Raw genomic sequence first — 68,814 nt, forward strand, 5'->3', positions numbered from 1 at the left:
ATGACCAGCGTTCTATACATTATCCCTTAAATAAAAACAGTTACAAAGTATTTGCTCTTGATTAATAGGTTCATATAAGCAGGTTTATAAGCAGTTTTATACCTGGATTCTCATACTTAAAATACTACATATTCTTCGAAATATATCTCCAAACCAGAACTAAAAAATGAGAATGTGAGGTCAAGCCAAATTTATTTTATACCATTTATAAAGTTAGTGATTAACAACATATTTACATTTGCTTTAATTATGGATTTATATTACATATTTACTTTGATGTACACTAATGTTTAACGGATATGTTAATTATTTTATAAACACTCACTGATGTAATTAATGCTTACTAATGCAAGTACACTTGATTCAAATGAATGGGCGTTATCAGGCTTCCACAGAGCTTGATAACAACCCATTCATTTGAATCAGGTGTGTTGGAGCAGGGAAACACCAACAACATACAGGACAGCAGATCCTGAGAACTAGGATCGAACACCCCTGATCTACTACATTTAGTTTCTATTAAAGTTTTTAAGTAATCCATTCTACCTATAACCGTCAGTACCGACTCGGGCACTTTGCTCTGCAACATTGGTTGCAACATTAGCACAAAGAAAATGGGTCTTCCTACTTCCAACATTAGGTGACTCTCCTTCCATTCTCCACAGTGGTGGAATGACCTCCCTGTTCACTTTGACAAACCTCTGTTTTTATCCTCGGCCTAAGGGCACTGAAAGCAGCGTTTTGCAGATCATTTCTTCGTGGGATACCCAAGACTTTGTTCCACCCATGCACTTTGTTTTGTGATCCTGTTGCTACACTGTCTGAAAACTAACCTAAGGAGTAGTTGATGTTGCACTTAAGATATGTTGTTACCTGCCCCCTTCTGTTGCACTGTACTTGCCACTGCTCTTACTAGGAGGAACAAAGTTGATTCAACTCAGTCCTCTGTGTAATATCCATGCCATCAAAGGATGTTTTGTTATTTTTGGGTGGCGTAGCTGGCTAAAGCCGTGTTTATAAGGGTGGTCGTTCAAACCCTGGTGTGGGCAAAATCAGGAGGATGCAATACTGACAAGCGCATAACTACACCTGTGACATAGGCACTACTGTAATAGAGACGTCATTGTAAGACAGTAGTTGAGGAATTGACATGTTATTATTGTACAATAGTGTTATTATTTTCTTCACTATACATTAAAGGAGACATGACATGAAAACTTCGTTTTATGAGGTTATTTAACATTAATATGAGTTCCTCTAGCCTGCCTTTGGTCCCCCAGTGGCTAGAATTTTCGATAAGTGTAAACCAAGCCCTGCGTCAGAGCCTGTTTAAGGAGAGCCTTGCCACTCCCTATTAAGCCCCATTGTACCGAATTTAGCTGCAGTTCCACCAGAGTTCCACTAGGGGTGATCGCGAGCGAGTGCATGTTGAATGGGAGTCTATAGAGCTAAACGGCTAAATGTGTCTCTTTCGCCTGATTGTCGTTGAAAAATCTCTGATTTGATTGTAGTTTGTGCATATTCAACATTGATTATAGGTCGAAAGTTGAATGAACGAGTACTTATGTCCTTTTGATTTCTTACATGGTGAGTCGTTGTTGCCCATAACACGCTAGCATTCTGCTAATGAATGCCGATTGGTTAGTGAAGGACTTATACGACCAGAGCTCCCGCTTGATGGCATCCGAAGAGGAATAAGAATGTCGGAGCATTAGCAACATTAGCAACAACATTTGCAAGCCAAAACTCTTTCTAGCGTGTGTATTGACAGGGAGAGCCTAACCTGTCAGCTGTGTTGTCGATGCCCTGAGAGAAAAAAGTAAGTGACCAGAGCTTGCCGTCAAGCAGTAGCTCTGGTCGTACTATGTGTATGACGTCAATGACATTTTTAAAAGCTTTTTAGAACATAAAGGCGACTTTAAAACAATCTAACAGCCAGCAGTGTTTTTTTTTTTTGCCTCTCCTTTCGAATTCAGAATTCAAATGTCTAGACAAAAAATAATATCCTGAGAAAAGTGGATTTTGAGGGGTACCGCTCCATAGACCTCCATTCATTCTGCACTCGCTCGTTAGCGCCCTCACATGGAACTTCAACCAGTTCAGAACCCGGAAGTTTCCCGAGAGTGGCAGTTCTCTCTATATTAGACATTCTCTGCCTGCATGTTCTTCTCCGCCTTTGACAAAATGAAGGCTCAATTGCTCTGTTTGAAAATCTCCCCCTAGTGACGTAGATAGGGGGAAGGTTACCTCCCCTCTCTCTGCTTTGCCCACCCAGATCATATGGCCCGCCCATGAGAAACTGAGCTACTACCGTGCAAGGGCGAGTGCAATATTGGTTTTTCCTGGAGAGACATCATGGCAAGCAAACAAACGATGCATAAAAGTTGCTCAGAGCTTGGATGTACAAATGCAAGCACACATTTTTTTTTGTTCCTTCATCCGAGCCTCTGCACAACCACTATCTCAATTTTATTTTCGCTGGAAATGCGCCGACACAACTTCCCAAAGTTTTGCATGTCTGCGCCAAACATTTCAGCAACAACTGTTTCCACAACTCGGGACAATACAAAGCTGGCTTTGCTGGCCGTCTGCAATTGAATACTGGATCAGTACCAACTCTCTTGGGTCCAGCTACAAACCTCGGACAAGTAAGTGAACTAACGCTACATAATTGTGTTGCTTTACTGTATATGTTTACCTAGCTTGTTACCCTAACATCAGCTCTGCAGCTAGCAGCTAACAGCCCAGTTAACGATTAATTCGCGATTTAAAGTCCGGAAAATATGTGTGTGAATACACACTGTAATGCGAGTGTTGTACCCTTCATTGTTATTTGGATAGCCGTTCTGCTGTTGTTGTATTGTGCTCCTCATTAGCATTTAAAGGTGGCATGACATGAAAACTTCATTTTATGAGGTTATTTAACATTAATATGAGTATAGCATAACCCTAAACGGGAAATGCTATACAACTCAAAATCACTCAGGAAATGCATGTCACGCTAACCCTATAGCTGCCATGCTGTTACGATGCGCCACCACTCGATTCTTCATTTAAAGGTGACATGACATGAAAACTTCATTTTATGAGGTTTTTTTAACATTAATATGAGTTCCCCTAGCCTGCCTTTGGTCCCCCAGTGGCAAGAATTTTCGATAGGTCTAAACAAAGCCCTGGGTGTTCTTCTCCGCCTTTGACAAAATGAAGGCTCAAACGCTCTGTTTGAAAATCTCCAAGTGACGTAGATACCAGAAAGGTTACCTCCCCTCTCTCTGCTTTGCCCGCCCAGATAATCTGGCCCGCCCATGAGAAACTGAGCTACAGTACCACCGTGCAATGGCAAGTGCGATATCGGTTTTTCCTGGAGAGACATTATGGCGAGCAAACAAACGAAGCACAACAGTTGCTCCGTGCTTGGATGTACAAATGCAAGCACAAGTCTTTATTTAATTCCTTCATCCGAGCCTCTGCACGACCAATATCTCAATTTTATTTTCGTTGGAAAAGCGCCAACACAAGTTTTGCATGTCTGCGCCAAACATTTCAGCCACTACTGTTTCCTCAATTTGAGCCAACACAAAGCTGGCCTTGCTGAAATTAAATTCTGGATCATTATTAAATCTCCTTGGTCAAGCTACAAACCTCGGACAAGTAAGTTAACTAAAGCTATATCATTTTGTTGCTTTACTGTATATGGTTACCTAGCTTGCTACCCTTAGAATGTGGCTGTAACATTAGCTCTGCAGCCAACAGCTGAGTTACTGTTGCTAACGTAAAGATAAATGCAAATGGCATCAAGTGTATGTGTGAATACAAAAGCTGTAACGCCAGTGTTGTACACTTCTTTGTTATTTGGATATTCGAAGCATCTTACAGCAACGGGGCTACGAGCCAGCTGAGTTACTGTCCTTAATGTATTTGGAAAATGTTATTTGGATAACCGTTCTGCTGTTGGTGTTATGGCGTGCGCGATATCCGCCTTTCCCCACATTGAAATGACTGAGTGTGCACCTCTGCAAACTAGGTTGATCAGATGAGAATGGCTAAATTCGAGGCATCTTACAGCAACGGGGGCTACAAGCCATTGATACATCCGTTGTAAACATTAGCGCATGTTGCCGCCCCTCTCCTCCTCATTAGCATTTAAAGCTACAGACACAGGAACAGCGAGTTCTGAGGAAAGCTGATTGTGGGACTACTTGTAGTGGCTATAATTCTGCACCATGGCTGAATTTTGGGAAAAAGACTTCAGATACAGTATTAGGGGACAACTAAGGCCTATATAAAGGCATCCAAAAACAGTATTTCATGTTTCCTTTAATCAGCAAGCTACATAGTTGAGATATTATTGTTGCTTTATACTTAGGCAATTTAGACGTTAGATGTTTCACTGTAGTTCCACGATTGTACTATTACTGTAGTATTGTAGTCCAGTAGTACCTACTACACTGTGGTATTTTGTTATTCACCGTGCCTGTTAGCTGAGATCTAGTTACTCTGCGATGAGGCAAGTAAATACAGACTAGTCCTTGACTCTGAACACCGACATATCTAGAACTGTGCACTTCTGATCTTCTATCATTTACTTTTGTATATGTACTATTTGTATGTCACTTTGGATTTTGGTGATTTTGGTGATTTTTTTCACAGTTCAAGCAATACAATTACAAAATAAACAAACATAATAGAGATAAATTTATATCGCTGTGCAGGAAGAGGCAAAAAGCCAACTGGGCTTATTTGAAGCCTCCACCTATATAATATTAAAATTAGGTCTGTCAAGCGATTAAAATATTTAATTGCGATTACTCGCATTATTTCATATAATTAATTGTGATTAATCACATTTAAATGCAAAATTATTAAATCTATTGAATCTGTTAAAATGTTACCCCAATAAATGATTTTTGGGTGGATATAACATTAAAAGGGTGTACTTCCGATTAGTGTTGTTTTTGGCGGCCTGTTTTAATGTTAGTCTAGTCTTTGTGTAAAGCTGTCATTTTAGTTTTTATTAGTTTTAGTCACGTTCATACTCTTTTTAGTCTAGTCAAGTTTCAGTTGACTAAAAGTATGAGCATTTTAGTCTTATTTTATTCACACTTATCCATGACTATTTTCGTCTATTTTTAATCAACGAAAACTGATGACATTTATGTCTAGTTTTAGTCTATGAAAACTGATGACATTTGGTCTAGTTTAAGTCAATGAAAATTGTATTTTAGTCTAAATTTAATCAAAACAAAGGTAGTCTAAGCAGTATAATAATCTTGAGAGGCATGCCCAAACCATTTGTTTAATGTAGGCCTAGAATAAGGTATTCAAAGTCATGTTGTTGATGCCAAATGACCACTAGGGGGCCCCCAAGAGCACTTTAAGTTACAGCTTAATTTAAAATTATATTATGTTAATGGTAATTATACAAATTTGCAATAAACTCAATATTATGTTTACCGGCTGGCAAGGAAGATAATTGCCTACTACTACTGTTTTAATAAATTATCTTGGGGGCCTGCCTTTGTACTCATACAGCAACAACGTTGTCGATTGTTAAAGAACAGAAAAGATCAGTCGGCAATCGCAATCTGACACAGCAAAAAGCCAAGTCACAAAAAAAGACATATTCCTCTGGTGTAGAGAAAAGAAAACAGAGGAAGAGAAAAAACAGCAAGATCAAGGTATGTTTTGCATGATTAATTCGTTTTTAACCATAAACATTTACTGTCTACAGACACATGCGACAAACAAGCCTTCAACGTTAGCTAGAGCTAGCTAGCTATCCTTTTAGTGTAACACTTAGACTAGCTAGCTAACAAAATATAGCTAACAATAAAAGCTAGATCCCCCCGTTAAAATGGGCATTTCCTTTGCTAGTATGCATTCACCTAGGTGGATTTACCTAGGCGAATGTATACTAGCTAAATACATTTCAAAATACATTTCGATTGCCATTGAACTTTCCTATAAGGTAGGTTTGCTAACTAGGCTACGTTGTGAGCTTACGTAAACTGGCTAGTTGACAGTTAAGCTCGCTAACAAAGCTAGCCTAGAGTAGCTTGCATAGATCCTACCCTTTTGGTGTCATTGTTATAATATTTCAATATCATTGTGCCTCAATTAGCTAGTTCTAGATTAAGAGTTGTGCTTTCAAGTGTACAGATGGCTTGCTGCTGTGTAAAATCATTTTTGTTGTTAAATGAATATTCTGATCCGTCTACTATGTACTCATATGAATCTTCCCTAGGAGCACTGTTGAAATATTTTGGAGCTGGGCCACTACCAACGCCTCCTGCCCCGAAGTGCCAGTGCTACAGTTGATGATACAGCAGGTCCGTTTTCAACAATCCCAGATCAGTATATATTGTAGGTATTTAATTTAATATCAGTTTTGTAAGAAATAAGAAAATACTTATTGTACTTATTTGGAGTTTGTTTTGCACTTTTGCACATTGCTAGTTTAAACCATAAGCTATTAAAGTGGTTAACTTGTGTACAGTACAATAGATGCATTGTCTGGTTTATTTAGCTACTTTTCAGTATACCACATTCGGTACACCACTTAGTACTGTAAGACTTTGAATACTTAGTTCAAATCATCACATGACCAATCTGGGTTTGCTTCTTTTAAAATTAAAAACTGTATAAGGGCGAAATAAATCAATGTTATCATGTAAGCAACATAACTAATAACATTGCTAATTAGAGCATTAGATTAATAGTGTGAGGTAGGGTTGGTAATGAATAATCGATGATCGATTAATTGTCATTAAGAATTCATTAGAATAAAAATCCAAGCCTAATGAATAATCGTGATCGTATTGCCGCCCATAATGAAAACAACATCTTCCAGTATATTGCGCGAGCGCGACTTCCTACAGCAGACAAGCAAAGATGAAGCGGGCTAGGAGAAGTGCAGTGTGGGACCATTTCTCAAGGAAAGATAAAGTCTACTGCAGTTACTGTGACGCTGTATTTACTTACCATAGTTCAACGTCTCCGCTAATATATTATTTAACAAATATAAATTCCAGCGGAGGTCTACAGCAGCAAACCATTCAGGCTACACTAGCTAGGAGGACGTGTGATGACAAGCGAGCTAACGAAAGTAGGCTAGCCTGTAAGGTAGCTATAGCCTACATCTTGCTAATAAGTTGCCACGACTGTCAGTTTAAAACAATGATTTAATATGGCATTAAGACATGTTTTGTTATTATTCTTGTGTATTTGTGTCCAGTCTGATGACCAGTCAACTACGCTCATAGTTTTACATTAAGTAGCGTAGTTAAAGGTTAAAACTAAATTGTCAAATAATTAGGCTTCCGCCAGCGTCGAGAAGCCTGACATTTAAAAGGATGGATTTAACCGTGTATATTTCTTTTGAAAATTATTTTCCAATGTTATTTGTCAAAGTCTATGCAGTTGCCAGGCAGTGATGCGTTGCAATCGCTATCTGTTAAAATCTGTCTGATGGCATAATGCGCTGTGAGGGGGGGGGGGGGGGGGGTCATACCTTAGCAAATAATCGATTAATTGTTCAATAACGTAATTAATAATCAAACATCAAGTCCCATCCCTAGTGTGAGGATAACCAAGCATTAAAAATCATCAATAATATATGCGTCACAGGGGGGCCCCTAAATCAATTCTGCTTAAGGCCCCATAAAGGCTTGGGCCGGCCCTGTTCCCAGGGTCAAAAAGAAACCTGTGTTAACTTTGACAGCCCTAATTAAAATATTTTACAAAATGACAAACATAAAATGAAATAGGCCTATACATAAAATAAACAACAAAATAAAATTATATAATTGCGGGGATTGTGTTTGAGTGCATGTGTGTGCATGTGAAAGTAAGCTCGGCTTGTGTTTGTTCAGGGTTCTTGGATTATACCCCTGTGGTATTTCCTAAAGGAATGGGAATGCTAACTGAAACAACTATAACTGTAGATAGAACAGCAAAATAAAGAAATTAACAAAATAACAAAAACATGATTTTTTTTTTCTTATGTGGGAAAAATCCTTCCATAATTTGGGTCCCCTAAATCTAATAGAAAATTGACCTCTGCTTGTCAGTAATTTAGGAGGATGAAGATGTGAAGATTGACGAATGTAGTATGAGTGAATCTGTGAATTGACTTTGAAGTAAGTCTTGAAATGGTCAGGAATATTTCCATCAACTCAAAGTATCTTCTACATAAAAATGCAAGTTAAAGAGATATTAACATCATAAATAGATGTTCGATTTGAGATATCATTGGATATCATGGATTGTCAGTAAATGCATTCATTCAGTGGTTCTCAAGCCTGTCCTCAGGGACCCCATGTCCTGCATGTTTTAGATGTTTCCCTGCTCCAACACACCTGATTCAAATGCATGTTCGTTACCAGGCTTGTACAGAGCTAGATAACAACCCTTTTATTTGAATCAGGTGTGTTGGAGCAGGGAAACATCTAAAACATGCAGGACAGGGTGTCCCTGAGGACAGGGTTGAGAACCACTGCAATTCATTGTCAAATTGAAAAATATTCACTGATCAATACTGAAAATAAAGTTTATATTGTTTATATATAATATAATGATAATATATAATATAGCTGCAAGCAGCAATGCGGTTCCTCCTCAAAATGGCAAAATATTATAAAAATGTACATTGTAGAAGGTCAAGAGATGGACAACGGACTCTATACGGTGGCCTTGAAGTGCAAAACACACCCACTAATACGAATACATCCCCCAAATAAAAACACTCCCCCCAAATACGAGTCAACTCCCCCCAAATAGGATGACTTGTTCGCCTCCCCTCAAATACAAAGACACACTCCTCCAAATGGGAAACACCATTACATTAACTCCAGGGTAACTCAGGGTAGGTACACTTTCGTCGCTGATTGGATGCACAGTAACTAACAGGAAATAAGAAATTAATCGACAGAGGGATGAAATGCGATAATGACAGAGTTATGTGCACCAGGACAATTGTTTGGCTATCAAAGCATGTGAAAGTACTTATGCAAAAGTCTAAATTGCGTGTTGAACATAAAAATCGATAGCCAAACAACTATCCTGGTCAAAGTAACTCGTTTTGACTCATATTTAGGGAGAGTGTTTTCATTTGGGGGGTGTACTCGTATTAGTGGGTGTGTTTTGCACAGGGCCAACTTATCTCTATCCTATCTGCTACAATCAACTGTTGAGATTATATGAATAGAAAGGGCAGTATATTAGCTTTGGTCAGCTTTGGGACAAAGTTTAAGCAGCTGTAATTCAGTCATTGACACATAGACAATGTGGACATTGAATTCTGCCATATTGTCTTGTATTCATTTTTGCTAAATATTGCTTTGAAAGACATGTATCCTACACATCCACAACAAATGTAAGTTTTCTACACACATGATGCAAGAAATCTGATGCGCTGTTTTTTTTCACTCCCGTAGGACAACTACTGTTAGACGCGTTAGGCGACGTCTGGGCGGACCACCCATTGTGTGTTGGAGAGGGCGCCTTAACCGTGTGCCAGCTTATAGGGTGGATAGGCGGCAGGAGTGTCTTCTTTTCTGTTCTTTCATTTGGTTCCGTCCAGCTTTGATAAAACCCTTTGATTCACTGTACACCTTTGCCCGTGTGTCCTTGCTCGCACCCACGACTCTATGCCCTTTTCACTGTCCGCTGGTAGTCGCTGAGCAGTGAGCTGTCGGTCCCCACCCTCCGGGGTGGCGTACGTAACATCAGTATCATGACCAGTGCCGCTGCTAGCCATTTTGGTGCCCGAAGCATAATTCCCTTATGATGCCCCCACCCCACTGTTTTTGCCAGTTTAACTTTCTATTACCAAACACATAGCTCCATACCAATAACACAATAGCAGCATCACAATGTAACACCTATTCAGAGGTGGTGGTTCTCTGCTGTGTATCTGTCCTTAAACTGCTGGTTGAGGGTGGTTAATCAGGGTTTGGTACTGTTGTGGCCTGCTGGCCGGCTGGGGTTGATGTGTGCCTGAACTGCTTGGAGATGGTTAATCGTCGCCTGTATCTTCCTCTTGGCCATGTGCTCCTCCTTGTGCTACTCCTTTTTGGTATAAGGAATCTTATACTAAAATGTTTTTCTAAACATTTAAAACTGAAAGCATGCAGCGAAGGAGCTCTCCACCTTTATTATTTATTCATAAACGAGTATTTGTGTGCATAAGTAAGTTCTCCAAAGTTGTGTTTTCTGTTGCCTGTGGAATATTTTTGTGGAACGTCCTTTTGGGACTAGTTTTGTTTTGAGTACCACTTTTTGCTATTCTTTCCCTACCTATGGATTATTGCTCGAACTGATTAAAACATATTCAGCATCTCCAGTTCTAAGTGCGTCTTACTGTTGGGTTCACCATCCTCCAGTGGCTCAAAGAGTGTGAGTCAGACCCTTACACGGGAGATGCGAGTTCGAGTCCTGGCTCTGACACGGAGTGTATGCATAGGCTAACCATTACATTAGCAGCAGGTATTTAAGAATTTAAGAATGATTAAACATTAATTGAACTTACCTGCAAGTGATGCATGGCCATGGCACAGTGCGTTATGCGCGTTGTGGGAGCGGCGGCACTGATCATGACAGTCCCAAAGGCTGTGGTTGTATTTAAACCTATGACCTTGCCGGCCACCCAAGCACTCGCCAATATTCATACAAGAATTCTCTGAACTGTTATCACTATGTGTCACTAGATATGACAAAGTAGTTTTAAACGGAGACTTAAATATCCAAGTAAATAAAAAAGCCGACCCAAGAACTATTGAGCTCTTAAATCTCCTAGACAGTCTCAATCTAACTCAACACATAACAGACCCAACACACCGGCACGGAAACACAGTAGATCTAGTGATAACAACTGGATTAAATATCAATAATATCCCAATAACTGATCTACCCCTCTCAGACCATCATTGTATACTTTTTAATGTGGAAATTATCCCAACAAAAACCACAAAAGAATTCTTGGTCCAAAGAAGATACTTAGACGATACAGCTATGATGAAATGTTCTGAACAATTTGCTCTATGTGAACCAACTAATTATGATTGCTCTCTGAATGAAATGGTAAAGAACCTCAATGATGCACTATTATCTGTGTTAGACTCTGTTGCACCACTGAAAACCAAAAAGAAGTCCACAAGCAGAACCTCCCTATGGCTGAGAAATAAAAATGTTAGTGAAACGAAAAGAAAATGCCGTGCAGCAGAGAGAAAATGGAGGAAAACAAAGATCACCATCCACTACAATATCCAAAAAGACACACTAACCACCTACAACAAAACCATCCATCTAGCGAGGAGAGAATATTTTTCCAACATTATTACAGAAAATGGCAGAAACTCCAGAGTTCTTTTCTCCACCATTGACCAGCTGCTAAACACTGTCCCTACCCCCCCGCCATCCTCAGCAGTTAAATGTGAAGAGCTTGCTTTGTTCTTCAAGAACAAAATAACTTTGATCAGAGCTAGTACTAGTAATAGCGGGGTCGAAACTGACATCAGTAGATTCTGCAACATAACCATGAGCACATGTACCTGTATCACACTTAGTGAAATTTCAAAAATTGTAAGTGAATCTAACTCCACAACCTCAGATATTGATCCTATACCCACAACATTCTTTAAGCGAGTGTTTAATAGTGTCTCAGGTCCGGTGCTAGAGATTCTAAACACATCCCTTAGAACTGGCGTCTTCCCAGATGCCTTCAAAACAGCTGTTGTAAAGCCCCTATTAAAGAAACCCAAATTGGATAACAGTCTACTTGCAAATTACAGACCAATATCAAACCTTCCATTTATTAGTAAAGTACTGAAAAAGATAGTTTCAGTCCAACTAAATTATTTTCTTGAAGAAAATAACATTCTGGAAGTCTCGCAGTCAGGTTTCAGGAAATATCACAGTACTGAAACTGCTCTCACCAAAATAATTAGCGACTTCAGACTAAACTCTGATGCAAATAAAGTCTCTATCCTTATCCTTTTAGATCTCAGTGCAGCATTTGATACCATTGATCACAACATCCTAATCAATAGACTGGAAAAGCTTATTGGGTTCACGGATAGTGTATTGAACTGGATGAAATCATATATCACAGGAAGGAAGTTTTATGTTAGTTTAGGAGACCATAGGTCTAAGAAACATGAGAACTGCTACGGGGTTGCTCAAGGAAGCTGCCTAGGTCCATTACTTTTCTCTTTTTAGATGTTACCACTCGGTGACATAATCAGAGAACATAACATGAATTTCCATAGCTATGCGGACGACACACAACTATATATATCCACTGAACCCAACGATGCAGCGGCCATCAATTCCATTACCAGCTGCCTGTTGGCAATAAACAAACGGATGAATGATAACTTTCTTAAATTAAATGAAGACAAAACTGAAGTCCTACTATGTGGCCCCAAATCCAAAAGAGAGATGCTTACTAAGAATTTAGGAAGTTTAACCCCCTGGCTTAAAACAGAGGTGACAAGTCTCGGTGTAATCCTGGACTCAGATTTGAATTTCAACTCCCACATTAATAAAGTGACCAAAACTGCTTTCTTTCACCTGGAAAATATAGCAAAGGTACGACCATTCATAGACCAAAATGATGCAGAGAAGTTAATTCATGCTTTTATATCCAGCCGGCTGGACTACTGTAACGCACTTTTTGCTGGTCTTCCCCCAAAAAACACTGAAAGACTACAGCTCATTCAAAATTCTGCAGCTAGATTATTAACCAAAAGTAAAAGGAGAGAACACATTAGTCCTGTCCTAGCTACTTTACACTGGCTCCCTGTTACCTTCAGAATAGACTTTAAGGTCCTATTCCTCACATACAAAGCTCTACACGGACAAGGACCTAGCTACATTGCTAACTCTCTTATAAACTACACACCAGCTAGAACACTGCGATCATCAAATGCAGGCCTATTAGAGGTCGCCGGAAGCAGCCATAAGAAGATTGGTGATGCTGCCTTTGCCAATTATGCCCCAAAACTATGGAATAAATTACCCATAAATATTAGAGAAGCAAATACGCTAGACATTTTTAAAAGACAGCTTAAAACCTACCTTTTTACCAAAGCATTTAACTAATTTTTTTTTCTCAGAAGGGCATTACAACTGGTAGTAGTTATATTATTGTTTTTACAGATTTGCTTTGTATTCCCGCAAAGATTGCGGCTTGTGTTTGACTTGCACTATTGCTTATGTGTTACATTTTATCCATTTTGTTGAGTTATTGTATTTTGTTATTCTGTAGTTTTTATTATTATTATAATTTTACTTTATTTTAGTTTTTTATTTTATTTTAATTTTAATTGAGAAACGACAAAGACTGCAAGAGTGCATGTGTTTGGAAACCGCAAGTGCAGCTCGGATCTAAGACGGATTCGAGAGACTGCAGATAGAGTGCGGCTTGTCTGGTTTGTTATATGTTTGGAAACTGCACGAGGCAGCTCGGATCCAAGACGGATTCGAGAGACCGCAGATAGAATGCGGCTAGTCTGGTTTGTTATATGTTTTAGATCTATTACTTTTATCACTGGTATTATTGTTTTTGTTGATTTTATGTAAAGCACCTTGAGCTGCAATTCCTGTATGAAATGTGCTATATAAATAAAGTCTTACTTACTTGCACTTTGCAGTACACTGTCTTAGCCCATTGATCTAAAGCTTGGGAACAGTCACCTGTTTGAGGGGGGAAAAAAAGGGGAGAAGGCAGGGAGAAAGAAAAAGAGGAAAAAGGGAGAGAAAAGGGGGGAAAGAGAGAATGGGGAAAACTTGAGTCCTTATTCATAAATTAAACGTTTTTAACCCATTATATTTTAAGAAAATACAGAAAACACCAGAAATGCAGAGTTTTACAGCATGGGGCAGAGGTAGAATGGAACCACTGTTCTGCGGTTCGCGTCCCACCTACGGCACCTTTGACTATTTTTAATAACCAACCACTTGAGTTTCCAAGTGTTTATGTTATCAAAATGTAACAATTTAAGCTTGATGGAGATACATTGCAAATTAGGTGTAATTTTAATGGCATTTGTATCCCTCAAACTGTGTGGCTTTTGAGCTTTGTATGCTCTTATCTGAAGCTCTGCCTATTCGCACATTACTCCCACACCCTGTTTTGTTTCTGCACTTACCGTATCAACATTTGCATGATCCGTATAATTAAATGTTTTAAAACAACATGTGCAAGCAAGCGTTTCACACAAAGCACTTTTTGCTGCTCGTACTTCTTGTAGCCTTGTCGTATTTGGTTAGAAAGAGTAGTGATTAGGAAATAAAGAAGGACTAACCAACAAATAGTTGTTAATAAATAGAAACATTTATTAACAAGTGCAAAAATGGACAATGAACAACAACAACAACTAATTAAAACTATATACAGGCAAATTATATGCTAAATTACACTATTTACACAATGAAAACGATATACACAGGGAACATATAAGCATTTACTATATCTTAACAATGAAAACTATATACAAAGGCCTAAATAATTAACATGTATTTTTCTCCTTCAGCCACCGCTCTCTGGAAAGAGTTCTGGCCACACTTCCAGCATTTGTTGGCCTCCACTCTTCTCTGTAGGCACGGGGATCTGGACCAGGAGCAGGACGAAGCTGGGTGGTGCAGGAAGAGGGTGGGACAAAATGCAGGGCTTGGGGGACCATCAATGGAGAGGGGGCAGAGGTTGGCCTCATACCAGGGGCTTTGGAAACAAAAAGCGCAGTGGGGATGGCAGCAGGGCGATGGGTGATATGGGTAGGGTGAGGGGCAATGGGGGTAGGGTGCAGCATGATAGGGATGGGAGTGGGGACTCCAAGGGCAGCTGAAGGCACGGTTATGGCAGTAACCTGCCAGCATTGGTCGGACCGCTGGAGGTGGTGTTGGGGCTGCACAAATTGCCCGCCTCTTGGTCTTTGCCTGCCCTGCTGTGCTTTGTGGCAGGTGTTAGGTGTGGGCTGCTCACTGGTGTTGAGGTGGAGCAACAGCGGGCAGACGATGGCAGGCAGGAGAGGCTCGGCAGCCAGACAAAGGACCTGGCAAGTTTATGCCCTGTAGCAGCACAGCCAGATCCTACCTCTTCATCCTGCGGTTGAACCACTGTGAGAGGGTCGACTGGTTCACCTCTACCAGCTGCAGGGTAGTGCCCTGCATTATGGCCCCATTCCCCAGAATACACTGCAGGACATTGCAGTAGTCCTGTAATATCAGTTGGAATACCAGAGTCCACCTGGACATGCAGCTCTTTCCCTGCTTCCTGGGACTCTTGTGGACCCCCCCCACACACACACACACACACACACAATCCTAGGCAAAATGTCCTAATATTTGTCACTACCCAATATGTCATTGTAAACATAACTATGTAATTTGAAATGAAAAAGCACTCAGATCACTGAGACACGTTATCGCTTGTTTTTACATTTCTTTGTCTCACAATGGTTTCATCCACTTCCTCCCAGCCCCCCCCACCCCGACCCCCTTGTTGAAAGACCCGAAAAAGGATTCGTTCTTATTAATGAACGGGATTCAAAGAACCGAGTCCGTAAACTTCCACTAGTAGGTGCTAGCTATTGTTCAGAGTCTATTTATGACCACAAATGTTGAATCATTACAAGCAGTGATTACCTATCAATAATCCTGTGGTAGGCCTAGTCATTATGGGTCCTAAATATACATTACAACGTAGGTAATGTGTTACAGCACTACTTTTGATGTCCCCCCTCAGAAATTGCTCTTGAGAAAATGTCATGTAATTGTCCCCCCAAAAAGTATTTGATATTTTTGCCCTTTCTTTCCCGTTTATTTGGTAAACTCGTTTTCTGATTTATTTTATATTTTGCCTCACGGCTTGGACGCATCAAAAGTAAAAAAGCTACTTCTGTCGTGAAGCTGCGCGAAGGCCCGTGTCTGGGATGCTTCTGAAACGCAGAGCGTCTGGTGTGAACTGCACCATTGACTAGAATGTCTAGATTGACTAGATTGGCCAGCTACGACAGTCGCGTCGCAGGCATACCGTGCCGCAGACGCGTCCGGTGTAAATAGTGGATGAATGTCATGATGTACAAGACATTTTTAATGTTCCCTAAGGTCTTTCTGAGGTACTGATAATGAACGTCACAGCCTATTTGGGACGTTATAGGTATATTCCTAACGTTCCCCATTCACACATTATAAATGTACCTGTAATGTCCCAAAAATGCAACATTCAGTACCTCTGAATGACCTTAAGGGAACATTATGAATGTGCCTCTGTAACGGTGAGCGTAGGAGGGACCAAAGAGCAAAGAGACGACGCAGGATAGCAGGAACACAGACGGCAGCAAAACATACGTGATATCAGAACAGCAACAAACAAGAACTGTAAACAAAACAGGGACTTAAGAACTGATTAAAACAGAAACCAACCAAAACAGACATTCAACAAGACACAGGTCTTGTGTCAGATTAACCAAGGAGCACATACAATATATGGAACATAATGTCCTATACATTTTGTCAACAAGGTGGTAGTCAGGGAAAACGTGCAGCTGTTACTACTTTGAAAACTGTAAAAGAGTGTGATAAGGTAAAATCCATGGGCCAGGTTTTGTAGAAGTATTGTAAGGAGGAGAACGGATAGACAATTCTGCAGCGATGGAAATCCCAAACAGAGGGCTTGTTAGGGGGCACTGAAAAAAGTCATCGGAGCACAAGATCAGGGCTGAGACAGGAAAGCTTGTTAGCTGCAGCATGCTAGCCAAGATGGTGTCTCATTATAGAAAAGCACCACAGCCTACTTGGGCCTTGCTGCTCTGTCCAGAAGGCTGCATGTGCATAGAGATGGTGATGTGGTCATCCGTTTTAAGGGAATAATTACAGAGTGGTTTAATCTGGTAATAAGATAGGTACTGTATATGTAACAAATCATTGAATGTTTGAAGCTACGTTAAAATCAACCGTGACCCACAAAATGATTATTTCAGTAAGTTAAATAATTCAGTTGAGTATATCTTTTAAAAGTATACATTCTACAACATTTACTTGTATACCATAGTTTATTTCATTGACAGAGTATCCTTCTCTTAGAGCACCACCCACTGGCCATCAGATTATTTTCAGGTCAGGTGAATTTCAATATTTAGAGATTATCGGATCAAAATATACTACTGCTGAAATGCAGTAAATAACAACCCTATTATGTTCCTTGATTGTGTATTCTTATTACTTGTATTAGAAATAAAACATACAATACATCAAAAAATGAACTCAGAACCAAGAACTTGAGACTAATGTACAGGAATTATTTTGCCATTTTATTTTTTTCACATTATTGCTTTACAGTAAAATGCATCAGTTGGATATGTCCAGTATAGCAAGACAATACATTCATATAAGTTATACAGATGTCCTCAGTAATGTTTCATAGTAAATAACTTCACATTAAATATTTTAGAATTGTTTTATTTCATTATTATTGTTGACAAATGACTTCCACATCACATTGAGCTCACAGTGCATCAGGTCGCATTCATTCAAGAGAATTACATACGGTCCCTCTCCATGTTCTGTTGCCATATTTAAAATGTTTATGTGTGTGCACTTAGTAGTACACGTTTCCATACACTATATTATGCAGAGCTACAACATTTATGGCATCTGAATTCTACCTTTTTAAAAAGAGATTTGATAAACATATGCGGCAGCAAACCGGTGAGATAGTTGATGGTGGTGGTGGTGTGTGTTGGATGAGGGGTATAAACAGAGGATCGGTGTTACTTGCTTTAAAGTCATTACTCTAGACCTGGAAACAAGAATGTGACCACACAGGTGAACACAGTACACCCACCTGCTCAAACCAATAACATGAACTGAAATATACTAAATCAACAAAACCACAAACATTCCACATTCTGAATCAACATAGGTACAGTACATTGCCCAAGGGCCAAAGTGAGCATTCATTGCACATCATAGAAGTTCAAAAATATATAGTATGTATGTACAGAAGATTCACCGAAAAGATTGAGAATGCAGCAATTGTAATAATAAATTAACGATACTCAGAATGGCACTGGTAGAGAATACCCTTTCACACATCTAAGGAGGGAAAAAAACAGTGAGGGGGGGACAAAGTTGAAGGTCAAGCAGTACACATATGGAGCGTGGTGGAGGGTGGAATCATAAAGAGAGCACTCAGGTTGTACAACGGGTTTGTGTGTGTGTGTGTCTGAGGGGGTCAGGTTACTGTTCTGGTAGCTGTTCTGGACCTGTGCAATCACCTCCTTCCAGAGGGCGGCAATCAAACCCCCACAGAGTAGCAGCTTAGGAGGTCCGTGCAACTGAGAAAGCATGCTCCTGGTCCGAGTCCATCAAAATAGAATGAGAAGGTCTCCAAAGTTTCCTCTCCAGGTGGAGTATGGAAGGAGTCCAGAGGACAGTGGGGTAAACCACATTTAGCCTGCGTGTGTCCCCTCAGCCGGAATCTGCCCCTCCTGCTCCTCAGTTGGAATAGTAATTGAGAGATTAATGCCCTTGTGAAAGAGGGTTGGACTCCGTACTGCTCTGCTTCTCATAATACAGGGCTTTCCTGGTTCTGTCGTCCTGTCTTCCATACCTGTGAGCTGTGATATTCTTACATAAATGTCCACATTGGTACCTTCACAGGACCCCCCTAACAATATGGCGACCTCTGTGGGCCCCTTCCATCACATTCATGAGATTGCATATACAAGATCTGCTGCCACATTGGCAAGACAACATGTTTTCAACAGTAACTCAATCCTCCCTTCCCCCCCATTTCAACTTCAGTCTCTTAACCTCGTTCCAAACTCCCCGCAGGCATTTTTGCATGATGTCAAATGTCCAGATTGCAGTGTAGCTTGTAGCTGCCGGTTTTGTGAAGTGGGCTCGGGCTGTTTCCATGGAGACACCCTCAGCCTTCGCTCTGCTGTTGCGGTGTAGCATTGAATGTCCCAGCATGCACTGCAAACAGACGGATGTGCTCACGTTGTTGGTTTCTATTTTTTTTAGGCTGGTGTGAGAGACCTGGCGTGGGCTTGCAGTGTGCAAATACCACTGCTGTTCTCACACATCCACATGGAAACATACAAATACACTGTACAAACACATACATACAGAGGGAAGCACTTGTTGATTCAGAATGAGAGGACTGCTTGCTTGTTAAAGTGCAATATCTACATATAATTCACATCAAGAGAATACCACCACTGCCACCTCCTGGAGTTGCAAGGCTCTGAGTATCCCTGATAACCGATAGGCTGTGGTCGAGACCCCTTCTATCCACAGATCAGGTGGGTTACATTGCCCCCCGGTGGCGGGAGGGGGTCAGAGCCGACAGAGGATGAGGAGATATGTCCAGTTCTTTGAATCTGTACGACTATACACCTCCACACTGTTGTCCCAAGATGTGGACAAATAATTCACCATCAACGGTAGCAAAATGAGACTGTCCCCAAAAACTTGGGGCACTTTTTTTTCTTTAGTGTTGTGCAGTTGGTCTGAAAAGATCAGTTTTGAAAAAAAATCTGAACTTCAACACAACAGGTTATGGAGTTGTTTCATCAGCTAGACGACACCCCTTGAAGGGACAAATTTCCTTACAGCACAAATCAAGAAATGCATTTCCATGTGCAATTTGTTCACTGTACAAACAGGGCTGTGTCCTATGATTGCAACAAGCTGTGTTTGTATTTCATACAAGTCACCATTTTAAATAAATAATAAATAAAGGACAGGAAAAAAAAATATTACTTTGTGAAGTGCTGCATATACATACACGCTCTAACAGATAGCTTTGACTTGTTGTGTGGCTCATTTCACACAAAGCTTCCTGACAAACTGTCAGTCTTAAAATGTGAAAGAGAAAAAGCCAAAGAGCAGATTAGTAGAAGTTTGTTGTGGGTAGGAAAATGAGAGGAGGAGAATGAAGAGTGTCCATCCCAGATGCAGCCACGTCAGAGGAGCCTTGGTCTGGAATGGAGGAGGAGAGCTGCCGAGGAGAAGTTCCTCCTCCCAGAGACAGGGAATAGATTTGAGAAAGAGGAAAAGGTCAGAGGTGAATTCTACTTATATGGATGAAATAGCATGTAGGGTGGGAGGCTCAGAAAAAGTTTGAGGTGGTTGGGTGGTTGGGTGGTTTAGGGAAGATAGCTGTTGGGTGATATGGGGTGGTGGTAGGAGATTATTATTTCTCTACCTTGCTCTTGGGAGGTAGACTGAAGGTCTACTAAAAAGTGTTTTTGTGCTCCAGGGATTGATTATATGAATTTGGGTACTATAGAGGGATGACTGAGGGCAGGGGGGGGGGGGGGGGGGGCTTTATGACAGTAGTGAAGGAAGGAGAAAATTAGGTGTGGTATGGCAGAGGGGGTAGGTTGGTGTCAGAGCTGAGGATTTGGGATCAGAGGAATGGTCTACTCATCCAGGCACATAGGCAGGTTGACGAAGGTGAACACGTTGTACTCAATCATGATTGAGAAGCAGAGGAAGACGGCGTAAAGAACCAGAACGTATATCCCCAGCTTCAGGTCCAGACGCCACTTGTTCAAATGAATCCCCAACACCTACACACACACACACACACACACACGCTTGTGAATAGATGAAAGTTTACTCAACCTTCATAAATGTCCTTGACTTTAGCTTATCTCTTAAGCAACATGGTTGTTGAAAAGGCAAACTGCATGTTGTTGTTGTTGAAAGTCAATAGAACACAGTTTCATTTTCATGAATACAATCCCACACCCATAGCCACAGTGGAATACATAGCTGACTTCCACATTGGTTTAAGAACCAATGACATTTAGCTCACCGTGAGAGCCACAGAGCCAAGCAGAAGCACTACAGAATATAGCAGCCCACGACTGTTGATCATCACCTAGAGAACAGAAAGAAAAAAGGTGTGTGGGAGAGAAAAGAGTTTGAGAGAGGGTCAAAGACTCATCCGGAACCACTCATTATTTTCCCTCCCTTTCTCAAAACAGGAGTAAGCACCCCAGAGCTCATTCAAATAAAGTTATTGACAATTTAAGTTCCTCAAGCCTCCAATGTTCATTTTGCTGCCAAACCATTAACTATTAGGGAGTCAGATGGCTGAGCGGTGAGGGAGTTGGGCTAGTAATCAGAAGGTTGCTGGCACTTCACCCTACTCACTGTAAGTCGCTTTGGATAAGAGCGTCTGCTAAATGACTCAATTTAAACGTAAACTATTGTAGCTCTACAACACAACTTACTATGAATTGTATGGTACTTAAAACGCCACCATAATAAAAGACTTGCCTCTGAGCCGTAGTTGACACACATGGTCTGTAATGCCCAGGGCACACCCAGTCCAACCAGAATGTCAAACACATTACTGCCAATTGTGTTGGAGACCGCCATGTCGCCAAGTCCTGTATTGAGAGAGGCATTCAGCTGTAACAGTGAGTCATGTAGCTGTGGTTTGCTTTGCAAAGGGTTGAAGACTTAAGAAATTCAGTTTCTGTTTGATCAAACATGAGGGACATTACATAGGGTTAGGGTTAGTACATAACGTGTACTCTAAGCGACTGCTATCATGGTGTGATTGCCGGTGTCTGTAACTGAGAGACGTCCATCACCCAGAGAATTTGAAAGTACAGAAGTGTCTCTGAACAAGACTGGTATGACTGGGCTTACAAGAAAGGTATGACAAAAAAGATCCAGTAAACTGTAGTCCTTTGAACAAACAGAGTTGGAGTGAAAGAATTGCAAATGATTTAGCTCCTTGGTGTAAGGGCAACTGCAATGACTATTTCTTGTACCAAAAAAGCCATTCAAACACTTTCATTTGATGGCAGGATTTGACATAAGAATTAGTCTGACCAGATGCAAACTTTCGTAACCAGTTTACCATTTCATCATTAATGTTACCCTTCACCACAAGGACACTGGATGTGTTATTCCCATGTCATAAGGAAGATTCAGAATGAAGCTCAGAACATGATACATTTACGTGAAAGGCCTGCACAGTCCCCAGGACTCAACCAAAACCTCAACTCTTTGTCAGTCACTGTACCATTTCCTACATGCTTCCATCCGATCTGTTTTGTCAGTCTTGTTATTCGGTTAAGTTTGGTCTAATTTTGTACTTCTGGTTAGTTTACCTAGTACTTAATGGAGGCTGGAGCTTAGATACTTCCGAAATGTTGGGGCTGTTTTTGTCCAAATATTATTTCCCTTCCAATATTTCCTCAATTAAATGCCACACTCAAATAAACGCCGCCCTTGAATAAACGCTGCACCAAAAATTCAACAGAGTACCCGCCTACAAGGAAGTCAACGCTAGTCAATGGAGAGATCCCAGACTCTCTGTACAAATGGGTTATGCTGTGCAACACAGTCCTTGCGAAAAACAGGAACATCTGCTTGTCTCACAGGCACTTTTGCAGCCGCAGTGTATCACATGCAAAACACTGTCAGGGGCGAATTTCTGGTCATCCAGGTGACGTGCAAGGTCCCATTCTCTATTTGCCAGCTATATCTATCCATGTTGACAAAAAGCAGCCACCTTATTGGTGTAGAATGATCACGTGTCAAACCGTAACAAAATCCTATTACGCCCTGAAGAAACTAGTTCTGCATAAAACATAGATGCATCGACAATCGACTGGAATTTTAGCGACGCACTTGTTTTTGGTAGCTTAGCACGACTCATTCTTTTTTATGAGCTAAAGACTGTGTAGATGCCAGACTGTGGAGCAGGATGAAACGATAATAGGGTTCACCTTGCGGCCTAAGGGTGAATACTATTTACTCATTTTACTTTGTGATATGAAACACAATTGTGAAATGTAATGTACAATATTATATACAATGACAGACATCCCAACCTGCAGAGACTCATTTCAGGGAGGTGTCTGTCTGTGCACATGTATGTGTGTGCGTGTGTGAGGAAGGGATGGGGCGATGTTCATGTGTGCCCGTGTGTATGATGTGGTTCTTTGCGGTAACACGGTAAAAAATGTTGGCTCTTACGGTGCGTTCACACTGCAGCGTTTTTACCGCCCTGCACCGCTGGCCTTCCCACAGTGCACCACGCTCGGGGACGTGTTAAAAAAATGTATACAGAGTTGTAGTTCTCTAAGGTCACTGTTGTAGTTTGTGTAAAACGGTGTCATGAACAAGTGTGCAGACTTGGGTTCATGTATTTACAATAGTGATCATTATTGATATATAGGTGCTCCTGTCTTGATCAAAATACAGCTTTCACACGGCATGATGCAAGGAATCAGATCCGCTGACTAGATGTTGCATGATCTTGTCAACAAGGCTATAGGCTACAGTACTGTACAGCACTTTAAACATTTTTCCAGTAACATTCGATAGGTTATGGCCACTACACATTTACTGTATGGCTAGCAAGTGACTGCCAACCAGCATTTCAACGTTGAATGTCAATCATGTGCCGGGTAAACTAGACTACTGTAGCTAAACTAGTACAGTATGCAGCTAGCACAGAAGGAAGTTAGAGCTAGGTTACGTACTAGCTAAAGTGACGAGACTGAATTTAACACACCAGGGACACCGACAACCTCGGCAACCCTGCGCCAGGTATACATTTTTTGTTAACGTCTCTTTAATTGTACAGAGGCGTATAAAACAAGATTGAGTGCTTAGACACACATACGATGAGTTGCTCTTCCATCTTGAAATTGTCAAACCTAGAAATGTTAACCATGACCAACAGTTGCTACGTTACAAGAAACCAACCCGATTGGCCAACGCTACCGTTTTTCACGCTCCTCATTTACATAAAGTTGAAAAAATCCAACTTTCGACGCCCCGCTCGCTTTCCCACAATGCCCTACGCGGGTGTCAACGCCTGGTTTCATTGAAAATGAATGGGAAGTCGACACCCGCCGACACCCGTCAGCCCTCGGAGAGCCTCGGAGAGCTTGACGTGCACCTCCTGAATTTTTTAACTATCCGTCGTAATTTCGGAGAGCTTCCGAGACCCCCTCGGCTGTGATTGGTCAGTATTAAGAACTGCTTGCGTCAGGGGCGGGGGCGGGGTTGCCGTGATAAACAGGACGAACAGAATCCTTTGACCGCCATTGCTGTAAGTTTTTACAATTTATATTTCAGTTAAACAGTACATGTAAATCAGCATCTTAATTCAAATGTGACGAGAAATGGGCAGTGTAGTTGCTGAAAATGTGCATATTTGACTGATTAAACGGCTAATTTGTAAATGTGCTTCGACTTCTCGGTAACCTAGGTAAATAAACACTCGACGACGTCTTACAAATAACCGTTGCGCCACCTACTCTTCTGGTGGTGAATTGTTTTCAGCACCCACAGCCTACGGAGAACCGTGAACGCAGTCTATCCATCCGTATCCGTGCGTATCCGTGCGCCCGCCCATCGCAGAAGTATATTTCGGTCTTTAGTCTCTGACTGGTTGGCCACCCTTGCTGTAGATACTCAAATGAGTGTGTGTACACTAGGGCTGCAAAACCGAACCGTTCAATACACTATCCACGGTTTGGTTTTATGTAACCGCGTTTTTTGGATCCACAAAAACTCTTTAACACAACCTAACACCCACAGAGCAGTGTTGCCAACTTAGCGACTTTCTCGCTATATCTGGCGATCTTTCCAAACCCTCCTGGCAACATTTGTTGTTGGAGACTTGCTGGTGTTTTAGAGACTCTGACATAAAACGCAGATCGCAGTACTGTCCTCAACGAGCAGAGGGTGCTGCCGTGAGCTCCACCGCCATCGCAAAGCACTCACAGGCATTCAGTCTCACGATAGCCTCGCGCAGCTCCACCTGCTTTCCTTACTGAGAAGTTGGCAACACTGCTGGAGAGAGGCAAATTATGTGAAGCTATGCACGTGTAAAGTATGCTAAACAGGGCTATTCCGGAACCTTTTGTAATGGATAGGCCTACGGCACCTTTGTCACTATGGAAAATGATTAGCCTAAATTGAAAAAATAAATTACTGTTTGTGTAGTTTTCAATGTTGTTATATGTCTTGTTAGTCTTTATCTCTCATTGAAGTTTCACAAAAATCTTGTGTTTGCATTTTTGATAAGTTGAGGTGAATTTTCAGGTTAAGACGGGGGATGCACTTCAAGTGACACTTGCCCTTGCTGGTTGACTAGGCTAGCTGTTAGCCTCGTTTCCCTCAGGTGAAACATTTTCAGACAACAGACAACAAAATGTGCTTAACTTTTTCAAATAAGTCCCACACGTAGCCTGTGCTATTTACATGATCATGGTCACGTGATGGACTGTCTCATCTAGTGCGTTTTTTGGTTAATTTAATCAGATGGATAATTGTTGCTTGTAAAAACGATTGTTGCAGTGTTTATTTTTAACGTTTCACACCCATGCAGTGCATGTTCTGAAATTAAAATATACATTGCCCTGATGTACAAGCAAGTTTTCTTTGTCAGAGAAGCTATGTAGGCAGTGTATGTTTTTGTGTTTCCTCCAACCCCCATTTTGAGTCGCCGGATCCACCCCCCTTCTGCGCTGCGGGACCTCCCACTTTGCCGGATTTACAGAAAATACACCGAAAATACAGACACAACACTGAAATGGTAATGTTTTTTTCTTCCACCAAATTTGCTTAACAACACCGAACCGAAACCGTGACCCAAGAAACCAAACCGTGGGCTTGTTGAATTGTTGCAATGCCAAGTTTCTAAGACAAGATCAACAAGTCAAAATACTTCAAGTAAGAATTGGTTTCTAAATACTCATTTTTTATTACAAATGATAATATCAGCTTGATAAAGTGTTGAGCCGAATTTGTAGCAGCGCGACTAAATGTTTAATAAAAACACTGCTAATACTAGCAGCCAAACGTGTGACTAGCTAGCTTGAGTAACAAGTTGAATCTTGTTTTACTGGACAATGAACTTGAATTTCAGAATCTTAGTATTTGGTACATCCCCCTTCTGCTTTAATGACAGCATGCACTCGAGCTGGCATGCACTCTAAAATTCCTTGTGAAATCCTGTTGGGATTATCACGTTTTGCACATGTTCCAAAGAGCTTCCGACTTTTGGACCTGACTGACAAGACATGTATCGTGCGTATGTCTCACACACTCAGTTGGTATCAAATGTTTGTACACCATACAAACACTAAAGCTAGCTACTGTGATCGTTGCACTATGTTATTCTTCTTTGTTCACCATGCCTGGTAGCTGAGATGTGGTTACTTACAAATAATAAATACAGATCTGTCCTTGACTGACCACTGAAAGTACTGTTCGTGTAATCATTACTGTAGAAATATGCACTTCAGATCCCTGATCTTCTGCTGTACTGTCTACATAAATGATTGGTATGTCCACACACACACACACAATAGTAGACAATGAACAGAGTAGATTGATGTATACCTTGCCGAGCAACAATCAGACTGGCAATGCAGTCAGGAACACTAGTGCCAGCTGCCAGGAAAGTGATGCCCATGATGACGTCAGGAATGCCAAGTGTAAACCCAATTATGGTTACCTACAAAAAAAACTATTGTGAGACGTTGCGCGCACAAACACACTCACACACTCCTACAATGGTGCAACTCACCATCCACACCATGAAGTAGGAGAAGACAGCAATCCAGACAGTGGAGAGGATGAATGAGAGCATGAAGTACTTCTCCCAGCGGGGCTTGCCACAATTGGGGATAGTGAAGAAGAGAAGCAGCAGCAGGGGCCAGGAGATCAGCCACTTAAACTTACTACCAATGCCCGCTAAAGGACAAACAGAAAAACGAGAGAAAAAGTCAGCAGTGAGGCTGATATTGGACCTGTCTACTGGGGCTGGATATTGTTTATAGTTGGAAGCAATTCCTAATAACAGATAATTGGACAGCCATGTCCAAAATGACGTTCTTAAGGGGGAATGATAATTAGTCAAGGCAATTAGTCAATTCTATGAAGTAAGGATAATTTGGGTTATGGGCACCAAGTGTATTGAACTGGAAGCTATATATTTGGTTGGTTAGGATTGGGTTCATCTGCCTGCTGTATATCATGAACTACTGCAATAAACAGTTAATTATTATACTTGGAAAAGCTCTACACAAAGAAACATCACAAAACATTGAGAGTGTACATACAAACCTGGCACATGGAAGGGAGATATAGTGTCATTCTCTTGTTCGCTGGGCTTGTCTTCAGGCACGTTTCCGTTTTCTATGTCCACTTTCCCATCAATTACTGCAGTCTCCACGCCATTGGCGGCCTGGACCAGCTTCTGTCGCTTTCAGAGGACAGGTCACCATGTGACTAACAGCACAATGCAAATCATTACAGACCTATCAAGTCAAACATGAGTAAATCTTTCCACAAACACCCCCACAATACCTCAGTGATGATAAGGCGACTGGCCATACGGAGCCGGGTCTTGGGGCCAAAATGGCTGGTGACCATGATCCGGAGCCCAGCCTCAGGGAAGCGGAACTTGGGAGGGCTGGCATTCATAATTTCATCTACCATCACCACAGAGCCACGACTGTAAGCTCTACTGGGCTTGACTAGGAGAGAGAAAGAGCGTTTAGAAAATCTTATGTAAAAGGATGCCACACTGTGTTAAGCGTTGAATGGTTGTTGATATTACGTTATAAAACACCTAGTTCAACTCAATTCCAGTTATTTGTACACTAGAGTGTATAATTTTTACATTATATTTTATTAAATACAGTACCGTGTGCATGTCAAGACACACACACACACACACACACACACACTGATACCTCAATCATTAAATTCAGGTGTTTCCTTCAGTCCCATAGCCACGGGTGTATAAAATCAAGCACCTAGCCATGCAGTTTGCCTTTACACACATGAAAAAATTGGTAATTCGAAAAAGATGATCACTGAATTAATGTGTGGTACTGTAACTAGATGTCATCGTTGCAACAAGTCAGTTTATTAAATTTCTTCTGTCCTAGATATTCAACTTTAAGTGGTATTATTGCAAAGTGGAAGCATTTAGAAACCACAGCAACCAGCCACAAAGTGACAGACCCCAATAAAGTTAGAGTGCTGAGGCGTATAGTGTGTAAAAGTTACCAAAGCTTTGAGCACTCATAGCTGCAGAGTTCAAAACCTCCTCTGGCATTAACATCAGCACAAAAACTGTGCAGAGAGCTTCATGGTATATGTTTCAATGGCCAAACAGCTGCATGCAAGCCTTACATCACCAAGCACAATTGCCAAGCGTCGGATGGAGTGGTATAAGGCACGCCATCACTGGACTCTGGAGCAGTGGAAACGTGTTCTGTGGAGTGACAAATCACTTGTCTTTGGCAGGGAAGGATGAGACAGGGTTTGGCAAATGCCAGGAGAACATTACCTGCCTGACTGCATTGTGCCAACTGTTAAGTTTGGCGGAGGAGGGATAATGGAATGGAGTTGTTTTTCTGTGGTTGGCCAAGGATCTTTAGTTCCAATGAAGGGAAATGTTTATGCCTCAGCTTACAAAGACAATTTTTTTGCTTCCAACTTTGTGGCAACAGTTTGAGGAAGACCCCTCTCTGTTCTAGCATGACCCAATGCACAAAGATATGCTATAATAGCATTGTTGGATGAGTCTGGAGTCTTGACTGGCCAGCAAAGAGCCCTGTGTGGGCCAGAACCTCAAACCTACTGAACACCTTTGTAATAAACTAGAACAGAGATTGCGAGTCAGGCCTTCTCGTCCAACATCAGTGTCTGAGCTCACAAATGCTCCTCTGGATGAATGGGTAAACACAGTTACTCCAATATCATGTAGCAAGCCTTCCAACAAGTGGAAGCTGTTATAGCTCAAAAAGGGGGGGACCAACTCATTTTTGAGCTAATCAAGGAGCTCTCCCCTCATCTCCAACATACAACGGACAGAAACGCTGCGCTGTCCCCCGCCCTGCAGGTGCTGTTTGCTCTCCGTTTTTTGGCAAACGGGGCCTTTCAAAATACAATGGGAGACATGATTAATGTTCACAGAACGACTTCTTGTCGTGCAATTCGAAGAGTGTCGTTGGCCGTTCAGTGCTGCTTTAGGCGACATATCCACCTACCCACCTACGAAGAAGCATCCAAAAACCAAGCAGGATTTTCATTCTAAATCTGGGGTACCTGGTATTGTTGGGTGTATTGACGGTACTCATGTTCGCATTCAGGCCCCCTCGGATCATGAGTATTTATATGTCAATAGAAAGGGTTACCCTTCGATTAATGTACAAATAGCATGCGACTCGGATATATCCATTATGGACCTTGTGGCAAGATGGCCTGGGTCAACACATGATGCTCGCATCCTCCGAGAGAGCGCCCTCCATCGGGAATTTGAGGCAGGGAGGGGGAATGGCATTCTCCTTGGGGATAGTGGATACCCACTAAAACGGAGGTTATAGAGCAAGAACTGCTCAAGAACAAACCTATAACAATAAGCACGCACTAATAAGGAACATCGTTGAGCGGTGCATTGGAGTGCTCAAAACGCAGGTTAGTAGCCCGGTTAACGGGCAAAAACAAATAGCCTAAGCAGCACTCACACATTTTTAAAGGTTAGTATAGAACCTATAGATGCATATTTTGATCGGATAGCCTATATGGTGATTTTAGTTCTTGTTTCTTTTAGGTTTCACTGCCTCCACAGTGAAATGGGAATGCACCCTGAACGCGTCTGTGTTGTTATTGCTGCTACTGCGGTGCTGCACAACATCTGCGTTAAAAAGAGAATCCCCCTTATGATGCAAGGAGAAGTGGTGCTGGAGGCTGACGAGAACCCTGTGGCTGCCATCCCTGAAGATATCGGTGGACGACTAGTCCGCAATCATATAAATAACATCTAGGCCCATAGGCATACGCTATGTGTGCTCATAACTTAGTTTTCAAATGGTTTTTTTCAATTCTATATCTTATTCATAAGAAACAAACAGTACAAACAATCTCTACATCAGTAGGCCTTAGAAATAGCCTATCAATGGCAATTATTTATTTATTTATATGTATACGGTTGTAAATATTTGTATAGGCCTAACAATTGTTTTCATTAAATCAAAATAGCTTAACTAAAGAATGGCGTATGTCATCATGGTGTCTTCGTTTGAGACGTTATATTTTGTCTCAAGAAGTTTGAGTTCTAGTTTTTCTTTTAGAAGCTCCATCTTCTCATGCTCTGCCTTGAGTTTGGGCGGTCTCGACCTCCACACGAATGATTTCCTTTTCAAGAAGTATGCGCTGCAGCTCAGCAAAATCTCTCTTTTGTATGGGAATTGTGGGCGTGGACCTCTGGGATTGTGTCATCTTTTGTGTTATGGGGCTCTCCTCTTCACACAGGGTGTCGTTTGAGTCTGTAAAATTGCAACAGTGTAGACTATTTGTAGCTATTTGTATATAGGCTAGCACTTGATCGTAATGCAAACAATATAGGCCTAATGATAGCCTACTCACTACGAGGCTATTGATTTGCGAACAAACAAATGTAGCTGTAGTGGGAATAGGCTAAATGACTTACCACTCACACTGACAGCTGTCATATCGTGATCTGTGCTGCACTGAACGTCTGAGTCTTCAACCATTTGAACTGACAGTGAACTGTCAAAGCCGATCAATCTGTTAAAGGTGGGAGAGTCCTCTCCAAAAATATCAATAATAATACCACTATAAACTGATATTTTTGGTGAAGGACCACCCCCGGTTGGCGGGTTTTTAAATGCCGATGCATCCTTTTTTGCCCTTGAAAGAAGATCTTTCCACTTCTTCCTAACCTCTTCAACTGTCCGCAGTCCTCCATCACATTCATTATTAATTTGATCGGTTATTGATTTCCACGCTGACTTCTTTTCCTTGTTTGTGTTGCTGTTATTGAATTTTCCAGTGAGTACGCTTCTATTCTGGTTATACATCTCTATACGTTTTCAAATTTCTGTATCTGTAAAGTTTGTTTTCCTTTTTTGGGGGTTTTCTTTATCTTGCATTGCTTAATTTTAAGGGAGATGCTAGGCAGTAGTAGAGTGGAGTTGGACGTAGCTAAGACCGACGTAGGAGTTAAGACCAACTTTTTTACGCCCAGCTGGTGCACTCGGCTCCAGTAGCTGTAATGTGTATGTGTCCACATACTTCTGGCCATGTAGTGTGTGCCCGCGTCACAGCCATAACATTACAACCACTGATAGGTGAAGTGAATAATACTGATCTGATCCACGGAGGCCCCACCTCGCAACTTACTGCTGTTAACGTATTGATGCCAGATACCACAGTACACTTTCAAAGGTCTATAGTGGAGTCCATGTCTCAGCGGGTTAGGGTTGTTTGGTGCTGTAGTTTTGGGGTTGTGTGTGTGTGCGCGCGCGCAGGGCACTACACTGCGACCGAAATGGGCATTTGCGACCATTAGAGATGCCATGGCGAATGTAATTTTTAATGGATCGCAAATGTATCACTGATTATTTTTGTGCTTATGTTTTATGCAATATGCTATGATTTATTATGAGGATTTGTTAAAACAGTAATATGTATTTTAATAATATGTTTTAAAACATGCTCTGTGCATTCAACACATCAAGTTGGCTTTAGCACCGCAAACCCCTGCCTCCCTCCCGGAATGGTGTAGTTTGACGTTGATTTAAAAAGAAAATCAACCTCTCGTCAAGGCGCACGCAGCAATCGCATAGGCTACTTACGACGTGTTAAAACGAAGCGGAAAATTTGCCATGTACGGAGCATGTGAGTGAGAATGAAACGGACATATGAATTGACACCAGTGGCTCGAAGAATACCAGTGGTTATAGGTGCCATCACCACAGTACAAGTAATATTGCCAAACTTTTTCGCCAGCGCAAGGCGCAACGTGTAGCCTATTGAAAAGTTTAATGTTTTCGTATCGCTTCAGATTCCTCACTACATCAAATGTGTTTGTCATTACAGTTTAGGCCTACTTAAGTCTTCTAAATTAAATAAAGTAGTATTGCCTGGACAATTGCCAATACAAAAGTAGTATTATAGCTACTTGCAATACTGACGGCGGTGGCATTGGTTCAGGTACCAAGACGGAGCGATGCACTGTGTGTAGCCTACTATAAAATTCTGTGGGCCTTCAATTCAGACCCCCACCCTCGCCCCTCGATTTGAAGCAACGGCCCCGGTGGATGTAGGTGGTATTGCATTTACGGTTAGGTTCCCGACTCTTCCGGTCGTTTTCATTCTATTAACTCCAGTCAACATTTACAAAACTATCTCCCCCCTAAAAAAATGTTCGATTCTCGAACCTGGCTCATACTTCTAGCTTTTTCATAGAATTTTTTTTCCAGATTTTTGCTAAGTTTGAAACCAATCCGAAATGGGTAAACTAGCACCCCATTTATTTGCCTACGTCAATAAAATTTGCCTGCAAATGTGCTCGCGGATACTAACGGGGACAAGCACAAAATGTCACATTGGCAGATAGCCGATTTACGTTGAGCTGAATGAGCCATAGACTTATATTGAATGAGCACAGGGAGAAATGGCTCGAGTTGCCTGCCCTGTTGTAGTTGGTTTAGCAAATGGTTGTCACACACATGAAATGTTGTTAATAGTTTATTCTAGTGCTGTCAAACGATTAAAATATTTAATCGCGATTAATCGCATTAATGTCATAGTTAACTCGCGATTAATCACAATTAATCGCACATTTTTATCTATTCTTAATGTCCCTGATTTCTTTTTGTCCCAATCTTTTTTCAAATTTTAATGCTCTTATCAACATAGAAAAGTGGTTCGGATTGCTTTGTGCAAATATTTTTTTTATTGAAAACAACATTGCAATCGCCTGGCTTTGACGAGGGGGCAGAGAATTCGCATCAGCTGTGTGCTTGGCCATCAAGTGGTATTTCAGACTGGACGTGCTGCGATGATAGCTCAGTTTACAACGACAAAACACACAGATCACTGGTCTAGTCAATAGAACCATTTGGCAACTTTTTAAAAGCAAACTTTCCATTCAGAATCTTATTGGCATCCATTTCGGCATCTCGCGCTCGTCATCCACTCAAAACGTAACGTTAGCCTACTACCAGAGAATGTCTAATATCCGTAAACGGGCTCTGCTACTACTCTTAAGCCAGCTCGCAAGCCAAACGAGTGTTTGGCGTGCCTGTTGTTTTGTTTCCGGTCTAGCTAGATCCGGTGTGGTGTTGTAGTTTTTCTAACGTCGGTAGTTGTTGCAACAGCATGTGAAAAAAACTACAAAGTTTGCTAGGCCAAAAAGAGCGTTAATCGCGCGATAAAATAATTGACGCCGTTAATTTGGGTTTGCGTTAACGCAGTTAATAACGCGTTAAACTGACAGCACTAGTTTATTCCCGTTATTTTAAAACAGATTTGATTTTTCGTAAAAACTTTCATGACATGATGGAAAATATAAGTTAAGCTTATAGCTTATAGTTATAAGTTATAATCTTAAACGCGAGCATAGATTGATGACATGTCTATCTGGAGCTAAGACGAAGAATAATACTTGAAAAAAAAAAAAAAAAACTGTTAACCACATTAGGAAATAATATATATTTAAATAATATTAGTCTTGCCTTCAGAAGCTTTTGTTAAACACACCCATTATTCTTTTTTTGATCGTGTCATCAAGCCAGAATGCTTTTGTGGGACAATGAAGGTCCTCGGTGACTTATGTCACCCCCGTCGATGCAACGAAGTGTACTCTTTTTCACAAACTCAAATCTGGTCACCCTAATTTCCGCGTTATTTTTCCTGAAGAGTTCAGGAGTCTGCCCATCTGTGCCCAAACCATAGTATGTTGAAATCTAAAATTAATAAATCTTGCACTTCATAATGAAGACCTGCTGTATTTTCTATTGCAGTAGATCTATCCCAATCAATGTTAAAGAAAGAAGGCATGTGGTTTAAAATATGGCAAGTAATTAAAAAGTCCCATGGCATGCCGTTTTTGGATGCTTTTATATAGGCCTTAGTGGTCGCCTAATACTCTATCTGAAGTCTCTTTCCCGAAATTCAGCCTTGGTGCAGAATTACAGCCACTACGGGCAGTCCCACAATGAGCTTTCCTTAGGACGTGCAATTTCTTTGTCTGTAGCTTTAAATGCTATGAGGAGGAGAGAGGCGGGGCTAACTGCCATTGCAAGCCATAATGTCTCGAGGAAAAAACAATATCGTGCTTGCATGGTCGTAGCAAATTTTCTGATTGTTGGGCCAAATTCTCTGTGCGGGCAAAGCAAAGAAAGGGGAGGTAACCTTTCCTCTTATGACGACATAAGGGGAACATTTTCAGATGGGAGCATTTGAGCTTTAATTTTCTCAAAAGGCAAAGAAAAATACCCAGGGCTTGGTTTACACCTATCAAATCACCCATCACCCAGACCGAAAGATCTCATGCGTCTAGACGAGCAGGCGTTTCTGTGCTGCGCAATGATGTTGGTATGCGAAGCACAAAGGACACCTGCCTGTGCGTACGACTAAATATCTATATATATCTGAAAGTCAATGTAAAGTTATTGCGTGCGTTCAGAAGTTTGATATCATTGCGCAGGCGTGCGCAAGCACTACTGTGTGCTTTCCATATTAACCGGTGACACCTATTACAACTTATATGTCCGCACGCACGCACACACACACACACACACACAACCGCTGAATATGGCATGCAGAAAAACTCATGACACTTAATAAGCAATATTGGGTTTAGCAAGGCTAAAGAGACTGGATGTTACTGGATGCTTTTTTGCTTGGGGGTCTGAGGTCCTAAATGCAGGTTATTTGTTTGCAGCCTGTCAAGTTAGCCTTACCTACTGGTAGTAGTGGCAACGGTGGGTTACACACACACACACACACACACACACACACACACACACTATCAGAACAAGCCTTACCATCCTCCATCTCGCTGCTGGCTGCCGCATTACCATTAGCCACATTCTTGCCCCCCTTTCCCACGAAGAACTTCTGCATGCTGGAGTTAAACCTGGACAATTGTGTTGAGAAAAGTCACAGAAACATTACTTTCACATCTATTCACTAGGTCAAGTAGTCAAAAGATACTTATAGCATATTTCATTAACTAAATGCAAAGCTGCAAAAAACTGAAATGATAATATAATTTTTTTAAACACTGAGTAGACCTCAGATGTAAGGAATCTGATACAGTCAGTGTGTGTAAGCCTGACAACCCATCTAGGCGTAAGAACACGCCTTCCCCTCCAAATTAGATAGCCGAAGAGTGAAACAACTAAGCCTGTTTTCTTAGCCATGGCAGAGGGAAAGATTAAACTCTTATGGGCAGGGAGAGAGCAAGCTGGGGATGAGACACAGATTACCAGGGGAGTGACCTGAATAGACCATGACACATGCACACGACTCGTTTATCACATCTGTAAATGGCTAAATGTCTAGTTATGCGAATGCCTGCGATACATTAAATCATAATAGCCAAGGGATTTTATATCGGTGATTTCAAGGATTTCATCTACCACCAACACCCACATCAATACAACTTACATATTTACAAAGCTGCTCTACATCTGTCATACATTAGTAGTACGAATAAGAATCTCAACAGCATTAAACTATTATTTCACCCACCATGTACTAGGGGTGTAATGATACATGTATTTGTATTGAACCATTTAGGTACAGGGCGTTCGGTTCGGTACAGGGCTGTGCATGGGTGAGTTCCCGGAACGGAAGTTGAGTGGTTTATTTTCCGCCGGAAACTACACGTGCAGCCCGTGTGCGTCATGGGTACCGCAAGCAATAGACCGGAGCTTCAAGGACCCTTCCCTGTCCTTAAAGTCTCCTGCTTCGGAACACTTTGGCTTCCTGGTCAAATATTGCAATGGAAAAAGACGTGGATAAAACGAGAGCAGTGTGACGTGTGATGTTCATTTTAGGACATCCTCAGATTTCAGACTTAAGTGTCAGACTCAAACGAAAAGGCATCAGGTCTCAGACGAAAAGTTGTCAAACTCATGCGAAACGGCATCAGTCTCAGAAAAAGTCTCACTTAGCACCAGAGCAGCACGGGCATGCAAAACCAACAGACAGAAGTACATCTGAAGTAAGAAAAATAATAAAAAATATACACACACACAAACCTCGTATGCATACATAGTATATCTATCCTCCCCCATAATAGAACAACAATAAGAACAATGCTCAGGTCAACACAAAGTCCTCAAAACGACCAGGGGGACGCACTGTCCTCCCGGTCCGAGTCGTCACCCGAGCCGACTTGTCAAAATCAGTGGGCATTGTACACATCCCTCCTTCACCCACCAGGTCAACGGGCTCTGTCTGCGCGGCAGGAGGAGCAAAGCCTGGGGAAAAGCCTCACACTGCTCACACCATCGTTTAATGTCTCTAAACAGACGGCCAATAACATGTTTTATGAGCTTTCTCTTGAATTTGCGTACAGCCCACACCACAGCCCAGAACTCTCTATCAAAGGTGGACCAGCGCTCTTGCATGGGACTGAGGGCCTAACTGGCGTAGACCACAACATGCTCAAGTCCATCCCTGACCTGGGCCAGCACAGCCCCCACTGAGTCTTTAGAGGCTTCAGTACAGACTTCGACGGGCACGCTAAAGTCAGGCAGAGCCACTACAGGCTGTCGACAGTACCCCTTTTAAATGGTTGAAGGCTAAGTCACAGCTGTCCATTCAAATGGCACATTTTTCCCCATCAGGTGATTCAGAAGGACTGCATGCTGGGCAAAATTCTGAACAAGCCGCCTGTAGTAAGAACACAGCCCCACAAAGGCTCTCACTTCTGATGGAGTCTTGGGAGTAGGCCATTGTTCAACTTTGTCTGTGTTTCTTGGGTCAGACCCCGCCGAGAGACGTGGCCCAGGAATGTCACCTGATCCCTGGCAAAGTGGCATTTCTTTGGATTTAACAAGCCCGCAGCTTGGATCCTGGTAAACACCTCTTCTAGATTAGAGGTGGGCCTCAAACGTGTTGCCTATCAAAATATCGTCTAGGTAGACCATACATATCTGCCAGGGTAGGCCTCTCAGGACAAGTTCCATCATCCGTTGGAATGTTGCAAGTGAGTTGGTCAACCCCATGGGCATAGACCGCCACTGGTATAGGCCTATGCCAGTGGAAAAAGCTTCTCCCTGTCGCATTTTGCCACCTCCACTTGCCAGTACCCGTTCGAAAAGTCCAACGTGCTGAACCAGGAGGAGCCTGCAAGAGCGTCCAATGTCATCCACCCGGGGAAGAGGGTGGGAATCCTTTATCGTGACTGCGTCAAATCTGCTATAATCCACGCAGAATATCCATTCTTCTCCCCCTTTCTTTCTCACCAACACCACCGGAGCTGCCGAAGGGCTCCAGCTCTCCTCAATTACACCATCAGCCAGCAGCTCAACTACCTGACGCTCAATCTCAACTCTTTTCTCAGGAAGTGTGCGATAGCCACAAGGGTTATCCCCACTTATTCGACTAGTCGATTTTCTGGTCAATATGCTCTTGGTCGACTAAGATTTTTTTAGTCTAGCTGCCATATGGCAGTGTGAGATCTGATTCCTGCTTGTGTCATCCTTGCTGAATTAACGAAATGTTCAACAGAAATTGTAGATTATATTATTTAAGACAAATAAACCAACTGTAAAAATATATAATTTCAAAGAGAAGGTGTTACTGTTTTCCTTTTTGTTAGGCTAATCTGCCCTTTCTTTTGTTTTGGCATTTTGCACACGGCACGAGCACAATTGGCTGCAGAACTACAAACTCTGCCATAGCGTATTTTGTCGGTGTTATTAGTCAAAATGGCAAAGAAATCTGTGGTATGGCAGCATTTCATTAAAGAACATTTACATTTACAAAGTACCGGGTGACTTGAAAAACGTTGTATGCAAACTCTGCCAACAACGGTTTATTTTTCATCGTTCGACGTCAAATATGATGTAGCCTACCACCTGAAAAACGTAGTTTGGTCTAGCCCTACTTCGCTCAGGCTAACGTGCTGGGTTGAAAAATGAATATGCCTATTATAAGAATCACATCCAAATCGAATGACAATCTTCTCCGGCCAAGACAACAAAATCTTTCTCTGTTGCAACGTTCCCCACTCAGCTCTTCTGTTTCCCCACTTACTCTTCTCTGTAAGTTCGCATGCTGCAAGTTTTTCAGGCAGTGATAAGCACGCTCTGATGATTTGCATGTTAAACAAACAATATTTTTAATTTGTAGTACATTGTAAGATATACTAAATACCATCAGCATTCGGTTACAACAGGACTGGTGATACGAGTCTTATTATTAGTAGGCTATTAGCGGCTGAATCTGCTATGTCCAGCAGACATTGAGTCAGATCGCGAAAATGTTCAATTAGTCGATTTTGAGACGTTTAAGTCGAGTCTTGGTCGACCAAAGAAAATCTTAGTCGGGGGCAGCCCTAATAGGCACGTTGTTTGGTTGTGGGTGATCACCGGTTCGAATGTGACGTTTCACCGGGTCACATTTCCCTGTATTTTTCTTGCATGCACTGAAAACACCACTAAACACTAATGTAAAATCTTAGTCAGTTCTGCTCTCTGCTTTTCAGTGATAGGAGAATCGTCTAGTGACATAGGGGGGACTGGTATGTTTGTATTTGCCTCTGCAAAATTGACAATTTTCTGAGGAAGTGGGGTGAGATCTGACTCTTCCACATGGTAAAACTCACCTAAGTGCATTCCGTGTTAGAGTGTTAAGTCATTACATGTGGGGTTGAGCACACGGGAAGCTGTGACTCCATTCTTCACAGATTTCACAGTGTTTGCCACCACCAGTCCAGCTGTCTCATGCACATTGGGTTCTAAGTAGCCCACAAAATCGCTACTGTTCAAGTCAGCAGAACCAGACGGACTGATCTTTACAGACACTATTGTCTCACTCAGAGTGGAAATAGTCAATCCAGAAACCAGCGACACATTACAGCACATGGGGATCATGTCCTTACCCGTCAGCGGAGTCAGGTGGCTGAACGGTGAGGGAATTTGGCTAGTAATCTGAAGGTTGCCAGATCGATTCCCGGCCGTTGCCTCGGCGGGAATGTCCCTGTACTTGCTGTAAGTCGCTCTGGACACTGATGCCCCACAGTTGCAGCTGGGCCTGTCCAACATCAATAAGGGCGTGATGTCCAGCCCAGTAAGACTCCCTGTGTAGTGTCCCGGAGCATATGAAACACATGCTGCCATGTTCCGTAGCCCAGTTGAAGGGTTAATGTGATGGTTTCTAATGTGTCAAGCATCTTACCATTTACAGCCCGAGCGGCAGGTTAGGGCAGCAAAGTTCTTGTTCAATGGGCGGCCACACAGAGCTGGCACAGACATACGAAAGTCAGAGCTAATCAAGGAGACACTAGACCCTGAGTCCACTAACATTGACACCTCTGACCCCTCAATTACACTCCTGACATACGAAGTAGGAATTTCATCAGTGTCATTACTCATTTCAAGAGAATGTGCAGCGCACATTGGTGCGCATTGGTGATTCTGACATGCATGTATTACAGGTAAACGGGCCCTCCTCAGCACAAGCTGGCATTTGGGCCATAACATCAGCTACATCTAGTTTACCTGCTGACTTTGTTGTTCCTCCCTTCTAGGAGATCTAAAGCGCACTCCGCGCCTCCTTCATCATAATCTTCCCGGACTCGGGCTGCGCCCTCTGAACCCTCCCCTGGGGTAAAACTCACGCCATCGGTCATCAGTTTGCTTGTCGTCCCTTGCGGAGAAGGACCGACTATCTGGGGAGCTTCCTCTTTGAGTCCTCTGGTTACCAAGCAACTGACAACCGTGCTCCCCACAGTTGCACTGACAGCGACCTCTCGCAGCGGGGCGGAAACGCTGCCCTTGCCCTCACGTTGGCCATCACCGTCTCTCAGCCTTTGATTCTCCCTTGCCATCGGTCTCATCTCCATCCTCATAACTTTCATTTCCTCATTGTCAACCACCTTTGATACGCTATCTACTCCAGACCCGGACTGTACTGTTGCCACAGCCCCGTTCGCTTGTGTCGTGCAGCCGGTGTAGGAATTAACCAGTCCATACGTAGGCCCTCGCATGCATTCTCACATCTTCTTGCAATAACCAGGGCTTCTTCCAGATCAGTTGCTCCCTGTTCATGGCACTTTGCTCTCAAAACGGGATCGAGACCAGCGAGAAATATCCAAAATGTCTCCTCCCTTTGTGCCCTGTCGTCAGTCTGGAAACCCCTTGAGAACTAACTTGTTAATCTCTGCAGCTGTGGAAGAAATTTTGATTTCCTGTTTGCTTACATTATTCACTAATCAAGAGCAGCATACACCTCAAAACTCTCCTGTGGCTCATGTGGGCGGGTCGACAGGCAAGCTTTAAAACGGTCCATAAACTGTTTGTGTCCAAATGCCTCTTTAAGTCTGTCCTTTACAGCTATATAATCTGTCTGGACAGCCTCTGGAAGACTGTCCCATAACTGAAAAACTGCCTCATTCACGTCGAGTAGGTAGAATTCTTACCAGTTGATAATGATAGTCATAGTTGTCACCATCGGTAAGCGCTCTTGACTGCAACGACAAAGGGTCGACCAGCTAAAGGTGGCATATCAATTAGTTTCCCTCCTGATGTATGGCTTCTGCTTCTCTTCGATTTGCACGAGGGGATCCTAAGATAGCTAAGCTAACACTAGTAGCTAACACTACTTACTTCTCACAAAACAAAGAAAACTATCTAGAAAGCAATCTATTCATTCCGGACGCACCACTACTGTCACCAATGTAGCCATCTGTTTGAGGGTTCATTTCAGATCACTTTCTGTAGTGTAAATAATTATATACCGACACGGTCTTCAAGCACAACTTGTATTTGTTCACTGTATTTCTCTCAGACATAGCATTCGAACAGCCCTCCACTTACTTCACCTAACGCTTGCCTTAGCAACACACCTACGGCAACTCCTGAAGGACAAAACCCCCCCTTTCCCGTTACAGAAATGTCTGTCACAATTTTACAATAAATTGTGTGTTTACAAATAATAAACACGCAAATTTAGGTTTTGTTCTCATACTGTACCGAAAATGAACCGAACCGTGACCTCAAAACCGATGTACGTATCGAATCGTGATTTTGGTGTATTGTTACACCCCTACTATGTAGCCTGTAAGAGAACATATAGCACTTACTTCATAATGAGGATGTATCCAGCATACATAAGCACCAGGATAAGGCTCTCCCACCTTTGAAAGAGAAGCAGAGGGTCATTGTTTAGACCTACTTCAAACTATAATTGGCTGCATCATTATTGTAGTATCACAGCATTATTATCAACCTTGTCTAATTGAAAACAAGCACTTACCATACTATCTTCTCGTCGTAGATAAACTGGAAAAAAGGTAAAGACATGAAAGATGTAACAAATATTCTTAAGGTGTTGGGCTATTCATGACAAATGTGTGCTAGTAACTGTGGACTAGTTAATGGCACTAATAACTTCAGCGTGTCGCACAAGTTGGGCATGTTTATGCAAACAACAACTGTCTTTTTGCACTTGCAATGTAGCTTAATAATATGTTATAAGATAATGTTACATTGTATATTTTGTTAATATTGCATTTGTCAATGCAGCTGTAACAGTGCAATTTTTTCCCCGGCGAACAATAAAGTACCATTCTTCTCCAACAGGCCATGTTGCCGCCACACTTACCGCAATGAGTGCCACTACTGACAAGATATAGTAGAAGGAGTCTCTAAAGACAGACCACCGAGTTAACATTACAACCTAGAGACAGAAACAATAACTGTCACAAATTATAGTTGTAAGGCATTTTTATACAGAGAAACGGATTAGAGCAAAGACCAAACAAAATGTTTTGGTAGTTCACAGGTCATGTTGTTATCTAGATATTTTCTTTCCAGTTGGAGCGCTCCGACACATTTGCCCACAAGGCAAATATGTACACACTCATACCTGTCCGGCAAATATTCCGCATACGCCTATGATACAGAGGATGTTGAAGACCGCTGAGCCAACGATGGTCCCTACCCCCACATCACCGTGTGTGATGAAGACACCTGCACAGGGGGAGGCAGCCAATCTGAACCAGCCCTGACACCAAACATTGTGTGTGTGTGTGTGTGTGTGTGTGTATGTGTGTACCTATAACAGAAGCAAAAAGCTCTGGTGCAGAACTCCCGGCTGCCATGAACGTTGCTCCAGCGACATCTTCACTAAGGTCTAGTTTCTAACAGACAGAACAAGAACAGAGAAAGTGGAGTTGTCAAACTGGATACTATTTCAGTCAAGACACTCACGTGGTTGATTTCACAATTTATTCATACACATGACAAATGGTTTAACATTGGCGGAATGGATGTACATGGGGATGCGCTCCCTGCCTTCACTGCAGCATGCATGACATGAGGCAGGGAGCAACAAGTTAAATCCCCCACGGGCAGAACAGACAGACAACATGGGAGAGAAGGGGATGGTGGTGGGTGGCAGCAGCGCAGAACACAAGGTAATCGAGGAAAACATGGTTCTCACCTCACAGATCTTCTCCAGTGCTGTCACAAAGTAGTCATCACAGATTATGGCCAAGGCCAGGAACATGTAGAGTGCCTTTTGAGAGAAGAGAGGACAGTAAGGCCATGCTTACTGGCCAAAGCCATGCAATTCTTAATGCAGCAGGAATTCATTGACAGGAAACTTGGCACAAATGGCAAGGGTATCTGGCTCTGAAGAAGGATGAACAGAAGGCACTATAGATCAACATAATTGTTTTGACAAATATCTGGAGCTTGCTTACTCTACCACTGAGGAGAATTGTTTTTTTTCTACAGCTGCCATGAAGTTGTATAAATGATAGATCAGGCCTGACATCAGCTCCTGAGGATACTACCTTTTGTGCTCTCTGTAGTCCACAAGGGGCACTGCAGGATTGCCCTGTATTTGGCTAAGCATCTTACCCACGTCCTCTTATTCTCAAATCCATGTTTACCAATGATGATACCTCGTCTAAGCCTCAAACTTGTTATTTAATGTGAGAGGGAGTAATATAGGATGTCCATATATGTCCAGTGACCCAGACTCAAGCACAGCAGAGCTACCTCTGTCATTAGTTGGAAAACAAAGACATACATTACCACATGCCCCCACCGTTACCTGTGCATAGATAACAGGGATGACTAAGAAAGTCTGAAGAAAGTCAGCAAGTGTGGACTTAGGACCTTATTGTCCGTTATAACCCGGGACACTTTCCAGTGGTTCTCAACCCTGTCCTCAGGGACCACCTGTCCTGCATGTTTTAGATGTTTCCCTGCTCCAACACACCTGATTCAAGAGGTTTGAGAACCACTGCTTTAAACACTCTTTGTAGGAATAAATGGGCAATGTCTTATTGTTGCTTACCTAGTTGAGACTACAAGGTCTTTGTTTGTACCTGTTAGAATTACAAACAGCTAAAAAAATTACTATGGGGCTAAGAAGGTAATAGGCAATTCAAAAGAGCCCTCTTACCGCCAATATGTGCAGAGCAACAGCCCCACTCTTGCGTTCATCATTTGAGAAAAGGTCATCTGGGAACTCGTGTATAGCTGAAGAGAGAAAATGACAGTTGCCACGTCAGTAGTGTGACAAGTGAAATACACCCACTCACCTAAAAATATGATGGTGCACATTATCTAGCAATATAAAACAAGTGCCATCCGCTGTCACCAACATTAGATGGCGTTCATGCATGATTTTAATAATAGCACCCATACAGCTCTTGCTCTTCTGTCGGTCGATTTTGTGGTAAGAATTCTGTTGTGTAGGCTATAGCCCATAATTACCTGTAAACTTAGACCAAGCTTCTTAGGATTAAGGATGTTTCCTTGCGACATGATCCGAACCTCAACTGTCAAATTACCAACCTGAGATTTAGAGAATCTAATCAATTAACCTAATAAATGGCATAACCGGCCATCATTCTCCTGCAGTGGCAATCTCCATTGGCAATAAAATACAGTGGGATCTGACCATTTAGATAAAAGTACAAAAGCAAAAGGTACTTAAAGGGCAGCAACGACAGCTCAGAGTTTCCTCACTTGCAGTGTAAACAGTAAACCAGACACTGTGTCATTCCCTATGGAGGTCAGTACGGACACAAGATCCATACCTGGCCCAAGACAAACATGTAGATAAATCCCTGAGATTAGGATGAATACTACACAAAAATTTAACAGACACTTATCTTTCTATAAAGGAATTCAACCATGTATTGAAATCAATTTACTTCCCTGGTATGCCGAGTTGGCTCTGAATGCTACTATGCAAAAATTTACCAAGAGTTCTGAGGCTCGATTGAGTTGAATACAAGTTTGTAGGCAAGAACTGTGCTGCAAAGAGTGAAGGCTCACAGTTCTCTCATAGTATGAAACATCCTGACTTTTAATGTGGGTTTCTAATCAGGTGCTAACAAGCATTTTTCTCTCCTAACTCAAGATGTTATCAACTAACCCAAACAGTAACAGTCACAAAAAGGTAGAAGTCTATACATTCCTATCTAGGCAACATCATTCGGTCATCATCCCAAGACATGAATTCATTGCAGCAAATCAAATCCATCTTGCCTGATACTAGATCCAGTAAGGCTACACAAGTGGATGGTGCCTCTGGTCCCTGCTAGTGCCCAGTTCTACACCATCACTGCACACACACACTTTATGATGAGGAATAAAACCCAAGCTATATAAAATATATTATTATATGGCAACAATGGTACAAGCTTTCTGATTGGTTAATGGGTAGTCATGCCAGCCGCGTATTGCCCTCCTCGCCGGTCAATACGGATCCGTATTGCCCTCTGACGTCAGCTTCAAAATGAGCGATATCGACGAGTCAGCTGCTGAGTTTTACTATCCAGGTGATGATGAAAAGATTTGTCATCAAAAGTGAGGATGAAGACTAGACTCTTTGAATCACTTGTGTCGTTATTTTGTGTTGAAATTAAAGCCATTTTAGCAGAACCATGTTGTCCGCTTTCTATCAAAAGTAATGAGTTGCTAGGCAACACATGAAACACAGCGTGAGAAGACTTGAGAGCTAGCTACAATTAGCCTAGAGGTACCATTTATTTGCATTTACAAAATGAAAATAAGCTAAAAATGCCATATAATAAACTACTTACTAACCTCGACCGTTCGGTCATGCCGGGAAATATCAAACCTCGGCTTTGCCGTATCGACCTCGTTATCGCTCGGTCGATACGTTCCAGCCTCAGTTTGATATTTCCCGGCATGACCTCACTCTCGGTTAGTAAGTAGGTAATAATGTAGGCATTCTGAAACTAGTTTTACATTCACATTAAGTAGATTGAAACCAGTGAAAAAATATATTACGAAACAAAGATTCTCCAGCAGTGATTAAGCCCAAAAGACGGCATTAGCTATGCCATATCTCATTCACAAAACACCGGTCATAGCCTATTCATTAACATTAATCAAGACTATCACAGACAGACATTAGACTATGCTGTACATTTGTGCAATTACTCTAATCTGTTAATCTGTCCGATGCCAAGGTATTATATAATGGCTCAATTTAAAGGGCCCTCAGCGCAGACCCCAGTGGGACAGTGAACAGACATGCCTCACACCACGGCTGTCATGTGCCAGTAAGATGTCAAATATAGATATAATTGAGGAAACATGAACATTCAGGAGAATGCTCCTAAAACCATAACATTATTTGCAAGTTTGACATTGACACATTAAGGAGAGGACATCACTGGCAAAGGTAGTGTCGCAGGCTACTCTGGAGAATCGCTGGGTCATATGGCCAATTTTCTGCTACTCAGCATGGCGCACAGAAACAATGTCAATTAGCATATTCCCCAATTGGTAATTGCAGTTTGACGTACAGTATAATCTGTGCCTCCCACTTTTATTCTAACACCCCATCCTCCTTCTCTCTACCACACTGACAGCCAGTTAAACACAAAGCACACTTGCTGAACCACAGGTTCAATAACCTTAAGGGGGCAATGCTGAGTAATGTGAACAAATAGGCCAAACTCCCTCCTGGGTAGACTATGCAACAAATGAGGCAAATAAGTGACAGAACGTAAATGCTGATTATTTAATGGTCTGATTTATGAGTTTATGAGATTGTTTTAAAACTATCATTGTTTCATTCCGTTTCCAGAGTACAAATTACTTTTGATTTGCAATGTCAGATTTTGATACTTGTGATCCCAATACAGGTCAATAAAACATTTACATTTTGCTGTAAAAAGAAATGCTCCTGGTATATAAATAAAGTTTGACTTGAAACAAAAACATCTAAATGTACATCCAAAAAATGGGTCGCCTAATGTGCAAAAGTAGATGGTGTATAAATGTACGTTTTTTTCAAAATCGAATTTAATTTGTATAAGTGATATCACACATGCTTTGACAATGCACTGACAGGATTTTGCAACCTGTGGCCAATAATAAGGAAATGGACACCCAGTCTCAGTCAGTGTGTCACAAAAGTGCTTTATATGGCACCCACATTCCATGACAAAGGATCCGTCTCCTCACGTCAACCTCTAGATGTCGAATATAGATATGTTAGGCCAGTCCTCTATAATGTCAGAATGTCTTACAGGTAGCATACACATTTTCTGTCAACAGCTATTCTTTTTATATTCATATTACATGCAAACCATTGCCTGTGTGTACCATTTGGTCAATGAGAATTCACAATGGTTATTTAATTTAACACATTTATAGTTGGAATACCCTTTTATAGTTGTTAAGGCCTCTCAGTATACAACGTAAGTATTAAAAAACCTGATGTTACATTATCTGGCAAGAAACTGCACCCATGGGGGTTTAATGTTGCACATTGTTTTTGCATCTGCACTGTACTATGCTCTACTGTATTTGAGATGTTAATGTTAGAATGCAATTGAGGAAGATTTTTGTTCCGCATACATAATTAACTACATGTTATTGTTGCACTGTTTAAGTAATTGAGATGTTATGGTTGCACTGTAGTATTATTTTTTTGTTCACCATGTCTGGTAGCTGATGTGGTTACTTTATGATGAGTAAATACAGACCATTCCTTGACTCTGACCACTGAAATACTGTAGAACCATGTACATCTGTATACACCATTTCTATGTCGCTTTGGATGAAAGTTCCTGGTAAATGAATAACATGTTGAATCCAATTATAGATCTTGTTGCTGTCCAAGACCCCATAATATACCTGAGAAAACTCCAGGTACAACCCTGGGTTTTCAGTGTCACAAATGTGGTAACTTTTTTACGGCGGTGCATCACCATGATAAACTAGAGCAGTGTTTCCCAACCGGGGTAGGGCACCCTGGGGTGCCGTGTAAACGTCCTTCAACAAATTTTCCTTGCAGCTGGATGAGTCAACTGACATTAGTGAGCACGACCGCTCAGCTCCTGGCAATTGTTCGATTTGTAGATGGCGACAGCATTGGAGAAACTTTTTTATTTAGTATATCAATGCCTGACAAAACAACGGGAGGATAAATATATTGTATAGTAGTAATAGTATAGTATAATATATATAAAAATAGTATCTTGAACAGGGGGAGTTGAATTGCAGGACTGTTACAGTTTATGTACTGATGGTGCCGCTGCCATGACGGAGAGTACGAAGGGCTTCATTAGCAGAGTCAGAGCGCAAAACTACGGTGGCATACGAGTGAACTCCCCCCAAATAGGATGACGTGCTTACATCCCCCCAATACAAAAGGTACGCTCCCCCAAATGGAAAACAACATCACATTAACTAAAAAAAACATTATATTAACTCAAAACGGAAATGGTTGGTACTGGTAAACACTTCGTCGCTGAAGGGATTCAGTAACTAACAAGAAATACAAAATTGATCTACAGAAGTGCAAAATGCAATAGCCGGACCGAGTTACCAGCACCAAGACATTTATTTGTGTATCGAGGCATGTAGCAAATAGTAGGCCCTAGGCTACTTATGCAAAAGCATAAATTGCGTGTTAAATGTAAAAATCGATAGCCAAACAACTATCCTGGTCCACGTAATTTTCATTGTGGCATTTCGTTCTTCTGTCGTGGACTCAAGGCCGGCCCAAGGCATGAGCGAACAAGCGGCTGCTTAGGGCCCCCGTAGCGGCCAGAGGGCCCCAACATACATGAAATTACAGTTTAATGTACCGTGTTTCTTCAATTATACGCTGCTCTCGATTAAACGCTGCACCAAAAATGAACATTGTTTAATAAACGCCGCCCCAGAAATACGGTAGGAGTAACATGTCCTGAAATACCATTAATGAGCATTCTCTGTTCTTGCACTAGGGGTCCACTGTTTGCTAAATACGTTTCAAATATCACATCAACATACCTTACTTAGCAAATTACTCTAGCTAGCTAGAGGCTAGCTGTTCGGCTGCATTAGAAGGGAAGCTTAAGAAAAAATTGCCAGAAAACGAAAAGCAGTCTAGCCTATTGCTAGTGCCTGTCTACATTATTGTGGTAACTGAGTTAAAATGTTTGTACTCGCTGTAATATATTGTTGCTTGTTTTTCCACAGGTACACTTGCACTTATAGCGGTTCATGTTGTTTAATTGTAACTTGTTTAACTACATGCTCTTGTGGTTCTTCCATTTGGCACTTATTTTGGTTGTTCACAATATGTGCTTCATGTTTTGGCTACTCGCAATGTTTTGGGGCTATCTTGTTGTTATTATCAGTGACCTTTGCACTTTGTAAAGCTCTCTCTTGGAAGTCTCTTTGGATAAAAGCGTCTGCTAAATGAATAAATGTAAAGTATTTGTGAATTCTAATGTCTAGGATTGGACGACAACCCGGTGCGGGTAGCAGAAGAGCAAGAACAACAAGAACAAGAAATCTGCAATATTGTCATGGCAAACAATGCAATCACACAGAGAAATCCGGACCACAATACTAGAAGACAATGCTGGCACATTCCAAAACGTAAACGCTGTCAGCATCTCGACAATTGACAGGGTCCTGATTCAACATCAAATGAGTATGAAGCAACTGTACAGAGTACCATTTGAAAGGAACTCTGAGAGAACCAAGTCGCTGCGCTACCAGTATGTACAGGCAAAGCAGTTGTGTGCACCACGCCTAGTATTTTGTACAGTGTTATGCGTTGTATGATTCTACTGCATAACCAATTCATAGTAATATTTTGTTTACGGTATTGTAGAGAATAATGGAGCTGGAGGCGAATGAGACCCCCCACACCCTCATTGTTGTGGATGAAGCTGGCTTCAACCTGTCCAAAGGAAGACGGTGTGGCCGGAATGTCCTCAGTCACCAGGTAACGGTGGATGTCCCAGGCCAGCGCAACATCACCATGTGTGCTGCCATTTCAGAGAAATGGTGTCGTCACCCACATTCCCAGTCTTGGCCCATACAATACCCAGAAGCTCCTGGTGTTCTTGGACCGCCTGCACTCCGATCTTGTGTGGGACAATGTAATGTAATGTAAGCTTCCACCGTGGCCCGCTTATCAGGGCATGGTCACTGCCCATCCAAGAATGCTAATGGTGCTCTTATCACCTTACACCTTATCACCTTACTCCCCATTCCTCAATCCTATCCAGGCGTTTATGCATGGAGGTGGAGGGTCTATGAGCATCGGGCTCAAAACCAGAGGTCCCTGCTCCAGGCAATGGATGCTGCTTGTGATGATGTCACAGCAGATCAGTGTAGTGGATTGTTGTGGCATGCACAACGATTCTTCCCCCATTGCATCGCAAGGGAGAACATCAGATGTGATGTCGATGACAATCTGTGGCCAGACAGACAGGAGCGCAAGGATGAGCAGGAAAGTGAGAACGACAACTAGTGAAACTCTAGCTATACTTTAATTTATTAATGTATGTGTTGTTAGCGTAGGCTATACATAATTTTAATTTGCTTATTGTATGACAGTATATTGTGCTGTACACATTTTCTGTTAACCACGATGTATGGCAATTACAGTAACATAATCCATGGCAGTGTGAATGCAATATGTGATGTGAAACCTTTTAGGCTACTCTTGAATTCATATTTTTTCTGTTTGATACACATAGTATTCTGGAAAGAAAACATCTACTACAGTAACTGTACCACAAGAGGGATATTTCTATGGTCCACTGCCATACTGATGAAACATATAAACACTTTGACAATGCCAAAGGGACTTTGGGGACCTAACTCTTTGTATGAGAAAGGGGTTTAGTTTTGATTGATGAGTTGCCTGTTTTGGGTGAGCTATGTCCCTTTGAAGGTGATCCATGTAGTTTGAACCACATAGGCTATTTTGCCAAATGCGCTTTGAGAATGTAATTTCTGCTTCAAGAATTGAGCCAAAGCAATGGAGAAAAACTAATGGAATACACAATTGCAATTATAGTCCGATTTACTTGTGCCTTAATGAACGGTTATCCAAATAACAAAGAAGTATGTTGCGTGTTGGGACTGAGGGGGAGGACTGGATGGAGAAACTCTAATGAGTGAATAGGTGCAGCTTGCAGTCCTGTGCTAATTGAATCCTCAGCGGCGTGGGCCAAGGAGAGTAGAAAAGGGCCGACGTGTCGGCAAGATAGGAAGGCAGTACGGAGAGGAGGCGGCAGCAAAGGACGTTTGGGACTACAAAAGACGTCGATCAGAGAGTCGGGGCGAGGGACTTCAGGATTTCGTGGAATCGACTAACGGAGGGAGCCGGGACGAAGGACGTTCATTAACTGCTCTGCACGACCAGGACAACCGATTGACAAGTATGAATTTGGGATGGACCTTACGGACATTTGAGTGGGTGAGTGCTGATAGCGGCCCGTAGACATTAAGCCGGGAAATATCAAACTGAGGCTGGAACGTATCGACCGTGCGATAAGGTTGATACGGCAAAGCCGAGGTTTGATATTTCCCGGCATGACCGTCACACGGCCTAGTACTGTGTCCCTAGGAAATGATTGTAAAGTAATGAATGACCGTTTATAACAGTGACAACTAGAGAGGGTACAATTTCTGGGGAAATTGTAGGGTGTGCTTGTTTGCGTCGGTTGCAGGTGGGTCCGTTTTCCCTTCTAGTGCTATTTTCAAGCATTTAGCCTACTCATATTGCATAATTCATTAAGAAAACCCTTTGAAACAGGCGAACACCCTTTGAAACAAGCTACTGTAACAACGTTGTCATTGGCAGTATTTCAGATTGACTTGCGATTCAAACAGTACCGTCTGCTAACTGAAAATAAGCCCCCCAAAACATAAATAAGTTTGATATTAATTTAGGGTGACATGGCTATTTTAAAAGCAGTTTGCTAGAGGCAAGCTCGCTGCTGTTGCTAGCCACACTTCACTGTTTGAAAGCGCCGGAAATGAGGATGTTTCTTTTGACAATAATAGCTGTGGCATAGAGGGTTTTCACCAAGGGTGAGGGTTTTCTGGGCGGTAACTCAGATGCGCGGCCATATTGGAGGCACTCTGTGTAAACAACTGAATGGAGTACAACCAAAGAACGTATATTCTATACTGTTTGGTACAACTGTAGCCATGTCTAAACGACCGAAATGGTCATTAAAACATGTCCAAGATCCAAAGGCATATAGGGAAGGACTTGGACCACAAGAAAAGGGTCGACATTAACTACCTGGTTTTCTCGCCGAACCCATACACATGCAGTAGTTTGATATGAATTATATTATGTCAATGTCAACTTTACAGTAAAATAAGCACAGTAAAAACAATAAAAGCAGTAATTGTTTTTACTATTTAAAATATTATCATTACAATAGAACATTTGAGCCACTGAAATAAACATTACACAATACCTGACAAGAAATGTGCCGAACAAATACGGATGTTGTCCAGATTCTTCCCTCGTAGATCTTGGTTGAGCTTTGCCAACCACAAGCGCCTCCTTTACTCAGATAATCTCTGGCATTCCTCTCCCTGGTTTTTAATACCTTTTGGAAGTCGATACTATACAAAATGTTTTTCTTGATCTGTCCTATTGGTACAACCTGAAACACGGCAATAATTCAACATTTTCTTTGACGTTCGGGATATACTTCAGTGTCTGTGCTTTGTTGTGATGCGGAGTGCCTCCAAGATTTCCGGTCTGATGACGCGTTGTGAAAACCCTCTATTGAAGACAGTACTGTAGCCTACTACTACACACTGCCAGTGGGCTCAAATTCACAAATCACAAAACTATGCAGACCCGCTGGCTGTCTTGGCATTCGCCATATCTTTAAAACACTGCTCTCCCTTTTGATGTAGAATTGACCCTGGTACGAAATTAAGAAAATACTCAGACGCTGATTGACAACCGCTGCCGCAAATCGTCCATGGAGGCTGACGGGGCTCTCACGTAGCAAACAAATCAAAGTTTTTACAGCAACCTACATTTAAATCTCACCACCTGGCTGTCTTCACAATAGTAATATCGTCATAACATTTCCCTCTTTCTGTTTTTTTGTGTAAAATTGACCAGACCACTCTTTCTAGAACACAGACTTGTGTCATTGAATACCATCATTATATATTGGATTAGACACAAAGATTTTGAGTCCTTCAAATGGTGACCCCGACGCTGAAAAGAGGGAGTCCAGACGGTTCCGGCCCGACCGACAGATTGGGAGAGAGACCCATACACCGGTACGAGGAGGCAGATGTAATTGTCAGGCGCCAACATAAGAACAGGTAAGCAGACACCTGTTAACATAAAGTACTGCTATTCGGAACTGAGAACCAAATTTAGACGATTACTATGTTTCATCGTACCTAGTCAAACCAACAGTGGTGGGAAATCAACTACTGTATGTTACTAAGGGTTGAGAGGCCTTGAGGTGAAACTCCTCAAAAAGGGTTAGAGTCCCACTGTATGTTACTAAGGGTTGAAAGGCCTTGAGGTGAAACTCCTCAAAAAGGGTTAGAGTCCCACTGTATGTTACTAAGGGTTGAGAGGCCTTGAGGTGAAATTCCTCAAAAAGGGTTAGAGTCCCACTGTATGTTACTAAGGGTTGAGAGGCCTTGAGGTGAAATTCCTCAAAAAGGGTTAGAGTCCCACTGTATGTTACTAAGGGTTGAGAGGCCTTGAGGTGAAATTCCTCAAAAAGGTTTTTTTTGCAGGTTTGAAAAACACAAAGGGAGCATTTTGAGTTATATGTTCTTTTTGTCTTAAGGGCATTGTTTGGCTGACATGATTACAGAGCGTAATACTGACATGAGGGACGTAGGTCTAGGAGCAGTTTTAACCTATCTAAACATCGATTTCATGAAACAAAATTATGATATAGATAGTGTAAAGTAAAAAAAAAAATTAAGTTAACATTATTTTATTTTGGTTTGAGGAAATGTGAAAGATTGAGGAAGTGATTAGATGGTTACATAAAAGATTGGTTTAGAGTGGATCATGGAAGGTTATGAAATGAAACGAGAGAATGTTTTTCGGATGTGAAGAGATGATTGGTTTAAACATTGATATTTTAAAAAGGAAACTATGCATATACTTTGAAAGTATATGGGCAAACATTTTTTGTCAAAATATTCAAATATAGAGTTTTTAAGAGTTTTGATAAAGGTATTAGATGCAGTTTGGTTAAAAATTAGAAAAAGAATATTTACAATGTATTTTAATTTGGAGTTTAATTTTAATTTGGTTTTAAGTTTTATTTCAGAGTTTTATCAGAGCCTGGCATACTGTTTGGGGTAAATAGTTTGGCTGTGATAATGTTGTATTAATAAATGGTATTGGTGCATGAAGAGGGTTATTATAACATTCAGTTCTGAAATAATTTGGGAAGACTCATCAAGTCTGATGAATTGTGGTTATGGATGGTTTGAGCTGATTGGCTCGTTTTGAATTGCAACAAAACGAGTTATGAAGTTCTACCTATCTGACCTTTGTGGAACTTAACTTTTAAAAGAAAGAAAACGTTTTTTGAAGTGAAAGAAACAAGACTATCAGTTAATTGTGTTTAAATAAGGAAACAAAGAAACAGATTGTAAATTCTGGTAGGTTATGTAAATTCACAGGAGGAACTTATATTACTAAGGAATCTGTTTCATTATGTGCTGATTTGAGCCATGGGATGAATCATGTCTCAAACAGGAGGGATGGAGATAACGAAAGAGTGTTTATAGCATATGGATTTAAAAACTTCAAGAAAACTTTAAGATTTTTTTTTTTTGCATACCCTATTTGTGCAAACATTCTATGCATGAGCTTTATTGAACTACAGAAATGTGAAGGGGAAAATACTGGCTTGTAATTATAGATACAGTATGTTTACTATGTGAATTGAAGTCTTTTCCAGTCCTATACCAGATGCTTAACACAATTTTAATTGATTTATAGAAGAATATTGACTTGATTTATTATCATTTGATTTTCTTTGTAATACCACAACTTAAACCTTTCACATAGCATGATGAAAGAGGCTAATCAAATGGTTAACCGATTTTATAAAAAATGCTAATTAGAAAGGAGATTTTCTGCTTAATTCTGTTCCAGGTGAAGCTGTAACCTCAAGAGTGGAGGAGTTAAACCAGGAGATTGGTTTGACAGTTACATTTTTAATTAAATTTATTTTGATAATTTCTTTTATTTTTTCTATATTACAATTCTAAAAAGCTTAGCTAAAGTTGTATGTATGTGGTGAAGGGGGCCTGTGAGTATGTCCAGGTCTGCCGTGGATACATGGATGTCGAATGTCCACTCTGCGGAGTGACGGTGGGTTTTCCCCTATAACATCATTAGGGTTTTCCCACTGTGTCCAGTGTGTCCTCACCACTTGGCCATAACGCTGCATAGTCTCATCAGTATTGTTGAATTGTATGTCAACATTGTGTAATCAGTAATGGGATATTTTTTTATTTGTGTTTGTCACACCCTAAAAGGGTGTGAAAGGAGGGATTTATTTTAACTTAAAAAATATCCACTTTAAATTCTCAAATGGGTTCCTGATTTCAATATCTGTGTTTAATCATTGATGTCCGACTGTTCTTATCTCATTTGACTCAGTTACTGCTTGATCATGGGAGGTGGGGTGGTGCTGGGACTGTGGCTCTTTTCTGTTTCGGGACGGGTCAGAGCGGCGGGTCTGACTGCCTTTGGATGTACGGCCCCTGTTCTGGGGCCCCGTTCCCCTGGAGACCCTGTCGCCCCCTGATCTTCCCCTTGGAGACCCTGCCCCATCTGCCCTTATGCCTCATCAGACCTAGGAGTGGTCTGCCCCCCCCCCCTTCCCCTTGAAGACCCTGCCCCACCTGCCCCAATACATCATCAGATGTTTGGGGAAGCTTGTTGTACATTTATGGACAGGACCAATCCAGGTCATTGAGAGAACCTTGCACGCCCTAATGGTGCTGGGGAAAGGGGAGTATGTGGAACCACTGGAGCATGTGTTGTGCTGTGCATGAGTTGTGCATGAGCTGTGCATGAGCTGTGCATGAATAGCAACCTTTTGCTATTGCTATGAATGTGAGAGTCCGGAAAAGAGGGTTGCAACTAGGTCAAGAGTGTTACTGCTTGACCATACTAGCATTGTACTGGACTAAGAAGGTTTCCGCTAATTTGCTTAGTGTGTGCTATATCAAATATCAACATGGTTGTTGCTCTATCCCATGTATCAGGTCCCTGTGCAACCGGATCATTGTCTCAGCTGTGGAGAACCCAACGAAGGGGATCCAAATGCCGTTGCTGGGGGTGGCTGACCAGGATGAGTGGGGGTTTTCACCACTTCTCTCTTTCAACGTCCTATTTATTATTTTTTTTAAATGCTATAAAAGTAAATAAAACATCAAAATTCAATGAAAGTAGTGAAATTATCATTTATGTATCACTTGTGAAGAGCTTTGTACAGATACCCATTGTTCTTTTTGGTTTGAAAGGTTTTGGTTGAAAGAAACCCCAATTTCTGATATGGAAATCATTAGAAAATGGGTCAAAGCAACCCAAGGACAAAAGGGTTAAGGGGAGACACCCCAGTGAATAGGGATAACATGAAACCTCCCAAGTTGATAACTAATAGTAGGTCAAATAATGTTTTCATTACTAGTTTCCTGTAAATGTAGCGTTAGGCCTATGTTTAAATGAGCAAATGATTAAGTTGTAAAATACGATATTCTTTGTATACATTTCCAGACCGGAAATCAGAACATTGAGTGAAAAACCTTGTTTCATTTTGTCAACATATTAGAGTCCAAAGTTTTTACAAAGGGCACTTTGGATATCTATTTTTCATCACTCCATTAATCAGAATATGGTGGCAACAGCCATTAAATAAAATCCGTTCAAAATTTGCGCCGCAGACCGTGTTCTTGCTCAGGTTCTCCGCATCACCCACACTATAAAACTACCCATAGCGAAATAACGAAACGCTATGCATTCAGTCTGTGGGACTGAGTGCACAGCTTCAATGTGTCGCACTGGCAACATACGGCTCAAGAAGCTGGCAATATACGTAATTCCTTCTGCTAAGAATCTATATCTTTCAGAAACATACTCATGAGGGAATGCAAAAGGGTTTTGTCGGTCTCTAAATGTTCTGGCTCTTCTGAACGCACCTCTCACTATCAGCGCACCAAGCTGCACAGGATCTACTATGAACGGTGACGACATTATCGTCAAGAATTAGTTAATGGGCGGGGTTTTCATACCGGTTGATCTCTGATCTCCAACTTATCCTGCTCCCGACCAGGTTAGCCGTTCAGCATATGTTACCATGGCAATCTACCCCGGTAACAAGTGATCCACCGTTGTAGTACAGAAAACCCTGGGTTGAACCTGAAGTTACCTTGCTAACGCCAAATCTTGATTTGTAGTATAGGCCCCAGATGCCATACCCCTAGGTGTCAACTCTGGTCTGGTGGAGGAGAACCCATTGGGGGCCCAGGAAAACAGCTGGCAGCCAGGCAAGGGCAAATATAAGACACAAAAAAATACTCAAAGCTTCTCAATAGCATTGCCAACTCATTGTAAGGCATAAATAAGTTGTTCTGATTGTGGCGGGGGGATACATATGTCAAAACAACAAATGTTGTCATACTAATGCTTTGTATACAACCATTCAAGGTAACATTTGTTATTTACATCAATGTTATAGCTAATCTAGACGAACCACAGTGTATGCCAATCATGCTAACTCTTGTGAACTTGTTTTACTTGTCTTTAATGACAGACACATTACAGGTTATGCTCCGGAAGATGGAGACATTGGAGGAGAACCAGCGAGAGGTTCTTCTATTCAGGCAACTACAGGGCAGACACTACAGGTGGCCTAAACACAGGCTGAACTCCAAGACCTTGAGGAGCGCCTTAAGGTGCGCGAGTTCCAAAAGAGAGTGGTTGGTGTTTGAGATGCCATGAACTATGGCTTACACGCAGCGTTCAACGCTCAAATTGGTGCTAACAATAAGTTCATTACTTCTAATTGCAGATGCTGTGATGAAGTGGAAGACGGGACTGGGAGAGAAGGTTGTGGAGCTCCTCATAGCGGAGACACTCAAGCACACCCCAGCAGCCCATTCAAAACAAGCCAGGTGAATGAATCATGATTGCAGCTTCCATATCCAACCTTTCACATGGCTATGTGACAAAACTAGAATCCCATAATATTTTTTTTATGATGTATATTATTCTAGATGTAATTTTTTTATGACTTGTTTAGCTCCTTTCACATGTGCAATTATGTTGATAGGACACTAACTTATTTTGTGCTTCATTGTCAGGGCCAACAGACAGGACCTGTAGCGGGGACTGGCAGAAGATTTGAATTCACTGTTTGGCACTTTGTTTGAAATAAAATGACAATGTTACATGGAAATGTTGCCTTGTTTATGATTAGCTTGAGTTAGGCTACACACCACACAAACATAGTCCTCCTGAAGTTGGCTATATGAAGCCTATTATACAAGAACAAGTAGCATTTGGGGCAAATGAGGTCTGCATATGAACCCCCCCAATATAAGCAGTAGATTTGAGAAATATAGGTTACTTAATTAATGTTGCAGTTACGGACTGGCAACGTTAAAAACATTACGTTGCCAGGACGTCGCAGTTACGGACTGGCAACATCACAAGATTCGCCAAAGACATCGAGTGACGTTGCGGCAACCAAAGGGCAACGTAACTGTTAGCTAGGAAGGAAGTCAACGCTTGTCAATGGAGCGAGGCCAGACTCTCTGTACAAATGAAATGTACAAGAGTGGTTAGGATCAGGCTAATTTCTGATACCGTGGCGGCACGCCGACATAGCGGAAACACTGTTTACTACTTCATAGTAAAAGGCCCCAGCTCTGTTGGTAGTCACTGAATGTCACTCCACCAGGATCATGAGTGTTTTGTCATGACTAATCAACAATGGTGAGCAGTGTTACATCTCCTTGTGCGACCTAACAATCACAGGCCAATCCACAGAACAGTTTAAATGATAATTTCTCTTAACCCTTGTGTTCTCCTCGGGTCATTCTGACCCATCAGTCATTGTGACCCACCTTCGTTTGTGACAATTTTACCGCATACAAAAACAAAGTGAAGCATTTTCTTTTAACCGTTGGGCTGTCTCAGACCCCCCACATTGAAGGTTAAAAGAAAATTATTTTTATTTGCCTTTGTATTGGGTAAAATTGGGTAAACACAATGATGGTTCGTTATGAACCTTTTGGTCATGTGACCCGAAGGCAGCACAAGGGTTAAGAAACGTACCTGGCTCTGTGCAGTTCTTCTCCGCTGTCTCATTATCCAGTGCTGAGGCCATAAGCCTTCTTCCCCAGTGGTGATGGTCGGCATGCCCCTCCACAAGCATTCCATGGCCTGAAAGATAAGTCAAACCTCTGTTTTACCCTAATGTCACAGCCACTAAAAAGCCAGGAAACACAGAAATGTTATTAAAAAAAACTGCTAACAAATAAGGGCTTACAAATAAGTATGACATCTACTGAAATATCCAATCTCCTAGATATAACCGTTTTAGGTCTGGCATATGAGCTACACAGTTAACATGCATGTCAAATAATACATTGCATTCTTAATTACACTTTCAACCCTGATATGTTGTCCCATGTCCTTTATTATTTTAAAACTAATCTTACTGTAATTGTGAGAAATCTTATTGCTGAGAGCCTACTTCCAAGTAAAGGCCCGTTCACACCAAGAACGATAACTAAAGATACCATTTTAAGAATCGTTAAAACAATAGCAGCAATAAGGTAGACGAAAACAAATAGGCTACTAATGCAGTATCTGAAACGTAATGTTTGCAACATCGCGTGGACATTGGGGACAGTGCCTCTGGACTGGCAGACCGGGGTGGTGGTTCCCCTCTTTAAAAAGGGGGACCGGAGGGTGTGCTCCAACTTTAGGGGGGGATTACACTCCTCAGCCTCCCTGGGAAAGTCTATTCAGGGGTCCTGGAGAGGAGGGTCCGCTGGATTGTCGAACCTCGGATTCAGGAGGAGCAATGTGGTTTTCGTCCTGGCCGTGGAACAGTGGACCAGCTCTATACCCTCCGCGGAGTCCTGGAGGGTACATGGGAGTTCGCCCAACCAGTCTACACATGTTTTGTGGATTTGGAAAAGGCGTTCGACCGTGTCCCTCGGGGGCTCATGTGGGGGGTGCTCCGAGAGTACAGGGTACCGGATTCCCTGATCGGTGCTGTCCGGTCCCTGTACGACCGGTGCCAGAGTTTGGTCCGCATTGCCGGTAGTAAGTCGAACTTGTTTCCGGTGAGGGTTGGACTCCGCCAGGGCTGCCCTATGTCACCGATTCTGTTCATTACCTATATGGAAAGAATTTCTAGGCATAGCCAGGGTGTTGAGGGGGTCCGGTTTGGTGACCTCAGGATCGGGTCGCTGCTTTTTGCAGATGATGTGGTCCTGTTGGCTTCATCGGGCCGCAACCTTCAGCTTTCACTGGAGCGGTTGGCAACCGAATGTGAAGCGGCTGGGATGCGAATCAGCACCTCCAAATCTGAGGCCATGGTAATCGACCGGAAAAGGGTGGAGTGCCGTCTCCGGGTCGGGGAGGAGATCCTGAACCAAGCGGAGGAGTTCAAGTATCTCGGGGTCTTGTTCACGAGTGAGGGAAGAATGGAGCGCGAGGTCGACAGGCGGATCGGTGCGGCGTCCGCAGTGATGCGGGCTCTGCATCGGTCCGTCGTGGTGAAGAAGGAGCTGAGTCGAAAGGCGAAGCTCTCTATTTACCAGTCAATCTACGTTCCTACCCTCACCTATGGTCACAAACTATGGGTAGTCACCGAAAGAACGAGATCGCGAATACAAGCGGCCGAAATGAGCTTTCTCCGCAGGGTGTCCGGGCTCTCCCTTAGAGATAGGGTGAGAAGCTCGGTCATCCGGGAGGGGCTCAGAGTAGAACCGCTGCTCCTCCGCGTCGAGAGGAGCCAGCTGAAGTGGCTCGGGCATCTGATTAGGATGCCTCCTGGACGCCTCCCTGGTGAGGTGTTCCGGGCACGTCCCACTGGGAAGAGGCCCCGGGGAAGACCCAGGACACGCTGGAGGGACTATGTCACTCGGCTGGCCTGGGTACGCCTCGGGGTCCCCCAGGAAGGTGGTGGAAGTGGCCGGGGAGAGGGAAGCCTGGGCCTCCCTGCTTAGGTCGTTGCCCCCGCGACCCGATCCCCGGACAAGCGGCAGATGACGACGACGACGAGTTTCCACTACTACGTTTATGACGTTGATTATTCAAAAAACATAAAAATTAAAGTTTGATCATTAATGTGGATGATCACATCAAAATGCCAAAACGGGAAATGCTATTTAGCCTTCTGTTTAATCCGCCTCCACTTAATAACTTCTGTTAAACTTGAGGGTGTCAAACAAACGACAAAATCACTCAGGAAATGCATGTCACGCTAACCCTATAGCTGCCATGCTGTCGACGGACCGATGCAGAGCCCGCATCACTGCGGACGGTGGAAACTTTATTCTGTAATATTTGGTGAGTTTCGTTCATATTCGACATTCGTCTTACATTCGGAAGACTTTGCAGTGTGACGTTAGGGACCGGGTGAAAACTACCCATACCATTTTGAAAAATGTTGAATTTTATATTATTTTTATGAATATAAAACTTCAAAAGAACAGCAGAGTATTCCAACAATGTCTATACCTCTCCCTGCCACCAAAGCTGAAATCAAACCTACATCGCTGAACTGTTGTATAGTGGGTCATGCAAGGGGAGTTTCTACAGCCAAGTAGTGTATTGTGCAGAGCACGCTTGGAAGGAAAAAAAAAGAGGGGCCTGTGTCCCAGTAGATTTTTATGTCTAACTACGCCTCTGTTCCGCAGATTTTCTCAGATGTTCCCTTGGTGTGAGGTGTGTTAAGAGTGACCGAATCTGCTCGGAAGGACGTCGGAGGCGCCCCATGTTGAATATTTATGATCAGAAATCCTGATGTGTGGGGGGGAACCCAGAGTACAAACCCCGAGTTTATCACGTGAATTGCAAAACAATGTCCAATCAGAGAGCAAGCTGAGAAGACGGAAGAATAACAGAGTCTTGGCGCAGCACAAAGTTACATGGAATTGATTGGTGGCAACAGCAAACCCTTTTCTTCTTTCCGTGAAAATCATTCCAAACACCATCATTGCAATTTCTTCCTGCATATCGTCCGCCATGCTTATTTTTTTGTTTTGGCAAATTTTGCAAGATTTCTTGTGTTAACAGTCGGGACACTGGAAATGTGTTTGTGTGTGGTGTGCAGTCTTTGTCAAATCATGGCACACCACACACTGTACAGCAAAACGGCCAAATCTCTGATTTTTTGTCCTCATGTTAGTGGTCTCTCACAGACTCAATGTTACAGGATTAAAAATGTGTTTAGTGTGTCCCCAGCATTAGTTGAAAGCTTGTGCCCCGTTGCTCCAATTTAGCATAGGTAAACACTGCGTTAATTCCCATAAAAGGGCATGATATGGCATGGCCGTGTGCATACTCAGAGAAATGTCAAAACGATGTGGTAAAGACAGTGGAGGCCTCGACAAAAGACAGAAAAACGTAATAATAATGCAATTAGTCATGCAGTGAACACTGTATCTGGAGAAGTGCACAGAACTGATGAAGTGAAAAAATAAATGGTTTAACTTTAATCTGAATTCTTAAGCAAAAAAACAGATTTCAGTTGACTGTTACAAATATCCATGAGGACTGCTCTTGGTAGCCTAAAGCGTTCCAACAGGTAGCCTACTCGTCGCTCTCTGCAAATAAATCGGTATGGTCAAAGAAGATCCATATACTGTGAGACCTGACACATGTACTGTATAATAGAATGCAGTTTCTATAATTTCATCCGATGTCAGTGTTTGTTATGACGTGCTATGACTGCTCTGCAACATTTTGCAGCAGCAATAAATACGCCATTGTGTGGTGGAGTCCTAGTGTGCGGAATAAGCCTACTTTGGGCCTGTAAATACAGTGATAAGTCACTTATTATTTGATGGCAAAGTTCCCTGTTAATATAATTGATTTGAATTGAAGGCAAAGCAAGGCTATACAGTTTTTTTACAATCACTATGACAATCTTGTCAATACATCTAACAAGTTTCCTTGTTACTCTTAATGCACCAACACACAATTGTCAAAACTGTTAATTTCATGCACAAAAATCACACATTCTAAACTAAATTCAAACACTAATTTTCATAACACAAACACACTAACAATACGCCATGTCTACCAAAACACTAACATGCGTTCGCTTTCAACAGGAACATTTAATCAATCATAGCACGTCATAACAAACACTGACATCGGATGAAATTATAGAAACTGCATTCTATTATACAGTACATGTGTCAGGTCTCACAGTATATGGATCATAGATTGTGTTTTGCAATGCAGTTTCTTTTGAAGCCCATTTACATTTTCGTTTGGTTGGGTTTAGTAAATGCATGCATTTTGTTTCTTTTGTTGCAGAAATTCAGAACAAAAAAAATGAATGACCCATCTCTGAGTAGCTTTATAGAATGTACGGTTACTGTATTGAAAAAAGACAGAAACATAATTGCTGCAGTAAAGGCTTCAGTTGCAACAGGACATTACTGCAAGAAATATGCAATATAGCTGCCATTTAATTTATAACCCTAGCTCTGGCCCTTCTCTGAGCGCCACCACACATTCTAACTCCTCTCCCTCATCCAACTCCTCTCCCTTCTCCTGGTACTTGTCTTCCTCTCCCTTGTCTTGGTACTTGTCTCCCTCTCCCTTGTGCAGGCATTACTGTATTCTTACTTTATTGTGTTGCTCTATATTAAAAATGTTCCACACCAGATCAGCCCAAAGAGGTCCTCTTTACTGTCTATACCATATATTCCTGCAATTTAAAGAACCTCAACTTCCTAGTTGGGAAACAGCTGTGATGTACAGTATTTGTATTACTTCAACCAGCTGTTTCAATAGCAATGGAATAAAACAGGGGATATGTTTGTGTTTCAATTTACAATATAAAACAGCTGTTCAATAATTTAGGTGTTGAACCGGATGTTATCTGTTTTGCTGACTGTGTGAAAGCATTGGTAAATTGGGCAGTAAAAATCAATTGTTTTGGTCTTGGTTGAGCTTGAGTGGAAAAGAAGTTCAAGCATTTAAAATGTGTGTTTATTCTATGCATTTTGAGTCAAAGCAACAAGTTATGTGTTAATTGAATAGCCAACACAGATGGATGTTGTGCTAATTGTGTCAAGAGTTTAGGGAAAGTTGTTAAAAGTATTGAAAACATTGTCACAGCGATTATAAAATACTGTTTTTATATAGGCCTAGCACAATTCATACACAAAGGAAATTCCAAGTGCTTTACAAATAAGCAGAAGTGTAAGTGTAGTGTGTATTTATTAAAACAAACCCCCAAAAATGTAAAATTAAGTGGGGTTTGAGAACAAATTTGTTCCTAAGAACATTTGGTGAATGAGGCCCAATGTGGTTAAAAGGAAAGTTAGCTATGTCACACTTTCTAAATGCCAAAAAGGGATGGGTTCATATTCGTGGTTAAACTGATTACAAGTTACACTCTACTGTTAAACTCAATTTACATTTCAAAGTAGGTTTAAATGTTTCAGGGGTTTTAGGAGGATAATGATAAAAGGGCAGGTAAATCAGCCATACACAGCCTTTTTCAGAAATCCATAAATATGTTTTTCAAAACAGCTTTTGAAAGGGCTTTTAATTAGCATAGAACCAGGTTTTAGTATTTCTTGCATCATTAGATTAGACTCAGTTTGGACCCCAAACAGAAGCCGATTCATAGTCTTAAGCTTGAATCTTTTATTTTTTGGGGTATTGATATAAAAAAGGTACGGTCAACAACAGCAGACCTAAACTTCAAGGCAAGTAAGGTAAGAAAGAGAGGCAATGCTATGCATCCATGTTAGATAAGCTTTAGGGTAAAACCATGATAATGCATAACAGAATACATAGGTTACTATGCCTCCTTGAGGCTAAAAGTAAAATATCACCCCAAACATAGGGGTCTACCACAACAAGCTAGAGAGAACGAGAGAGAGACAACGAGAGAGAGAGACAACCACAGCAATGGAAATATCCCCCAATATTCCTATTAACTGGAGAGTGAGATGGACCACGGATACTAATCAATCTCTGTCACTTCCTGTGCCACCAAGCACGTACTCCTACGTGAGTATGACCACCTCTTCGCCCTTTACACTGTTGATACTGTCCTGTCCTGCAAAGTCTCCATTCTCTCACTGGCAATCACCATCACTCTTCATTGCACACACCTGTATGACCTGGACCAGGGCCAACTTCTACAAATACCTACTCTGTCCACCCAATGACCCCAAAGGATGTGATACTGCACTCTGAAAGCTAACCCTAAATATTAAACATTTAGATAACATCCATCTGGCTGATACAACATGGTCCTTCATTTCTCTGCATTCACATCAAACGCTCTGTATTACATGACATTTACATTTAGTCATTTTGCAGACGCCCTTATCAAGAGCGACTTACAGTAAGTACAGGGACATTCTCCCCGAGGCAAGTAGGGTGAAGTGCCTTGCCCAAGGATACAACGTCATTTGGCACGGCCGGGAATCGAACTGGCAACCTTCTGATTGCTAGCCCGCTTCCCTAACCGCTCAGCCACCTGACTCACAAAAGAATACATGCATGAAACAGGAGTCAGATAGCGGACATAGACAATATGATGTTATGGTGAATGGTGCCTAGTCTTATTTCAATGGATCAGAAATTAAGTCAAATGGAAGGCAGGTCCAGGGCTGTCCAACGGTTGTTAAACTTGTGTCGACACCCATTCAAAATAAAAACTCTGCAAAGCAATCGTTACTTAGCCTGGCTGCCAGCCCAACTTCTCCCCGCCCACAAAAAAATTTGGTTGGGAAGTTGGGTCTGGAGGGTCTCGTATTGGGGAACAACTACAGAAAACCAGAATCTGGGCGTACCAATGAAATTGCCAGGGCGGGCTTTATACGATGATGGACAGATGATCAACAGTAACGTAATCACCCACGTCACAAAAGAGCGCTTAAGTTGAATTCATGAACAACATATTACGTTGCTCTGATTGGTTGTAGGTCTATCCAATTGAGCGAAGAGGCATTTGTTTTCCAGGCTCGTTTGAAACACGCCCCGTAGTCAAAGCCCAACGGAGAGTTCTCAGACTCATATTCTGTCTAGAATTATGAGTATGCCAACGTCAGGCTAATCGTCACTGTGCAGGTCATACAAACTTGATTAAAGTGAATATGCTAAACTTCACTGACCGGTCAGCTACTTGGTCCCCACCGCCCAGCCTTTGCAGATCAGAGATTTGCACATCTTATGACATCTTGTGTGACAAGTTTCTGCTAAATGATTGCATAAAAATCGTATAAGCTTCTTGTGGTTTTACTGTAATTAGTACAATACACACACACACACACACACACAGTTTTACAGCCATTGCATACTCTAGGGCAGTGGTTCCCAATCCGGTCCTCAGGGCACCCCTGTCCTGCATGTTTTAGATGTTTCCCTGCTCCAACACACCTGATTCAAATGAATGGGTCGTCATCCAGCTCTGCAGAAGCCTGCTTATGACCATTCATTTGAATCAGGTGTGTTGAGGTAGGGAAACATCTAAAACATGCAGGACAGGGGTGCCCTGAGGACCGGATTGGGAACCACTGCTCTAGGGTCCAAGTGGAAGCAGATGTGCAGCTCCCACAATGGAGTTAGAAGTGGAGGCTAAGGATAAAAGCAGTCTAAGGATGCACCAGATTGTGCTGCTCCTAACTCACAACTGTGCATGAGCTCTGGAACGCTACATTGCCATGCTAGTCACAGGCAGTAAAACTGTCCTGTGTACAAAACAATACATTTGCAATATTCCTTTTGAAATTAGAAGATTATCTGGTGCCCTCAATTTGTAGATGGGTTTGTGTTGCTCAAGTTTAAATAAGTAATCCTAAATTGAGGTATTCACTCATTAATAATCTTGACAAAATGTAAGGTCGGTATGATTAAAAAAATGCATGTTTCACATGTGATATAAAGAATAAAGTATTTGTCTGTGTGAAGGCGATATTTCAACACACTGAGACAACCAATATTAAAATATTGGATGTACCAGACTTGAGGATTTTTACATGTGCAAGTGAGCGTTGCCTATGTACTTTGGGCATGTCGCACAAACATCATGCATGATCAGCCATCTGAAAGGTAAAGGTTTGCACTAAGCACACCCCAGAACAGCTGTGAATAATGCATCAGCAGCCTGGCAGCACAAGCATCCTATGTTTATTCCCCAAATGATTGTCCATTGCGTAATTGTATCTCTCGACCATGCGTATCCCGAAGCATGATGCTAGAGAGTGATTAAGGTGATCCAGTGTTCAATGGTGTGAAGCGCTGGGCAAGATGCGATGATGCCAACATTTGCCAACTACAAGCCTACGCTCCAAAACGTTTGTGTGAATGATGCACCTGGCACTGGGAAATACATATACAACGCTCACACCAATGAGACCAACATAAAAATTAATTGATTCGATGGTCTATCGCAATTAGAAATGGTGTGTCGTGGTGTCCGATGTGTGTAAGCCAGAGTTACCGTGCTTGAAAATTAAAAACGTGTCGTTGCCGCCGCGCACACTGCGGCATACAGACAGACGCATACTGAGTTACAACATACAGAGGGAAATATAATTCAGTGACCTATATCACTGGGCAGATTATAATAAACGGTAGCCTTTCTGAGTTTGTCTTGTGGCTGCACATAATCCCCAGGCAACACAAATTGCCTCTTCACGGCATTGACATTTCATTAAGTAAGCTAACACTTTCAGGGGAGCACACCTCATGATAGCCTATATGGCTCATATACCGTATCATTCAGCGTTAGATCAAAACCGGTCCACTTGCAATAGTCCATAGCCTCGCATCTTGTTAAAGCGCATGAATCTCAGAAAACGAACATACAAGTTCAAGTTGCATGATTCAAACAATATTAAGATAGCATGTCCTTGAACATGTGTCTATGAGTTGACAATTTATTCGATATCCAATCATTCCTAACCAGTCTGGCTGGTTTGGGGGTACTGTACACGATTACACTGCAGAATTCTTAGCTCTTTTGAAGCGTCCTCCATGCCCAGCGTTCATCAGCAGTTTCCCCGGCAAACACTCACCTGTCTTTGTCAGCAGTGATGACATGCTCCATGCCACAAATAGGACACTGCAGATAAAAAACATTTGCACAACAAGCATCTCACGCCTCTTGCGAACTTTGAAAATTTTAGCAATAATTGTTTTTTTCGAGACACTCATGTTCTCGTCCTGGGTCATGGTTGCAGGTCGGCAAACTACGACTTTTTGTCCTTGCCTCGCTGCGGACAGGAAAGACCGAAGGAATTGCCCTGTTTCGCCGCTTCACACAAAACACACTCGGGACGCGGTCCTCATTTCAAGTGGCCTGGGCGCAAAGGGGAAGTAGTGGAGCGGACAGTTTGCATGTGCCGCCTATACAATTCTGTACAGCTGTTGGATTGCGAGAACAGCGTGTGAAAATTCCGTGCCACGACAGGCAATGAAAGGGCAGGCAATTCTGAGGTCTCCAATCAATTTGGCATTATTATTAGCAATCTCAGAATGTCAACGAACAGGTTTCCATTGCATTTTATACCAATAGATATATCCCTGGTATGTTGTTCCTTGAGTATTCCAACTGCATGTGGAAATCCGGAAGAATTTACCCGGCAGCCTGGTAATTGAGTACAACCAATCTGATTTCACCAATTGTCCCATTAAGGTTGCAAAGTCATGTTACTGTTGTGCATCTCCCACTCATCCAAAATTTGGAGTGGAGCCCTATAGGCTATATCGGCGCTAAAATAATAATAATCAAGTCATCAGTTACTGCAAAGTGTCGTCCTGGTAGCTTAAGCTATATAGTCCAACTTACGTATCGCCCACATGATAACTGCAACTTTCCGAGGGTGTAATGCGCAGGCACGTGATAGTTGCTGCAATAGGTAATTCTTTGTTTCATCTTGTTACAACTGTAACTGGAGTTCTACCTTGAACTCCAGACATGGTTACATATAATCGATAATCGATTGTTGGCTGGTTACCTTTTAGACCAAACGTAGACTTATGATGAGGGATACATATTAAAGATAAGGCAGCCATAAGGTAGAAAAATATGCTAATGCCGTATCTGAAACATAATGTCATATTTGATCGGACCCTAAGAAAATCCAATGTAATAACCATGCAGTTGTAGTAGTAGAAAACGTGTCCTCTGAGAGGAAATTTGTTGTGCAGCATAGAACATGTAGACACATTAAAACACATCAAAGTAACAAGAACCATATCATC

At 41.9% G+C, this 68,814-nt stretch overlaps 1 protein-coding gene and 2 long non-coding RNA genes across 5 annotated transcripts; 2 read left to right on the forward strand and 1 right to left on the reverse strand.

Annotated features, from left to right (window-relative positions):
- Window positions 1–3,340: 3,340 nt before the first annotated feature.
- On the forward strand, window positions 3,341–9,641 carry LOC146286435 (uncharacterized). Its single transcript, XR_014758527.1, has 3 exons — window positions 3,341–3,651; window positions 6,245–6,363; window positions 9,435–9,641. It is a non-coding gene; the product is annotated as an uncharacterized LOC146286435 (long non-coding RNA).
- Window positions 9,642–20,375: 10,734 nt separating this feature from the next.
- slc24a4b (solute carrier family 24 member 4b) lies at window positions 20,376–43,841 on the reverse strand. The gene is made up of 16 exons (XM_084700200.1): window positions 43,805–43,841; window positions 43,477–43,553; window positions 42,505–42,579; window positions 42,118–42,202; window positions 41,929–42,032; window positions 41,665–41,739; window positions 41,317–41,342; window positions 41,144–41,197; window positions 34,785–34,960; window positions 27,367–27,536; window positions 27,124–27,262; window positions 26,585–26,751; window positions 26,398–26,512; window positions 21,298–21,410; window positions 20,831–20,896; window positions 20,376–20,582 (listed from the first exon to the last, which is right to left on the reverse strand). The coding sequence occupies exons 1-16, from the start codon at window positions 43,839–43,841 to the stop codon at window positions 20,433–20,435; spliced, it is 1,629 nt and encodes a 542-aa protein (XP_084556326.1). The 3' UTR covers window positions 20,376–20,432.
- A 4,348-nt stretch (window positions 43,842–48,189) lies between these two features.
- Window positions 48,190–57,786, forward strand: LOC146286437 (uncharacterized). Of its 3 annotated transcripts, XR_014758373.1 has the most exons (6): window positions 48,190–49,057; window positions 49,174–49,449; window positions 49,574–50,772; window positions 55,596–57,284; window positions 57,401–57,503; window positions 57,693–57,786. It is a non-coding gene; the product is annotated as an uncharacterized LOC146286437 (long non-coding RNA). The 3 variants fall into 3 exon arrangements; XR_014758372.1 differs by having other exon boundaries at window positions 48,190–49,449; XR_014758374.1 differs by having other exon boundaries at window positions 48,190–49,449; window positions 56,787–57,284.
- Window positions 57,787–68,814: the final 11,028 nt, after the last annotated feature.

This window comes from Hypomesus nipponensis, chromosome 6, assembly GCF_054491055.1.
Source record: "Hypomesus nipponensis isolate SF chromosome 6, ASM5449105v1, whole genome shotgun sequence".
In the NCBI taxonomy this organism is placed as follows: Eukaryota; Metazoa; Chordata; class Actinopteri; order Osmeriformes; family Osmeridae; genus Hypomesus; species Hypomesus nipponensis.

Excerpts from the sequence above, each read along its gene's own strand:
- slc24a4b (XM_084700200.1), bottom strand. The coding sequence starts at position 43,841 with ATGTCGCAAGGAAACATCCTTAATCCTAAGAAGCTTG. Across the intron at positions 42,033-42,117 it reads GCTTTTTGCTTCTGTTATAG|GTGTCTTCATCACACACGGT; the intron begins GTACACACATAC and ends CCCCCTGTGCAG. Across the intron at positions 34,961-41,143 it reads GGATACATCCTCATTATGAA|GTTTAACTCCAGCATGCAGA; the intron begins GTAAGTGCTATA and ends ACAATTGTCCAG.